General features: G+C 41.6%; 2 protein-coding genes across 4 annotated transcripts; both read left to right on the top strand.

The window, feature by feature from the left end:
• Positions 1-26,909: 26,909 nt before the first annotated feature.
• On the top strand, positions 26,910-49,761 carry Liph (lipase H). 3 transcript variants are annotated; one of them, XM_076868431.1, is made up of 10 exons: positions 26,910-26,946; positions 28,326-28,693; positions 30,476-30,584; positions 34,926-35,027; positions 37,266-37,355; positions 42,300-42,464; positions 44,028-44,123; positions 46,192-46,303; positions 48,399-48,572; positions 49,674-49,761. In XM_076868431.1, exons 2-10 carry the CDS (start codon positions 28,406-28,408, stop codon positions 49,759-49,761), a joined length of 1,224 nt encoding a protein of 407 aa, XP_076724546.1. In that variant the 5' UTR covers positions 26,910-26,946; positions 28,326-28,405. The 3 variants fall into 3 exon arrangements, with proteins under 3 accessions (XP_076724546.1, XP_076724549.1, XP_076724548.1); XM_076868434.1 differs by lacking the exon at positions 34,926-35,027; XM_076868433.1 differs by lacking the exon at positions 37,266-37,355.
• A 9,289-nt stretch (positions 49,762-59,050) lies between these two features.
• On the top strand, positions 59,051-66,381 carry Tmem41a (transmembrane protein 41A). Its single transcript, XM_076868230.2, has 5 exons — positions 59,051-59,206; positions 61,027-61,180; positions 62,323-62,484; positions 62,822-62,960; positions 64,664-66,381. The coding sequence occupies exons 1-5, from the start codon at positions 59,088-59,090 to the stop codon at positions 64,879-64,881; spliced, it is 792 nt and encodes a 263-aa protein (XP_076724345.1). The 5' UTR covers positions 59,051-59,087; the 3' UTR covers positions 64,882-66,381.
• The last annotated feature ends 404 nt before the right edge of the window (positions 66,382-66,785 follow it).

Here is a 66,785-nt window from a genome sequence, read left to right as displayed (position 1 = left end):
CCTTGAATTCACACTACCTGGAAGAGGATTGTACATAGATAATTACAAATTACAAGATAACTGACTGCTATGATAAAGGAGTGTGCAAAGTGCAGTGGAGCCAGAGGAAGGAAAACCACATGCTAGGGGAGAGAGGGAAAGGGCAGAACTCCTGAGGATGGCTTCACAGTAACAAGGATGAAAAGATACCTGTGGCTTTATAATACACTTGTCTCCCCCTCTGAGCTGAAAGGGAGTAATTCTGTAGAATCTAGAGGTCAAACTGTGCGTGGTAGAGCTGTCCTGTAATCCTAACTACCACTCTGGTGGCTAAGGCAGGAAGATTCCAAGGAGGCCAGTCAGGGCAATTTATGGAGACCCTGTCTCGGGGAAACAAACAAAAAAGATGCGGTAGTGTGTGTCACAGGGTTCAATCCCAGTTACCACTAAATAAATACATAAATAAATCTAAAGGCCACACTTCTGATTATCAACTTTTGAACAAATTGCACCCTATTTAACCCAATGTCTGCCCATAAACAATACAGGGAAACTTCAAAGGTTTTTGTGCTCCACAATAATTCACTGACTACTTTTTTTTGGCCTGTGATTCAGTGAAGAACAGGTTTCCAGACTTTACTGAACTTAACCCAGGTGACTGCCTGTCCAGCCTCCTTATCTCAATAGCATTCTAGAATTCTGCCACATGTCACCCTGTTGTAGGGACAAATGAGGCAAGGCACCGAAGATAGCAGGAAATAGTTTTATTCAGAGAAACAGCTTTTGCTGTGATCAATCAGTCCCCTGAACCCCGAGTTCAGGTAGTTTCAGAGTTTTATACCCAGCATGTAAGGGGAGGGGCTCAGAAGTTCACAGTCTATAGAAGTTCACATAAAAGCAGCTTTTTCTTTTGCTGTTTTGGGCAAGTTAACCCTTCAGGGACACCACCTTTAGAAGGGGAGAGCTTTTTCTCCCTTCCCTTTCCTCCCCCTGCCAGCTGTTACCATGGAGCCCAATTGGTAACTTACCTTGAAAATGTAGACATCTCTGTGAAGCCCAGCTCAAGGCCAGAGGCCTTGTTTGCCCATTTCTACAAACTACTATACTGGATACATTTGTGAAAAACTAGTAAGAGAGTGTTCAGCACCTGGAGTGCTGGTACCTTCTGGGCCAGTGGCCAAGTAAGACAGGGTGACATGAAAATAGGAAGTTTATCTACATCGAACTCTTTTGCAAAGACTCTTTTGCTAACAGTCCTAAAATCAGTCATGGTGAAGATTTCCGGAGAAGCCCAGTTAAGACTTTCCTATGGAGAAAGGGGGTGCCACTTCAACCTAACTAGAAACACCACAATCCTGCCCTGAGAGGTGAAAGGCAGGTCTTAAGAGGGTAGAAACCAATTCTAATGTGCAGACACTTCCCTTAATTTCCCTAACGGTAGCTAACACCAACACATTACTGAAAGTTTAAAAAGGGAAGTTTTAAATTTATTCTTTTCTCTCTGAAGCCTTGATAATGTTAGTCTATGTAATAAACCAGCAATCGACAGATTAAAAGGAAAAAGGGAAACATTTAATATATAAAAACATGGGAGCCATACACAAAATAGGAGACTCAAGAAGGGATAGAGAATTTAAGCTTAAATAGAGCTAAACAAGCTGGACAGGCATGGTGGCACATGCCTGTAATCCTAGCAGCTTAATGACAGAGGCAGGAGGATAGTGAGTTCAAAGCCAGCCTCAGCAATGGTGAGGCACTTAGCAACTCAGTGAGACCCTTTCTCTGATAAAATCAAAATAAGGTTAGGGATGTGGATCAGTGGTCAAGTGCCCCTGAGTTCAATTCCCGGTACAACCCACCTTCACTCCCCCCACTCACGCCCCTACCCCCACACACCACCCACCCCTGCAAAATAGAGCTGAACAAAGGGAAAGGGGCTTAGTGTCCAGATGAAAGGGAGGTGGGTGGCAACTGGCTAAGGAAGTTTGAGGGAAAGCTAGCACAGAAAGTGAGGGTTGTCTTGTGTAGTAAAGTCTACTAGGTAATAGCCATGTATCAGATGCCTGTGTCACAGTGTGTGGTGTGTTTTACTGGGAATCAAACCCAGGGGTTCACAAAGCTAGGCAAGTGCTCTACCATGAAAACTACTTCCCCAGCTCCTCAACCTCTTCTTGCTATGAAAATACCTTTCTTAGGCAGAAAAGGGGTTACCAAATAGAAAAATCTTTTTATATACATTTTCTGTTTACTTCACCAATGTAGATTTCCTTTATAAATGCAAACTCCTCTTACAAAAGGGCCAGCTTTTAGAGTTAATCCTGTTGGCTGTTTCTCCAAATAGCTATCTTAAAATATGCCAAAGAAATACATTTCAGATGGGGCTGGGGTTGTGGCTCAATGATAGAGCGCTTGCCTAGCATGTACAGGGGGCTGGGGTTGTGGCTCAATGATAGAGCGCTTGCCTAGCATGTGCAGGGTGCTGGGTTCCATCCTCAGCACCACATAAAAATAAAATAAAGGTATTGTGTCCAACTACAACTAAAACAATATATATATATATATATATATATATATATATATATATAGAGAGAGAGAGAGAGAGAGAGAGAGAGAGAGAGGGAGAGAGAGAGAGAGAGAGAGAGAGAGAGAGAGAGAAACATTTCAGAGCCCAGAAGGGTGGCGCACGCCTGTAATCCCAGTAGTTCCAGAGGCTGAAGCAGGAAGATAGTTCAAAGCCACCTTATTTAGTGAGGCCCTAAGCAGTTCAGGAAGACCCTGTATTTAAAAAAGGGCTGGGGATGTGTCTAAGGGGTCCTGGGTTTAATCCCTAGTACCAAAAAAAAAAAAAAAAAAGAAAAAAAAGAAAGAAAATATTTCAGAGGAACATTGGAACATTTGAAATAATAGAAGAGTTACAGAATTGAGAAGACTTGAAAGTGGCTATTAGATATACAGTGTTTATAACCCCTTGCCTGTTGTCTCCCAAAGGGACTCCCCTTTACCTTCAATTTCATCTTTGCCCCTTTTAGGGTGGATTCCCTGTATACTTGGAACAGGGGTTCACTTGATACTTTGACTATATCCCTTGTGGGTTTGAAACTTACACTTTTTTTCTTTTTCCCAGCCTTCATTCTCCCTGATCTTCTTTCCCTAATCTTCTGCTTCCTGATCTCTACTTCTTTATTATTATTATTATTATTATTATTAATTATAGATGGACAATATCTTTATTTTGTTATTTATTTTTATGTGGTGCTGAGGATCAAACCCAGTGCCTTACATGTGAGAGGCAAACACTCTGCCACTGAGCCACAATTTCAGCCCCTCTACTTCTTTTTTAAAAATATTTCCTTAGTTGTAGATGGACACAATACCTTTATTTTCTTTATTTATATGTGGTGCTGAGGATTGAACCCAGTGCCTCACACATGCTAGGCGAGTGCTCTACTGCTGATCCAAAATCCCAGCCCTGATGGTTACTTCTTAACTTCATTTTCTCTGAATCACCTCTTTAAAAAGCCCCTGAATACTCTCTTTAAAAAGCTGATGGGCAGGGGCTGGGGATGTGGCTCAAGCGGTAACGCGTTCGCCTGGCATGCGTGCAGCCCAGGTTCGATCCTCAGCACCACATACAAACAAAGATGTTGTGTCTGCTGAAAACTAAAAAATAAATATTAAAAAATTAAAAAAAAAAAAAAAAAAGCTGATGGGCAGAATCACATCCTTTGGGACAGGAGTCCCCTGTGTTTCTCCTTTGCTAGCAAAGCAGTAAACTGTCTTTTTCCTTTTTCTCAAAACCATGTCCTCATTATTGGGTTTGCATTAGGGACAAGGACCAATCTTTCTGTAACATACTTAATGAAGAGCCAACTAAAAGAAGACAACTGTTGGCATTATTATGCAGAACGGTTTATTTATGTCTTAACCATTAATTCCAGTGTGAAAACTGTTTTTTGCTGTTGCCAAACCAAAAAGCCCACCAGTATAGGAAGGGGATTCTCTAAAACAAAAAAGCAGTTTTTGTTCAAACAAATCAGAAAACTGAAAACTGCATCAGAACAGCAATCTATCCCAGGTCTAGCCACAGGGATTTAGGTCACATAGCACTCCAGTGCAACATCACAACACAAACATTTTTTCCTTTGTTCCTTGTTAATAGTGCCAACATAAATGCAATATTGAAATATTGGTTATCTGTCATGAAAGTTTCAAGGCTTGGGTTACAAACCTCAATCAGAATTCCAGAGTGTCATCAGCAAAATAACTCAGGAAGGAAGTGTGGAAACCCCCTAGCCAGTTTAGTTACCCTCTGAATAAAGAAAAGGAGACTCTTATGTTTGCTCCTGCCTGAGATTTGTCCTGAAGTTGTTACCTTTGATGTCCTTTGATCCACAGGAAGTGCAGCAGCCCCTGCTTGTCCACTGACCAAGAAGCAGGCTTATCCTTAACCCCAACCCCACCACTACCATAGCCATTCCTGAACCAAGGAGCTCTTTATTGAAGGGTCAGAGGAGAATCCCAAGGTCACATAGAGAAACATGAAAACAGAGATTTCTGCACTTGACTTGGCTAACCTGAAACCTTGTACCAGTTCTGCCTCATTGTTTAAACTTTTGCGGCATGTCCCAAACTAAAGTTCCAATTTCCCAAAAACCTTCTCCTGGGAACCCTCACTGAGGTCTTCTTCAAGTCCTACCACAGCCCTACCCTCATCTTCCTCAAAATCTATTTCCCCTCCACAGAGCAGTGAAGACCCAGCCTTCTGATCCATTCTTGGAAATTTTCCCTTCTGGTGCATTCCCAGAAGATTCAAAGATTGATGTAGGAAGGGGTGGGATATAGCTCAGAGTCATAGGACTTTCCTTGAATGTGCAAGGCCCTGTGTTCAACCTCCAGTGTGGCAAACAATAAATAAATAAGTAGAAAGTAAATCAGATTGGAAAAGCAGCCCATAGGTGAGATTTCGTTTGGTCTTATGTATCTTAAAATTCCATTACAGCCTAATGTATCTAATATTCAACTTAATTGACCATCCTAAAGATTAATTTCCCTCTGGGGACCAACTCTTCTGGTACTAAAGAAGAATATATCCTAATTCCAAGACTTCAATTTAATTCAATTATCTAATAATAATCTTGGTCCTATTATAAGTTGTATTATAAAAGCAAGAATACTCTATTGTTGGGGGCCACCCTACACATGAGCTAGGCCCACCCACCAGCCTTGAGTATTGAACTGGCATCACATGCTGTGCGAAGCAAGTGGGCCTTACCTTTGTTGGGCAAGGAAGTGCCTTAGCTCTGGGCTTGGACATTACCCAGTGAGATTGGGCTACCTATAAGGTCCTTGCTTTAGCATCTGGACAGCCATCTTAAGTGACAGCTGCCATTTTAAGGAAAAAGTTGGGCTGGGGATGTGGCTCAAGTGGTAGCACACTCGCCTGGCATGCGTGCGGCCCGGTTTGATCCTCAGCACCACATACAAACAAAGATGTTGTGTCCACCAAAAACTAAAAAATAAACATTAAAATTCTCTCTCTCTCTCTCTCTCAAAAAAAAAAAAAAAGGTGAATTTAAAATCTAAAAAAAAAAAGGGAAAACGTTTCTCTTTCACGCCCAAAGGCAGTTCTGAGAAGGCTTACTACTCCCTCAAACCAACCCAACCCCTAACTGCCTGCATTAGGACCCACCTGACTCTGATTTCTGAGCCTGCCCCTTAAAAGTCCCAGAACCAAGCCTGTTTTGCCTTTCTCTCCTATAGAGAGAGGGCCTTTATTTGTCAGTTCTGACAAACTCTCGTATGTATCCTGCCTGGTCTCTGTCTTTCATTTCTCGCTTACCCATCTCTCATTCCTTGCTTTTCCTTCACCACCTGCCTGTTTCTTGTAACACTATCCCTTGCCTTATTTGGGTGGAATATTCTATCGAATGTCTTTTCCCTAATAAATAGAGGGGTTCCAGGTGCGCTCTCTCTATTGCTCCTCTTGCCCTCTTTCTAGCGCTGTCCAGCGTGGGAGCTGATTTTTGAGGTTGCAGAGCTTTCTCCAATCCCCACAATTGAGAAAAAGGTACTTCCATGTTCATGTGGTCTTTTTGTTGCCAGTCCAAACCACACAGAGTGACCCTGATTCCATTGCCCCAACGGGTCGTGGGTGATACTCTATTTATTTGTTTCGTGTGAGGAAATGAACAGAGCAGTGCTTTTCCACTGAGCTACATCCCAGTCCTTTTTAGTTGTTGTTTTGAGCTATGATTTCCCCAAGTTGATGAGGTGCTCCTCTAATTTTGGATCCTACTCCCTTGGCCTCCTGAATCACCAAGATTATAGGTCTGTGCAGTGGTGCCTGGCTTATTGTACAGGCCCATTCCACGGTGCCCTGCTGTGTTTTTAGAACTTTCCATAAGAAAAAGCAAATTGTCTATGGTTTGGCTTGTTCCCACAGTCCTTGAAGTTTCTGTGCTCTAAAAACCAGAAGTTACTGAAAGGGCTGAACCACATTGATTTTGTTTGACACATTGTAAGAAGTCTTGGTTTTTAAAACAAAGTAGTCCTGTGCCATGAAAAATGCTGTTTCGTTTCTTTTTTCTTTCTTTCTTTCTTTCTTTCTTTCTTTCTTTCTTTCTTTCTTTCTTTCTTTCAGACAGGGTCTTGCTATGTTACCTAGACCAGCCTGAGAACTCTTGGGCTCAAGCAATCCTCCTGTTGCAGTCTCTTAAATAGCTAGGATTATAGGCTCATATCACTGAGCAACTATGGAATAGAAAATATTTAAGCCAGAAACACAGTATGCAGAGATTTTTCTCCTTGTTTTGCAAAAAAAAAAAAAAAAAAAAAAAAACCCTCAAAAATTTTACTTGTATAATATATATATATTTATTTATAAATATAGTTTTTATATTTATTATATGGTGTGTGTGTGTGTGTGTGTGTGTGTGTGTGTGTGTATTAGGGATTAAATCCAGGGCCTGTGTGTGTTAGGAAAGCACTCTATCACTGAGCTACATCCCCAGTCTTATTTGTATTTCATAACAATAATATATTGACATAAATAAGTTTACAATAACAACAAAGTCAGGTTCCCACTACTGAGACAGGGACCACCACAAGGATGGAAGACAACCCCCCAAGAGCTCCCTATCTCAACCTTAGCCCCTGTCCTGTCATCAATTAAAATAATAATATGCAGAAGGGAAGGAGAAAACACCCTAGGCCTTAAGCCCCTAAACTATCATTCTTTAAAATTGACATTCCCACCCCCCCTTTTCTTCTCCTTCTCTCCCACATTTTCAAAAACTTTATTGCAAGGCAGGTACACCATAAAAGCCAGAATATTGGTGCCATAATGTCTCCAAGAATAATGTAAACAACTATTGACCCAAACCTTTTGCAAGGAAAAAGTTCATTGAAAAATTGAAAAACTACTACACTCATGACCAAAGAGAAACACCAGACCCTATCCCACCCCAGCAACTCCATAAAAAGCCAGCCCCTTCCTTTGTTCCAGAAGTAGCCTGATCCCCTATCCATCAGTGCTGTCTCCGTTTAGCTGAAGCCACAATCAAAGTCTTGCCTGTGAATCTCACAATACTCAGTTCAAACTTGTTTCTATTGTTTTTGTACCTAAAGATCTCATCTCTGTTAACACTACATTGAATATAAAATCTCATATCTTAAGCATGGCATATGAAGTTCTTTATAGCCTATCTTCAAATCATTATCGGTTTCCTATTTATACACACCAATTCTCAAACCACACTTTTTTCCATCTTCCAAGATTGTTCCCAGTGCCTGGAATGCTCTTCCCCAACCTTCTTCATCTAGCAAAACTCCTACCTGGTCTTTGGAGCTGAAATCTAAGGGCCCGTCCTCTGTGAAGCTTTTCCAATGCCTCCTGCCTCTGGGATTCCCAACATCTTTTTATTTGCCCCTCTGTTCTCCTATAGAATTTATATCCATGTCCCTATGTTAGCATTATTATTGATGTGACTCTCCTTGACAGAAGGACTTGTGTCCTATTTTTTCCTTATAAGTTTTTTTAATGGGAGCTTTAAAAAATGTTCAGTAAATAAAAGAACAAAGAAATGAAGCAAAGGAGTGGTTTGGGGAGAAGTTACCCTAATCTCCTTGTAGGATATGAATTGAGGAAACAGACTTTTCTAAACTTGGACTGTAAGAGAGATAGCAGCAGTCACTGATGCAGATAGGGAAACAAAAGGATTTTATAGTTAGTCATATACCAGCTTGGAGCACTAGACCAGAGTGGGTGGGGACATAGGTCACCTTTCTGGCTACTGAAACCAATGATAGTTATAAAACCACCTCTCCTCAGCTCCTTTACACTTCCATACCTGTTTTTCCTGTCCATGTATTTGGAAGGCTACCTGCCCCTTTTTATTTTGCTTTCTATGGCAAGTGATTTCTAGGTTAAAGAAGGAGAAGGAGAAGGCAGTACAAAATATTTGGTTGGCAATGAGGAAAATTGTGGCATTCTGGAGTTGTGATATTTATCAAAGTCGTAAGACTGATATAGTCTTTATTAACTAGTGAGAGATTTAAAAAAATTTTTTTTCAGAATATCTTTAAATAAATGTCCTTTCCAATGATCATAAAGGTTTGTAACAGGGGTTCACTTGATGCTTTGACTATATCTCTTGTGGCTTTGAAACTTAACATTTTTTTTTTCTTTTTCCTAACCTTCTTCTCCCTGACCTTCTCCTCCCTGATCTTCTTTTCCCTAACCTTTTCTCTGATTTTCTCCAATCTTCTTTTCCCTATTCTTCTCCTTCCTGATGTCTCCTCCCTAATCTCACTTTCTCAGAATCACCTCTGTAAAAATCCCCTGTTCCTGCTGATGAGCAAAATCACAAACCCAGGAGTCTTCTGGATTTCTCCTTTGCAATAAACCGTCTTTTTACTTTTTCTCAAAACCATGTCTTCGTTATTGGATTGGTGTGAGGGACAAGGACTGAGCTTTCTGCAACAAGATGACATATTTGGGGGAATTTTAAAAACACCTTCTATTTTGAAATAATTATTGGTTCACAGGAAGTTGCAAAAATAGTACAGGGGTTCTGTGTACCCTCACTCAGTTTCTCCTAATTATAACATTTTATATGATGAGTAATGCATTATCAAAACCAAAAACTTGACAGTGGTATAATCTACTGATCATTTAGATTTTATCAGCATAACATGAATGAGTGTGTATGTGCGTGTAGTTCCAAGTAATCTTACTGCATGCGTAAACTCTTGTTAGTCACCACCACAATCAAGGCACAAAACTATTCTATCACTAAAAGTCTCTGTAGGTCTGGGGAAAGAGCAGAGTGGTATAGCACTTGCCTAATATCCTCATCGCTGGGAGAAAACGTTTTATTGAGCTATCCCTTTATAATCAGACCCATTCTCCTCTCATCTCCCCTAACCTTTGGGAATGTTTTGTTTTCTTATATGTGATGTTTCTCACTGATCAAAAAAAAAAAAAAAAGAAAGAAAGAAAGAAAGAAACAGGTTCTCCCCTTGATTCATGTGCTATTTCGAATGTTGGAAGAAAGGAGCACACAATTAGAAAGTCGGGCAACTTCTGTGCCCTAACCATGGATGGTAAAACAGAAATGTCCCAACTGGAATGATCATTATTCCTATAATTGGCTAGTTTTTTTTTTTTTTTTTAAAGTACATTGGCTCTGTCTAGATAAGCATGTGACATGGTAATTAAAACTGATAGGAACTCAAAAAATATTTTTTAAGCAAGTACACTGATCCAACGGGGAGCAATGTGCCCCATGATGGCTTCCTAAGAGAAACGGGAAACAATTCTCCATTTGATCCAGAGGGCAGTTGTTTTTAAATTACTAAGGTTAGAGGAAATGGAAAAAAAAAAAATAGAAAAGCTGGCGGGTCATCTATTTGATTTTCCTACTTATGCTTCCTTAATTTATTTCTCCAAGCAGGAAACAAAAACAAAAACAGACTGAAGTGCTGACTGAAGTCTTTCACTTGAAGTATCATAACTCTGATGAGCCCTCCCTTCCTAATTTCCTACCTGGTGCCCTCTGCTCACACTGTGCACTCTTTCTCCTGATGGGAGGGAACTGTACTACTCGTGTGGCCCCGTAGTGATAACAGTAGTTACTAAGGGGTGACAAAGCTCACCTTGATAGTAGGCACAGTGCTAAGGATTTTAGTTGCTACATCCCATTCAATCCATTCAGCAGCCCAGTGCAAGGTGTGATCTCACTATCTTCATTTTATGCTTGAGAACACTTACACTTATAGAACTTAAATGTTTTGCTTAAGGGGGGGCGGGGGGGCATTGGGGCATGCCTGTAATGCCAGCGACTCCAGAGGCTGAGGAAAGAGGATCAAGAGTTCAAAGCAAACCTCAGTGAAAGCGAGGTACTAAGCAACTCAGGGAGACCCTGTCTCTAAATAAAATACAAAATAGGGCTGGGGATGTGGCTCAGTGGTTGAGTGCCCCTGAATTAAATGCCTGGTACCAAAAAAATAAAAATAAAAAAAAAAATGTTTTGCTTAAGGCCAGTAGAAGGTGTGGGGTTTGAACTCTCATTAGTGGACCAGTACCAGGTAGTCTGAAGCATGACATAGTCATCTACATATAGTTCTTTTTCTTTTTTAAAATATTTATTTTTTAGTTATAGGTAGACACAATATCTTTATTTTATTTTTATGTGGTGCTGAGAATTGAACCCAATGTCTCATGCATGGCAGGTGAGCGCTCTACCTCTGACCCACAATCCCAGCCCTATATAGTACTTTTAAAATCTCCCTAGGTAATTGTATTGTGTTGACTCCTTGAAAAGCATTACTAAAAGATACTTTCTGCAAAGGAATCTCCTGTTATTTAAATGGGGTGCAGACACAAAGAGAACTGATCAATTTATGAGAGATGGTATTACTTCATAAAAAATATATATTTCTGATAGACAATGCAAAGAGACTGGTGGCTTTTGCCTGATGCTTTGAATGAAAATGTATTCTTTTTTAAAAAAATATATGTAATTTTTAGTTGTAGTTATTTTTATTTATAAAAATAAATAAAATAAATACCTTTATTTTATTTATTTTTATGTGGTGCCAAGGATTAAACCCAGGACCTCACACATACTAGGCTTGTGCTGTACCACCTCAGCCTTGGATGCTGGGAATTGAACCCAGGACCTTGTGCATCCAAGGCAAGCATTCTACCAACTGAGCTATATCCTCAGCCCCCTGTATTTACTTTTCCTTTAAAAAGAGAACTTTATTTAATTTTTTTTTTTTTTTTTTTTTAGTTGTAGATGGACACTATACCTTTATTTTATTTATTTATGTGGAACTGAGTATTGAACCCAGTGCCTCACACATGCTAGGCAAGCGCTCTACCACTGAGCTACAATCCCAGCCCCCAAAAGAGAAGAAATTTAGAGATCAGAACTCTGGAGGGAACAAAATAAAATAAAGATATGTAATACAGTACAAAAAAAGTTTCCTTTAATATGAAACTGATATATTTTACAAATTCAGGTATGTAATTGGTTCTAATGAAATGTGCTTAAAAATAAATAAGACTGCCCTATAAGGAATGAATGCTTGAATTAACATAAAAATGGTTTTGTACACACAGGCCAACAGAATCCTAAATGCAGTTGGCATTTCATTCACAAGGAGTTGGCCAGGGGAAGATTTCAAGACACACTTGATTTCAACATACCAAGCCAAACAACTAATAAACCGCCCACAAAGAATGAAACTATTTTCAACTCGTCATTTGGCAAATACAAATTATAATATCTTAATATGCATAAAATGTGTAAGGTTGAAAGTACCTGACCTTTTATTGAAAGGAGGAGGAGTCAAGGACTGGGCGAGACAGGGCTACAGTCTGTCCCTTGGGAACTTCCTGTTGTCACCACACCTCTGGATTAGATATCTGAGCTCACTGTGAGCAAAACCGAAGTGAAAATTCTAAGGCTCTGCGAAGTAAATTATCCTTCTGTGAATGTGACACACGCTGTCTGCAGTTCCATATGCTGAGGTTATTCTTACTTATCAGTTTGACGTGCTTGGTGAGATCAGGTAGGTCATTTAGTGAATGGTTTTCTTAAGTATTTAAAAAATAGTAGTAGTCATCTTGCATTTATCATGCCATTTCCTTCAGTGAACTTTTGAAGTTCTATGGGATCATTTTTAAGGAAGACGGGGGGTTAAATGCACTTTCCAATCTTGAAGATATTTTTTTTTCTCGATAATTAAAGAATCTTTTAAAAATTAACTTTTGTACAAATGTTAAATATGCTAAAAATACAGGAAAATATATTTTCTCTTATAGCTAAAATTTTTGTGCTTTTTTCCCTCTATGAAATGAGATCTCTTATTATCTGGAAAGTTATTTATGTATTTATTTATTTTTGAGAAGCTGGGGATCAAACCCAATGCCTTGAAGCATTCTTGGCAAGCACTTTACCTCTGAACTACGCTCTCAACCAGTACTTCCTGGAAATTTAAAAATTTGTTTTATTATATCCAACATGTACAGGATGGGTTTTTATGCTTTCATGTATTAAGGGAATATTTAAATTGCTCTTATAAAAATATAATTTTATATACATAAAGTTTATATAATGGTAACTGTCACATTGATGATTTTAAAAGTATTAATCATAATGAAGAAATAAAAATTAAAACACGAATATATGTGGTAAAGGAACAAAAATAAAGTGAAATGCTGAAATGAAAAACAAACAAACAAAAACAAAAAACCTGTACCTGTCAGCCTTTTTAGGAATTTGATTCTTTTTCATGTAGCTTGTGGTAATGAAGATTGGTGTAATTTTTGAATAGCAAGGGGAAAATATATATTAAGATTCGTAAAGATGGTCATAACTTTTGAACTTATAAAACCAGTGCTGGGAATTTAAAGTAATAAATTTCTGGGAATCTTGAAGTAATAACTTTTACAAGAAAACAAGGGATATAGCTCAGTGGCAAAGTTCTTATCTAGCATGTGGGAGACCCTGGGTTGGACCCCAGGAGGACAAAAATTTAAAAAGCTTCATATGCAGAGATAATTCTAATTATGTTGCTTATAGTAACTTGGAACTAGATACAACAGAAAGGTTCCTACTTACAGGAATGGATAAAGTAAATATCAGCTTGATTTTTTTAAAAGTAACTTTTAAAATAATTCTGGTGCTCTGTAGAAATGTACAAACATGTTTTAAAAATAGTACAAAGCAGAAAAAAATAACTCAAGTTTATAGACTATCACTATGTTAAAAACTTGTAGGTATGCCTGTAAGTACAAGTTAAACGGGAAATGAATAATTTTAAATACATTATTAGGATTTTGGTGTATAAATACATTTTTCTTAATAATGCTTTTGAGATTTTAATAAATTAAAATTATACTAATGATGAAATTTTTAACTGAGAAGTCAGCATTTTGAGGTGTATATTATCATTTTTAAATTTAAAAATTGAACATAAATTTGGGGATATCTTATGGGAAAGAAGGCTAATCCTAACACAAAAACCTGTGGTGTTGGTGTTGTGGGTAGTTTCTTATATATATCTAGTGCAAATTTGGAACAATGACAACTTAATTTTTTTAACCTGTCTTTTTTTGGGAGGTAATACTGGGGATTGAATTCAGGGGTACTCTACCACTGAGCTATATCCCCAGTTCTTTTTATTTTTTGAGACAGGTATCCCTAAATTGCTGAGGCTGGCCTTGAACTTATGACCCTCCTGCCTCAGCCTCCCAAATCACTGGGATTACAGGGCTGCACCACCTCCCCTGGTTTATGACCCATCTTTTTACTTAACATCTCCTCCTAAATGAAGTTTGTTTCAGATGATTCTATTATTCTTTCTTTTCTTTTCCAAAGGTATTGACAGGGGTTTATTTTAAGAAAGCAGATATATATTCAAGGGGGAATGGGGGCTATCTCAAGCAAGGAATATGCATTCAAGGGAGAATCTGGGCTATCCCCACAGGCAGAAAAATCTTCAGACTCTAGAAAAATGTCACTGCAACATGATAGAATCTAAGCAAAGATAAAAGACAATTAACTATAGCTAGAAGGAAAAAAAAAAATTACAGCCGCAAGCTAAAACTAGATTTCTCAGTGAATACAAAACCAGAACTTGGATCTTTGGCTGGGGAGAGTGTTATTCATGCAATACCAGAAGTTATTTTGTATATTAGTGTGTATACAAATACTTTGACTTTTGATTTCTCCCTTCTTTTGTTTTGCTGTTGAAAATGAGCAAATATTAAACTGGGAGTCAGAAATCCCAAGGTCACAAGTCATTCACCTTCAGAGGTCTTTGATTTGTTGTTCTTATCTCTTTTGAAGTTATATTAGGAATGTTTGCCCTTAATTTTACCAGTGAGCAAAGCAATGGGTAGCTACCTTTTAAAGTGTACTAGAACCACCTGGGGAGATACTCCATCCTCAAAGGTCCAGACTCAGTGGGTCTGGGAGAGATCCCTAGAATCTGCATTCTTAATACAAGCTGAAGGTTTTCAGCTGCAGATAGTCCAAGGAACATATGCTGATAAATACTGTTCTAAATTAAGGCTGTTTGTTGTAAGTATATTTAAATTTTACTTGGCTACTATATTTTGGCCTATGGCAACTGGGTAAAACTTGGTAGATATTTTTCCAGAGAAAACAGCTTAAGATAGTTCTTCCTGAGTCTTGGGGGATAATGTTTGAAAACATTTAGTGGATTCATGAAACCACGGATAGTACTAAACTTTTTTCTGCACATACAACCCTATGATAAAGTTTAATTTATAAATTATGCACAGTGAGACATTATAAAGTAGTTCAATTATATACTGTAACCAAAGTTTGTGAATGACCTCTCAAAATATATTACCGTATTGTACTATTATTTTGAGACCATGGTATATGGGGTAACAGAAACTGGAAGAGGGGGGACTACTTTTTACTTTTTTTTTTTTTTTGAGATGGAGTCTCACTATGTTTCCTGGGCTGGCCTCTCTCGATTCTCTTTGCTTCAGCCTCTTGAGGAACAGGGATTACAGGGAAGCACTAAGGGGAATCTACTTGTAGTGCCCCAATTAGGGAACTACTTTCTCAGATACTGGAAATGTCAAATGACTTGTAAGGTTTTGGCACATGACTCATCTTTCTGTTACCTGGAGGCAAAGTGAGGTTGGGGATGTAAATGGGCGGATTTATGCACATGATTAATAAGAGTGAGCCAGGTGCAGTGACACACGTTTGTAATCCGAGCTACTTGGGAGGCTGAGGCAGGAGGACAGCAAGTTGGAGGGCAGCCTCATCAATTTTGTTGGACCCTGTCTCAAAATCCATTTTTTATTTTTCACTCTGAAAAGCGCTGGGGATGTAGATCAGTGGTAGAGTGTCCCTACCCAGTACGTGGGGCGGGGGGGGGGGGGTTGGTGAGAGAGATAAGAATGAGAAAATCTGGCATTGGTCTTGTTTTCAGGGTTGTATCCCCCTACCCTCAAATTCAACGGATTATTAAAAAAAGAGGTATCCTTGGAATCAAGAAGATATTCTGCCTCTGTGCTTCTTCCCCATCTCTGTCCTGAGTAAAAGAGAAATAAGAAATATTCCACTAGATTTGACCATGCAATCCCTTCATAATCTAGCCTGGGATACTTTTTTTTTTTTTGGTACTGGGGATTGAATCCCAAGAGTGCTCTACCACTGAGCTACATTCCCAGCCCTTTTTATTTTGAGGTAGGGCCTCACCAAATTATAGAAGCTGGCCTTGAATTTGTGATCCTCTTGCCTCAGGCTCCTAAATCCCTAGGTTTACAGGCCTGCACCCCTGCACCCAGCCTGAAAGCTTCGTTTTTAATAATAAGCGGACTCAGCCATGCTCAGAGGCTCACAGTGATTCTACCTTTATCTACTGACTCCCAGAGAATCACAGAGATTTTCTTTCACCCTGACACATGGGGGCATCTCAAGAGGTTATTTTTTCCTCTCAATTCCATCTTCTGTTTTTACAGAACCATTATGGATATAAGTAGTTTCTCGTTTCTAAAGAGATTCTCCTTCAAAAATGGGGAATGTAATCAGTTCCTCCAAAAATAGGTAGGAGTTAAAAAGCCAGGGCTGAGTGGGATGAGGCTGATGCAGCTGTATTTAGCTCCAAGGCAGTGCACCCTGTGAAGACACAGCAAAAGGACACCCAGGAAGTTTCTTTGGAAAGGGAGAGGAGTTGTCTGCAACTAGTCTTACCTCAGGGAATCAGTTTTCTATCTGATTGGGATCCACCTAATCAAGATTAGGGACTTTATTGGACCTGCAGTGGGAGAGAGCCAGGGTCTGTCAACCTCAGCCTTCAGGGGAAAAAGAATGTGTTGGAAAACTGAAAGCCTAGGTGTGTTTTGACAGAAAAAGTAAAACTTTTGTCCTTAGTTTCTTTCAATAGATCTCCCCTATTCCTGCCTCCATTTTGGTTTTTCCATGAAATTATAAGAACTATATTTTTGCTTTTTTGAAATGGGCTCTCTATGTTTCCCAGGCTGGCCTTGAACTCCTGGGCTAAAGTGATCTTGCCACAGCCTCTCAAGTATCTGGGACTACAGTGTGTGCCACCGTGTTGGATTTAGGAACTACATATGTATATTTGCACTGCGGGGCGTACTGGGTATTGAACCCAGAGGCATTTAACCACTAAGCCACATTCCCAGCCTGATAAGTTGCTAGGGCTGATTTTGAATTTGTGATTTTCCTGCGTCAGCCTCCTACCTTAGGCTCCTAAAGTCACTGGATTTATAAGCATAAGCCAGCACTCTTGGCAGGAACCATTTTTAAATAACTTGTTGTTGCTATCATCATCATCATCATCACCAGGGATTGAACCCAGGGCCTCCTGCACACTAGGCAAGTGCTCTATCCCTGAATTACAACTCCAGTCCTTAACAGCTTTATAGAAGTCTAATTCCATACTGTATGATTCATCTAAAGTGTACAGTTTATTTTGAGGTAGGGCCTCACCAAATTATAGAAGCTGGCCTTGAATTTGTGATCCTCTTGCCTCAAGCAAGAAGCACAGAGGCAGAATATCTTCTTGATTCCAAGGATACCTCTTTTTTTAAATAATCCGTTTCCTCTTTTTTTAATAATCCTGTTCCTGAGACTGGGGACTTAGCTCGGTAGAAGAGCACTTGCCTAGCATGCACGAGGCCCTGGATTTAATGTCTAGCACTAAAGGAAAAACAAAAAATTATGACTGCAGAAAGGAACCCTGTCAGTGCCATTTAGTTATCATACCCCATCTAGCTCCGTCTTCAGTCCTCAACAATCATTAATCTACTTTCTGTCTCTATAGATTTCCCTATTCTGGACATTTCGTAAGAATGGAATCATAATATATGGTCTTTTTTGGCTGACTTTTTTCATTTATTCATCCTGTTTTTGTTTTGTTTTATATTTTCTTTTTGGTGCTGGGAATGAGGTTCAACCTGTTGCAGCATGATGAACCACGTTTATTAGCTAGAGGGTATCTAATTAGCAGAAAAAACAAAAGTGCTTGCATTAAGGTGACACAACCCTTATCTGATCAGCATTTTAATTATAAAAATTAAGTATGGTTATTTTAGGTCTTTCAATTAAAATAAAAACATTTAAAATTTTTTGTTATATTTATTTTTTAAGGTATGAATTTTTGTCTTTGGTTAGTAAGATTGCTCTGGAAATTTGTTGTTGTTTTTAGTGGTGGTGGTGCTGGGAATGAACTTGGCATCGCATGCATGCCAAACATGCACTCTACCACTGAACTACACTACACATCCAGTCTTTTTTTTTTTTTTTTTTTTGGTAAGTAAGTAGAGTTCTCTTGTATCATCAAATCAGCTAGCTTGCCAATCAGAATTTGTGTCTAAAAGGAATGCTAGAAGTTAGCTAAATCTCAAGGGAATGAAGAATTACTCTTTCATTTTAGCATGAGAAACATGTTGGGACACTTTTTAAACCCTGTTCCTGAGCAAATACCAAACCTAGGTCTCAGATTCCTAGTCTAGTGCTTTGACTAAGCAGAAGCACTGCCACCTGTGTATAGGTTCATAGAGCTTTAGTTATCCTTAGTTAAGGAAATAAAAATGACAGAAGGGAAAGAATAAATATTTATTGATTATCTGTTACATATCAGATGCCATGAAATTTACTTACATTATTTCATTTGGTCTTCTTTTTTAGTAAATTACTTATGTATTCTAATTTGTAATACATGATGGCAGAATGCAATTCATTTTATGTTACACATGTAGAGCACAATTTTTCATCATTTAGTTTTCTTAAGAGACCTCTGGTGGGGTTGGGGTTGTGGCTCAGTGGTAGAGAGCTTGTCTCGTACATGTGAGGCCCTGGGTTCGATCCTCAGCACTACATTAAATAATAATAAATAAATAAATAAATAAGGCTGGGGATGTGGCTCAAGCAGTAGTGCCATGCAGCCCGGGTTCGATCCTCAGCACCACATACAAACAAAGATGTTGTGTCTGCCGAAAACTAACTAACTAAATAAATATTTAAAAATTCTCTCTCAATAAATAAATAAATAAATAATAAAGATATATATGAGAGAGAGAGAGAGAGAGACCTCTGAGGAAGTTTATCATCAACCATTGCTAATTTTTTAGCATCTACCATGTACTCTGGAGGCTTCATGGACATTAGCTGTAATTCTTTTAACAATCTGGACAGCAGGACCAGGATCAGGGTGAGGTAGATAAGGTGAGAGCTGTGAGTTAGGTGGCACTCACCAAATACAAACTCTTATTTTTTTTCTTTCCTCCTCCTTCTCCTCCTCCTCCTCTTCCTCCTCCTCCTCTTCCTCCTCCTCCTCTTCCTCCTTATTCTTCGTACTGGGGATTTAACCTGGGGTTGCTTAAACACTGAAATACATTCCCAGCGCCACCTCCTTTTTTTGAGACAGGGTCTCACTAAGTTACTTAGGGTCTTGTATTTGCAATCCTCCTGCCTCAGCCTCCCAAGATGCTGGGATTACAGGCATGTATCACTGTGCCTCAACTCAGTTTCAAACTCTAAAGAGAGGAGGGTGCCAAGATTCAGCAATGTAGATAAGTGATTTTTAACATAATATTTTATAAAATCAAATTCAATGTTAATAAATGCATAATGAACAAAATTTCAAAATTTTGCTTAAAAGTCTATTTTTTATTTTCTAACCCCATGTTATTGTGCAGTGGGAAATGTTTCCAATTAACTCTGTCCTGGGCCCAGGCCACCTTCATTTTCTTGCTAGGCAGTTTATGAGCATTGACACAGGTGTGTGTATACGCAGGTAGGTGTATGTACAGACTGAATAACACAGGACTTTCTATATACAGTCATATATTTTTATGATAGAGCTTTTAGAAACTTTTTTTTTTCTTGTACTTTAACTTGCCCCCAAGGAGATTAAACTAATTTGTAACGTGGTCCAGGATAAGATATATTCCATGTATTCCTCCAAAACTGTTGGTGGAATGGTGGTACATGCCTGTAATCTCAGTAATTTGGGAGGCTGAGACTGGAAGATAGCAAATTCAAGGCCAGCTTCAGCAACTTAGGAAGGCTTTATCTCTAAATAAATAAATAAATAAATAAATAAATAAATAAATAATAAAGGCTGGGGATGTGGCTCAGTGGCAAAATGCCCCTGCATTCAATCCCTAGTATCCCCCCACACACATAAAAAAATTAGACAGCATTTCAGTTCTTTGGGTGCCATTGTAAGCCATGAAATAACCAAGATGGCTGAAAATCCTTGCTAGGACTTAAATATTTGTGGGTAGTTCAGGAAGCAAAAAACATGATACTAATTGACTCTTACTAAGTGGCTGAAAAGGATGTTCCTTAGAATGGGAAAGCTGAAACACACAAAGTAGAACATTACTTTGTTCAACCTCAGCAGAAAGGTTGCATGTCAGGTGGTTCAAATTGTTTGCTACAATGTGCATGTCCGTGAAGGATTCGGGGATTACAAATAAATTTGTGGATCTGAAATCTGCAAATCATGAGGATTGACTGTACTTTGACAATGGGGGAAAAAAAGGTTATGTTTGTGCAAGAGTATGTTTTGAAAGAGGGTCAGCGAGGATATGAGAGGCAATAGAAGTGTATTAACTTTCTCATTTTTTTCCTGGTAGAGAATGAATAGATAAAACAGCTTCGGTAAATAGAACAGAAATTATCTGTGATTGATGCCCCAATATATAGACACTTAGATGTTTATTTTAAAACTAGAAAGGAATTGTCAGATGAACTACAAATAATTTTATAACTAATGAAAGTCAGGAGGTAGCAATTCAGTTAGTGGGGAGAAAAATAAATGTATTAATGTCCTTGTCATTTATAACAGAGGATAACTAGATACTATCTTAGGTTACTGCAGTAAGGACAAGGGCAGAGAAAGGAAAGAATTGTTCTGGCAAAGATCGGCAGCAGAACACATAGTAGAAGCCAGAACATGCTCCAAGACAGTCTGAAATGCAGTTTTGATTTTTTTGTTTGTTTGTAGTTTTTTTTTTTTTTTTTGACAGAACCCAGGGGGGCTCTATCACTGAGCTTCATTCCCAGCCCTTTTTACTTTTTACTTTTGAGACAGGATCTCAAATTTGTAATCCTCCTGCTTCAGCCTCTCCAGTGGCTGGGATAACTGGTATGTACAACTGCACCTGGCTGAAATAGTTTTCAGATACTCAAAAATCTTGCCAGGGATTACGCTGGTGGATAATTCAGTCTTAATAAACATATCTAATCTGCAGCAATTCTGCATGTGGTTTACTTCTGAGTCTTCAAGAAATATCATTTTAAATATTTCATGTAAAGTCATAAATGTAAATACCAGAAGAATTAAAACAGAGCATAAACTTCACAACACAAGGAAGAATACATAAATAAAAAATAAACAAACCTCAAAAGAGGACAGTCTATATAGCAAATGATAGTGAATCTAGAAGGCACTAAAGCCAGCAAATAAAGCATCACAATAGTAAATTGACTTGTCCATTCGGGTCCTCGAGAAGCAGACACCAAGATGGGATTGGATGGGCTCTCTTGAGCTATTGGAGGGACTGCACATGAAGCATAAGGGAGGAGGGCGCAGGAGTGGGCAGAGAGCCTCCGCACCGTGAGGCAGGCCTGGCAGCTGGGAAAGAAGAGAGGAAAGCCAGGATGGGACAGGAAGAGCCTCAGACCCCAGCACACGGTTCTGAGAGCACTTCAGCCAGACTGATGGGAAGTCCCTGAGCCTAAGTAACTGGTTAGAGGAACCCTACATGGGGCAGGAAAGACCTGCCTGACCTGGCACAGGTGACCCCACAGTGCTCAGTCACCTGCTGGCCGTGGCCTGGGCTTCCATATTAATGCTGTGGAGCAGCTGGAGGCCATGGACCCACTCAACTGTGCTCCCTACAGATTTATTTATTTATTTTGAGACAGGTCTTGCTAAATTGCCCAGGCGATCTTCCTGCCTCAATTTACCTAGTAGATGGACCCATAGGCATGCCCATGGTGCCTGGCCTTTGTGCTTTCTACAGAAAGCTCTCTTGAAGGCAGAGCAAGGCACTTCTATGGCCACCATTATATCTGCCAATAAAAGTCAATGAGATAAACTCACCTATGGTTTTTTTAAAGGCTCTTTGCTGGGTCATAAAATAGAGCTGAACTAGAGGTTTAATATAAAATGCCTTAAAACGAAAGGATTTAAAAGGTAAAAAGGACAAATAAAGACATGCCAGGTGAATGTCAACAAAAAGAGGGTAGAGTTATGGTAAAAATATGATTTGGTGATATTCAAGGCAAAAGAAGTACATTAAAATAAAGAAGGATGTAACTTTAAGTTTAGGTAATGGAAAAATCTGTGACACTAAGGCTTAGTAGTTTGGAGAATCTGAATTTGCCTGAGTGTGATGTTATTATACTTTGATATTATTATACTTTCATTATTCTTTTTAAAAATTCCCACAGTGAGATACATTATTTCCAGATGATGTAAGAGAAAAAAAATTTGGGATCCCTAAGTCAGGCCAAGGGCCCTCTTTGAGTTCTCATTTCACACAGTATCTTTTATATGGCTCATTATCACAGGTAGCAATTTTATATTGATTTGTGTTTTATTTTACTAATGCCTGACATTCCTTCTAAAATGTTTCCTGACATAGAACCTAGCATAAATTGGACTCTTGGGCTGGGGATGCAGCTCAGTGGTAGAGCACTTGCTTAGCATGCACAAGGCCCTGTGTTCCATCCCCAATGCCAAAATAAACAAACAAAAACCCAACAAAACAAACAAACAAACAAAACCAACAACAACAAAAAAGACCATCAAATGAAATGCATATGCTCTCAGAGGACAAGAGGTAATACATAGAAAGCTCTTACATCATTTAAACTGAGAGAAAGAAACAAGAAAATCTACTGTTTTTTATGCATTACTTATAACACACTTCTCTGGGCACAGTGCCATTACAGAAATAGCTAGGACATTTAAAAAATATATGATGTCAGGATGGTTCTCTCAAATGAAAACTAAAAATCTATTTGTTCTGTCCTTCGTACCTTTCAATGCCTATCAATTTTAAGAGCTGCTACGAAAGACTAAGTCAGTCCAGGATGTTGGCCAAACTATTCCTAGATACTGAAGTTGGCAGTTGTTGCTGAAAAACAACTGTGTCCCCAAATTTCACAATTCTTCTCTGAGCTTTTCAAAGACTATGACTTATGACACACTGGTCTAAAAAATGCTCATTTGGCTCAAATTGATCAGACCTAGCAATTAAATCATCTTCTTGGGAAAGGGATATCTCTTTCCCAGTATGACGTCATTCAGAATTACTCTCAACAGCATCCCTCCCATGGGCAAACATTTGGCAACTGAGAGACAATATGATTTCCCTAGGTCACTTGGTGAGTCAGTCACACAAACAGGAACAAAAACCAGCTTTACTGATGGCCAACACTGAGAGACTCAGCCCTACCCTATGACAACTCCTGCTCGATAAGATGACTAATTGAACAATTATTTGCTCTAAGACTTGCTCCACAAGCAAGCTGACAAGTTTCAGTCCACGTTCTCAGGAGCACACGATCTACAGGAAGAGGAAGTGAAAGAGGTTGAAATGTTTACACTGTCATGCTTCCCTACGCCTTACCAGGTGTGCTTGAGTTTGGGGCTTGAAATCAAGCACCTCTTTTTGGGGGCAAAGGGTTTCCAAGCCTCTTTAACTTTTAACCATCTTGGTCTTCTTTTGCTCATTCCATTTTAGAACTTCACTCACTCTTTATATATATATATATATACACACACACACACACACACACACACACATACACATATAGATGTATAGATGTATACAGTAGTTTTAGATGGACACAATACCTTAATTGAATCTATTCGTTTATATTTGGTGCTGAGGCCAGGGCCTCACACATGCTAGGTAAGTGCTGTACCACTGAGGCACAACCCCAGCCCTCTTCACTCACTCTTGAGCACCAAAGCCTTTTATATGAAAGAGGTTTCAAATAAATGCATCCAGGAGAGGATGGAGGCTGTTCTGGGGCTCATAGTTAGGAAGGAATAGTTTCTGTGTATGCAAGTATAGGTGCAGAGAGAATTGGGGCACAGGGCAAATGATTCCTAAATTCTCATTGAAAGAAGTCAGAATAGATGTTTCTCAGGGTTGTTTTTTTTTTTTCTTTTTTTTTTTTTTTGTCTTTCTGCTTCTTCTTTCTCTTCCCCTTCTTCTCCTTCTCTATTCTTTTTCTCCTTCTCTATTCTTTTTCTCCACCTCCCTCCTCCTCCTCCTCCTCCTCCTCTTTTTCTTCTTCATCTTCTCTTCTTCCTCCTCCTCCTCCTCTTTCTCCTCCTCCTCCTTCTTATTCCCCCTTCCTCCTCCTCCTCTCTCTCCTCCTCCTCCTCTTCCTCCTCTTTCTTCTTCATGCATGAACTCAAGGTCTCACACAGGCTAGGCAAGTACTCTATCTCTAAGCTACCCTCCTAGCTATTTTTATTTTTTAATTTTTCTACAGGGATTCTCTAAGTTTCCCAGGCTGGCCTTGAACTTTTGATCCTCCTGCCTCAGGCTCAGAGTAATTGGGATTTCAGGCCTGTACCAGTGGGCCTCTTGTTTTCTGTTGGCCTGTTGCAAGTTGATTGTCTTCCCCCTGGGTTCCCTCCCTTCAAAAATGGCCATCCACATGCCTTGTGTCTGCTCATGAAGGAGCCTCCCCAGTTTGCTATCTACTTGTTTTCTCTCAGTCAAGCAGGGCAGTGAGGGTGGGATGGTGGTGGTTCATGGCACCTTTTAAAATAATTAATCTGGGGCTGGAGTTGTGGCTCAATGGTAGAGTGCTCGCCTAGCATGTATGAGGCACTGGGTTCGATCCCCAGCACCACATAAATGTAAAATAAAGATATTGTGTGCACCTAAAACTTAAATATGAATATTTAAATTAAAAAATTCATCTGATTTAACTAGTAGTTTCCCAATCATTATATCACTGTGTCTGGGAGCCTGATGGTTTTATTAGATAAAACCAAGGTTTTATCTAATATTGCAAAAGTAAAATTCCTATCTCAATAGCCAAGGATCCCAAAGCTCTTTTTCATTCCTACCCTCTCTTTCATCTTACAACTTGATGTTTCATTATTTCAAAATACCTATCCCCTTTTGAGCAGAAGTTCTAAGGATCAATCTACTTACTCTTCCTGGTACCAAAATTCACAGCTTCCCACCCCTCCGTTTATTACTAATATGGCCCTGTCTCATTTCTTCTATTTAAGCCTTTTTATTTGGAAATATTTTTTTTTTAAGATTTTTTTAAAGAGAGAGAGAGAGAATTTTTTAATATTTATTTTTAGTTTTTGGTGGACACAACATCTTTATTTTATTCTTATATGGTGCTGAGGATCGAACCCAGCACCCCACACATTCCAGGTGAGCGCACTACCGCTTGAGCCACATCCCCCCTAGAAATATTTTTAAACTTGTGGAAAAGCTACAAGCATTAAAAAGGAAAAAGTGACAGAACTCCAATAGCCATTTGCACAAATTCACTTATCAGTTCTTTTCTGTCATGTATATCTGTCTAGATATACATGACAGTATAATTTTTTTTTTGTGTGTGTGTGTGGTCCTAGTGATTGAACCCAGGGCCTTGTGCATGAGAGACAAGCACCCTACTAACTGAGCTGTATCCCCAGCCCAGCAGAGTGCATTTTGACATATTGTACATACATGGAATATTACTTAGGATCCCACTCTTTGGTTGATATGGAGCTTCACTGGTCATATATTCATATATGAACATAGGAAAAATTTCATTCTACTGTCATTCTACTATTTGATTCATTCTACTGTCTTTCCTATTCCTATCTCCTCCCTTCCTTTCATTCCCTTTGTTTAATCCAGTGGCTTCTATTCTTCCCTCTCCCTCCACATAGTAGAGAGAACATTCAGTCTTTGATTTTTTGGGGTTTGGATTATTTCACTTAGCACAATAGTCTCCAACTCCATCCATTCACTAGCAAAAGTCATAAAATCACTCTTTTTATGGCTGAATAATATTCCATTGTGTCTACATACCACATTTTCTTTATCCATTCTTCTGTTGAAGGGCACCTAGGTTGGTTCCATAGCTTAGATATTGTGAATTGAGCTGCCATAAACATTGATGTGGCAGCATCACTATAGTATGTTGATTTTAAGTCCTTTGGGTATAAACAGAGGAGTGGGATAGCTGGGTCAAATGGTGGTTCCATTCCAAGTTTTCTGTGGAATCTCCATCCTGCTTTCTGGAAAGTGGTTGTACTAATTTGCAGTCTCACCAGCAATGTGTAAGTGTGTTTCTTTTCTTTTTCACCACTAGGGCCTTGAGTGTGCTAAACACATGCTCCAGCCCTGAGCCACACCACCAGCCCTAGATTCACTTCTTATCATTTTACCACATACACTTTATCATTTACCATCTATCCACCTATAATATATTTTCTGAATCATTTGAGAATAAGTTGACCTTTTAACTGTGGGTACTTCAGTTATATCCTAAGAGTTAGGATTTTCTCTTACATGACCATATTAGAGTTAACAATCTCAATTAATTTAACACCAAGGAAATACTTTTATTTGATGTGTTCATATCCGCAACTGATTTCATAATTTACTTTATGGCATTTTTTCTTCCATTACAGGAACCAGTCTAGGGATAGGAACTGCATTCATTTTTTTTCTGTCTCTTTGATCTCCTTCAGTATGGAGCATTTCCACAGTCTTTCTTCCTTTCTTCTTTCTTGTTTGGTACCAGGGATTGATCCCAGGAGCACTTAACCACTGAGCCATATCCCCAGCCTTTTTTTTGTATTTTATTTAAAGACAGGGTCTCCTTGAGTTGCTAGGGCCTCGCTAAGTTGCTGAGGCTGGCTTTGAACTCATGATCCTCCTGCCTCAGCTTCCCAAGCTTCTGGGATCATAGGTGTGTGCCACCATGTTCAGCATGTTCCATAGCTTTTCTATGCCACTTATAACATTGAACTTTTTAAAAGTTTTTTTTTTTCTCTCTTTCATTTTGTGTGTCTGATTTTTTCCTCTTGGTCAGAGTCCAGTTCCACATTCCCCATTGCAATCTTACGTAGGCCACCTATAGCTACAGGCACATGACACCTTCCTGCTCCTCACTGTGATATTGAATTGTATAACTAGGTTGTTAGCCAGTTCTCCTCTCTATAGTTACCACATCTTCCCGGGTACTAAACAGCAATCTGTGGGAGACATTCTAAGATCATACAAATATGCTTCTCATCAAAATTTCCCCACTACCTTGATTTAGAATTTATTAATGATTCTTTCCTAACTAATCTTTATTATGATGATTACAAAATGTGTAAGAATCGTCTTCTGTTCTCCATTTTATTTATTTGTTTCTTTGCTTATCATCAGCTTATCGTATGGTTGAAGATTCTTATTTTTTCCCCAAAGCCCTATAAGTCAAATTCAATGCTGTCTTTAATAATTTCGTGCTCATCTGGATTGATGGTACATATCTGTAATTTCGGCTATTAGGGAAGCAGGAGCATCTGAAGTTTAAGGCCAGCTGGTGCAACTTAGTGAAACCCTGTCTCTTAATAAAATTTAAAAATCAAGGGCTGGGAATGTATGTCTGAGGTATAATGCTCCTGGGTTAATTTCCCAGCATAGGGAAAAATAAAAGTGAGCTCAAGAATTCTCAGATCTGATCTGGCCAATGGAAAGCTCTTCAAGCTCTCTCTTGTGTCCGTATGACTTTTTTTTTTTTTTTCCTCTTGTAGCGCTGGGAAATTGAAACCAGGGTTTACACATACTAGGGCAAGGTCTGTGCCATTGAGCTACATCCCCTGCCTTCATCCCCAGCCTTCTTGGTTTTGTTGGGTTGCTGTTGTTATTGAGTGTGGCATGTTTTTAAGCTCTCTCTTACTTTCTGGCATAAAAAGATGCTCCGGGCTCATCTTGTGCTGTTCCTCTTCTCATCTTCAGCCTTTCTTCCCAGGCCACCCCTACAGTGAGCTCTGCAGGTGGAAGGCTTGAAGGTGGTGCTTCAGGAGTACAGAAGAGGGGGGCGGGGCTAAGAGCTCGTACAGTGCTCAGCAGTCTGAGATGCTGCAGAAGGGCTCAGAGCATGCCCTCTGAGTCCTCCACTGCTGTCCCAGGCAGGTATTCCGCACAGAGAAAAGAAAAGCCTTTGGGGGCTGGGGTTGTTGCTCAGTGGCAGAGCGCTTGCCTAGCATGTGTGACACACTGCGTTGATCCTCAGCACCACCTATAAATAAATAAATAAATAAACAAACAAATAAATAAAATAAAGGTTCACTGACAACTAAAAAAAAAATAGAAGTGCTTGGATCTTGCAGATACAGTTACTGAGTCCTCTACCATGTGCAGGGCTCTGTGAGCCATATACAAGTTATAAGATACCATTTCAAGGACACTGGTCTAGTAGGCCACACACTCGTACACCTGATAGGGTGTTTTCATTGTGCTGCCAGTGAGGTACAGGCAGGAATTTGGGGAATTCTGGGGTGAGGATAGTACTTATGTCTGGAGGATTGCAAAAGGCTTCATAGGTGACTCTTGGATTAGATCCTGAAGGAGGGTAGGATTTGGAAGAATAGTTTTCTGGTGAAACCAGAGGTTGCTACCTCTGAGCACTGAATCAAGAGAGTCTTTGCAGCTTCATTTCAGCTAGATCCAGCCCTCGGCCAGGTGCTGTAAGGAGCATGAGTGCTCCTGTGAGTGAGGTACAGCACCCTCTTGCAGCCTTGGTGTCCTGATGCCATTTAATTTTTATTTTCAGATGCAGCTGAAACATGCCCTTCATTCACCAGACTGAGCTTTCACAGTGCGGTGGTGGGTACTGGGCTGCAGGTGAGGCTGATGCTCTATACGAAGAGAAACCAGACCTGCGCACAAATCATCAACTCAACAGCTTTTGGGAACTTGAATGTGACCAAGAAAACCACCTTCGTGATTCATGGATTCCGGCCAACAGGTTCCGCTCCAGTTTGGATGGGAGACTTAGTAGAGGCTTTGCTCTCTGCAGAACACATGAACGTGGTTGTTGTTGATTGGAATCGAGGAGCTACCACCGTCATATACACCCACGCCGCTAATAAGACCAAAAAAGTAGCCATCATCTTGAAGGAATTTATCGACCAGATGTTGGTAAGAAAGACTTCTCTTGTATGATTTGTGGTTAAATTGAAACTGACTAATTACCTGGAGATTTAAAGCCAAGAGATATCTTCAATGAAAAGGGGGCCAATTTTGTGAAATTCTGCAAATCTAAATAAGACCCAGGGAGGGCTAGAGAGGGACCCTAAGTAAGGTCCACAGGTATGGTGGTGCAGGTTGTGTACTGCACAGGACACTGATGTAAGGGAGCAGCATTGTCATTGTAGATGTTATAGATTTACGTATTTATCATGCTTACTATGATAATTTCCCCACATATGACAACAAAGTATCATAGCAAGGGGAAGCTCCCTCTCTCTCTCTCTCTCTCTCTCTCTCTCTCTCTCTCTCATTTGTGACACTGGGCATTGAGTCTAAGGCCTTGTGCATGCTTAAGTGCTCTACTGCTGAGTTACATCCCTAGCCTTTTAAAATTTTAATTTAGATTTTTTTTTGATACCAGGGATGCTCTCCCACTGAGCTATATCCCTAGACTTTTTTTTCCCCCTGAATTTTGAGATAGGGTCTCACTACGTTGCCCAGACTGGCCTCAGAATTTGTGATGTTCCTGCCTCAACTTCTTGAGCCACTGGTATTGTAGGCAGATACCATTATGCTCAGCTCTTTTTCTAGTTCATCTAAAAGTGTCTTATGGGTCAGAGACGGTCAGTCTAGGAGCTTCCCGGTTTAAACATCTAGAGCTTCAACTTTGGTAGCTGTTCTTTCTGCTAGAAATGCCAGAGCTTTCGTGACCCAGTTATCCAAAACTGATCTGATGAGATAATTAATGTTTCTAGAAGACTTACAAAGGTCAGATACTAAATTTATTTAGTGACCCACCTCATGCATTGTTCCTTTTAACAACAACAACAATGACAAGTGGCATGAAATCAGGAAGATAGGTGACATGGGTATTATCCAAGCCCCCGACCTAGACCACCATCTAGGGAGAAGAATATTTGAATGATTCAGGACAAGCTGTCCAAGTAGCCTATGGTTTTTCCCTTGTTTCCTTCCCTCTCCATGGTGACTTCATTCTCTGGGCCAGGATGAAGATGAGGGTGTTCATCAAATTGTACTGTCATCCCTTTCCCCAATCTGGACGGCGGCTGTAAAGATGTGTCTGCTTAGGGCCGGGTCTGGGGCTCAGTGGCAAAGTGCTTGCCTAGCTCATGTGAGGCACTGGGTTCGATTCTCAGCACCACATAAAAATAAATAAATAAAATAAACAATGTACTGTGTCCATCTTCAACTAAAGATGTGTCCACTTAGTTTCTAGCAGAAGCATGAGTGGGAGTCAGGTGGTAATCCCAACAACTTGGGAGGCTGAGGCAGGAGGATTGCAAGTTCAAAGCCAACCTCACTCTGTCTCAAAATAAAAAAAAATAAAAAGGGCTGGGAATGTGGCTCCGTGGTTAAGGGCCCCTGGCTTTAATCCTCAGTACAAACAAAATCCAAAACAAACAGTGTGAGTGGACTCACCATGACACAAAGGGTAAGGTACAAGTTTAAGGTTGGGCTGGTGGGTTTGAATCCTGCTCTACTATGTTCTCAACTTCCTGACCTCTACCACGGTTTCAGTGGGCCTCAGATTCTTTGCATAATGAAAAGAATAGTACTTATATTGTGGGGGTCTTGTGACATTTAAATGAGACAATAGATGTAAGACACTTAGAAATATTTCTTCAAAGTCAATAGGTAGGAAATTTCTCCAAATGTAGTCAATTCCTTGACTCCTCAGAATGTGTAACTATGGGCTTGTTGGAATTCCAGGCAGAAGGAGCTTCTCTTGACAACATTTATATGATTGGAGTAAGTCTAGGAGCCCACATATCTGGATTTGTTGGAGAAATGTATGATGGGCAGTTGGGGAGAATTACAGGTAAGACTCCTATGGGTCTGTGGGGTATAGCTTGGGCCAGGTGGTCACTGGGGGGATATTACACAGGCAATCCTAGTCCTCGGATTTGAAGCCAGCTCTTCCAATTATCTAACCTCTCTAAGCAAGGACTCCATTCTGCAAAAGATAAACCATAATAATGTTAACCTCAGGTTATTATTTAATCAAATATATGTAAAGCACTTTTCAAATTGTATGCCTCAGATAAGATGGGTGGTGACTTAATTTCTCTTATACCTAGGAAAACTGCAATGTCCTGTGGGAATTTGATCTATTTGACCTGAAAAGAGTCTTCTTCCTTTCATTTAATCTAGAATGTGGAACTATATACCTAGTACATCACGGTCCCCAGAAGTAGTCTCATGGTAGGAAAATGATATTGGAATTTTGATGGCTGAGCCTGACTCTGTAAATATCAGTTTTCCAGCAAACACTGAATGAAAACACTCAGAAATGCAGCAGGTTAAACCCCAAACAAAGACTCCCTTGCTGGGATCTCTTACCTAGAGCTTAGTAACTTTCCACAGCTATTCACAAAGGGATGAGGGTAAGGTGGCTCTCTATTTCCAAGACCTTGACCTCTCCCATTCTTTTGAGGTACTGGGGTGCTTTACCACTGAGCTGCAGCCCCAGCTCTTGCCCTGGGCAAGTCACTTCTATCCCCGTGACTCGGTGTCCATCTCTCTGTCTCTGTCCCTATCTGTTTATCTCCCTCTCTCTTTATCTCTTTTTCTCTTTCTCCCATACATGCACATCCCACATTGACTGGCATCAATTCTAGCTATGTATTTTAGGTCACATTGTTTGTCCTGGTTATTTGTTTAAATTTCGCTTTAATCTGAAGGTTCAGGATTCCTCATCTTATTTAATCTGCTTTCTTGGGGAAGCAAATTGTTTTTTTAGTTTGAAAATGTATTCTTACTATTTTGGAAAGCAAGGTGTCTTTAAAATTTTTCCTCCTGTAAAAAGATCAGATGGCTTGAGTTTGAATTTGTGGGAATTAAAAAGAAAGAGAGAAAGAGAAGTGGAGGAGAGAGGAAGGAAAGAAAGAAAGAAAGAAAGAAAGAAAGAAAGAAAGAAAGAAAGAAAGAAAGAAAGAAAGAGGAAGAGAGGGGAAGGGAATAGAAAAAGAGACAGGCTGATAAGCAGGTCCTGATTTGTAGCAATTTCTGATTTTCTGGGGTCTAAAACTCCCACCATGACTGATCTCAAGCTACCAACATGACATCAAGTGAGCACAGTCTGGGTGAGATGATGTTCTGCAGCCCACCACATCTCGTTCTATCTGCAAGTCAGGAGCACCCCTAAGCCTCCCAGCCAATCAGTTCCCACCATTACTTTGAAAGTGAACTACAACAGGTGATGTCTCTGACCATGGAAATTCCCAGGCCAGCCTTCCTTTCACTCTGGGCCCATGTGACCCTGCCCTGTAGCCTGGACTCAGCTGATCATCCACAGCTCCCTTTTCAACCTCCATATTCTCTGAATCCCAAGGTTAGTCTTCATCTTCCCCAAGAGCAGCTGAGGCACAAAGCATTTCCCCTCCCTGCTCCCCTTCCTCGGCCTTGCCTGGGTGGGCTCACTGGGTTGCAGGGTGGGAATGGAACCTGTAACCTAAGAACACAATTCACATCTCACTCCCATGGATCAGATGGCTCTGTCTATTACTCACCTTGATGGTCTTGATGGCTGCTTGATGCTGTCTTTTCAATTTCTTTCTTTCTTCTGCCCCTCTTTTTGCCTCTCTCCACGAATATCTCTTGGTTTTTCCTCTCATTGAAAGTCAAACACTCTACCACATCCCCATCCCCTATCTTTAACTTCTCCAAGAGAAGATGATGGATGGTTAATGGGTTGCAAACATTTCAAGTACCTGGATCATTTGTGAATACTTAAAATTTGATTCTCAAACTTGACTGTAAGTTTGCATGAAACTTGCCTTGGGGTGCTGGAGAAAATGCCAATGGGGTGGCCTGAGTTGGAGGCAGGAGTCTGTATTTTTGTTTCATATATATATATATATATATATATATATATATATATATATATATATATATATATTGATGGTCCTTTATTGTTATTTATTTATATGTGGTGTTGAGAATTGAACTCAGTGCCTCACACATGCTAGGCAAGCGCTCTACCACTGAGCTACAACCCCAGCCCAGGAATCTGTATTTTTAACCAGAAAATATTGATGGTCTGAGCTCCACACTTGGAGAAACTATAGAGTAACCATATGACCACCAAGTACTTGAAATGTGGTCAGTGCAATCTGTTGTAAGTGTGAAATATACATTAGCTTTAGAAGACTGAGAAGAAGAATAACAAAAAACACAGAATATAGAAAATATTAAGTTTTTTACTGGTTACATGGACATGACAATATTTTGCATGAAATAAAATGTGTTTTTGTTTTGGTGGTGCTTTATATCTGTCTGTTCATACCATGTGCAGGGTTCTTGGGTTTTTTGTTTGTTTGTTTGTTTTTAAGTGTAGGGGATTGGCCAGGGATTCTTAACCACTGAGCCACATCTCCAGCCCTTTTTATTTTTCATTTTGAGACAGGGTCTTGCTCAGTTGCTTAGGGCCTCACTAAATTGCTGAGGCTGGCTTTGAACTTGTAACTCTTCTTCCTCAGTCTCCCGAGTTGCTAGGTTTACAGGTGTGAGCCACCATGCCTGGTGAGCGCACGTATTTTTGGTCAATTTTTTAACTGACATTGTCAGCTGATCACTTGCCATGGCATATCACTATGGATATTATAAGTCCAAGTTTTTTTTTGTGACAGTCCTGGTTTGTACCTCTTGTCCTGGTGTGATTATGAACAGTGCCCTCACACTCTCAAAATTGCCCTGTTCTAGATGTTTTCTCGGCCAGTGACCTGGAGGCTGCTATAAACTGGGGCTCTCATTCTTCATTGTCTTAGACAGGAAGTAGTGCCGTCTGATGTGAGCAGGGAGGAGGAGCTTCCTGGTGGGGGACACATTCTTTCTCAGGCTATGTTGTATTGAAAACAACATATGGACTGGGTGTTTGCCCATCTCCTCCCACACCAGTTTCAGCTGGGAATGGACAGAAGAGGAAGAAAGGCTGGGAGGGGGAAGATAAGAAAAGAGGGTAGATAAATAAATGGCTCCAGGAAGCAGAAGTGCACTGGGAGAGGAGAAATGGAGAGATTGAAGCTAGAACCAGGAGAGTTAAAGGAAAGAGGCTCAAGTTGGATTTTATATGTAACACAGGGGATGGGAGATGTCATCTAAAATGACATTTGTAGAGACTAGGGGTGTAGCTCAGTAGTGGAGCAGAAACTTAGCGTGTTCAAGGTCCTAGGTTCAAACCTTAGCACCCAAAACAAAGATTTTAAAAAGCGACATTCACAGGTTAAAGCTTCAAGGGAGATGTCCCTTGAGATCTTCACTTTACCTAGGGCTCTAATAAGTGCCTTTTTGAGCCTCTGGATTTTTTTTTTTTTTAAGTTTTTATTTTGTGGTTACAATATCATAGGGGCTACTCCCCTATGTTTCGAGTTAATTTCACAGTGATGTGAGAAACGCCCAGCTAATATTGACAAGATGTTAATGTTAACATTAATATTGGCAAGAACTGAGTCCAGGCACTTATGGAGTGGGTGATATCTGCGGTATCTACAGGGACTGGCAACCTCTTTGATACCTGGCTTGGCCAGTGAGCTTTGCCCTTTCCTGTTGAGCTTGCTAAGCTCTGTGGGGTGAAACCAAGAGCTCAACACCCAGAGGAGGTTGCCCCGAGAGGCAGGGCTTGCCTCAAGATGCTTGATCTCCCCAAACCTCAGTTCCTTCATCTATAAAATAGCTGCTCTGCTTCTCTGGCAGGTTTGCAATGCAAATTAACGAGCTGGGATATGAATACCAGTGAAGCTATAAAGGAGTTTTATTAATAACAAGAAGGAAGGACTGAATGGGGTTTCTGGATCACCAAAAATGAGATAAAATAAGATATAGCGTTTAGTTTTTCTCTTTTATGCACCCTGTGGTGCTTTTTTCCTGAGGAGCCAGTGTATCCCCGCCACTGCTCCCTTGTGTGGGGAGCTCTGCCTGGGCTGTGCTTCCTTCTGAAGTCGGGGTACGGTTCACAGGGCTATGGTCAGGGTAACCATCTCTACTGTGGGAAATAGCTGCAGGGCTGTGGAAAGGAGTCCTGACAAAGCAGGATGGGAATGTGAGTGCTCGCCCACCCGAGGGGAGCCTGCAGCCTGTGAACCATCCTCCCTGGGAGGCATCAGAGGCACAGTGCCAGTGACTCATGGCATGGGGCTGCCAAGCCACTCTGTTTTCCTTCCAGGTCTCGATCCTGCGGGCCCTTTATTCAACGGGAGGCCCCCCCAGGACAGATTAGATCCCAGCGATGCGCAGTTCGTTGATGTCATCCACTCCGACACTGATGGTAACATTCCTGTCTTGGTGGGTTAGTGGCCCCCCCAGACCCACAGAATCCCCCTGGGGCAGATTGTCATGCAGGGGCAGAGCGGGTTTCTCCAGCTGCTTTTTTCCTACCAGGCAGGTTCCAAATCTGCAGAAACATGGAAAGGAAGAGGTAGCTGGTGTAGCCAGGCCCCTGGATCCATGCTGCACTGGGGATGATTTTTCCCATGGTCTTTTTCCCCCCTTTTTTTGTTTGGGGGGGGTACCAGGGATTGAACCACTGAGCCACACCCCCATCCCTATTTTGTATTTTATATAGAGAAAGGCTCTCACTGAATATCTTAGGGCCTTGCCATCACCAAGGCTGGCTTTGAACTTGCAATCCTCCTGCCTTAGCCTCCCCAGCTGCTGGGATTACAGGCATGAGCCACTGTGCCTGGCCTTCCCAGGGTCTTTTATCTTAAATATACCATTGTGCCCAATCACAGTCAGGCCAATTTGCATACCACGTGGACAGTGTTTCCATATATGCAACTGGGTTTGGATGCATAATTTCCTGGGTGTGTTGGTTACTTCTCATTATTTCCTTAAACTGAAAGGCGAGTTCAGGTGTATGTCTCTCCACGCAGAGCAATCCTTCCACCAACAGCTCCCAGCTGTCTGAATCTTTCAGGCCATTTCTGTCTTTCAAGATGCTGATTTTGCATCATGGGATTGTTGGCATATGCCACGGAGGCTGGGGTGATGTTCAAGGATGGGTGTCTACTATACACAGATGTCTGGGAGAGGAAGTGGAGTACATGTTTGAGAAGGACAGAGAGAAGTGGTCATTTAAACATTATCTTCTTTATAATGCCATCACCTTGACCTGGGGCTGGGGATGCAGCTCAGTGGTAGTGCAGCTTGCACTAGGATGCACAAGGTCCTGGATTTGATCCCCAGCACCACAAAACAAACCAACCCCTGACCTTCTCTCCTGGGCATTTAGTGTGGTATTCAACAGTTGTTTGACTTAAAAGAAACCTCTTGGTAAAGCAGCTGCATTGTTATTGTGGAATTTGTAAGGTATTACTTAAGTGCAGTACTGCAGTGCCATTTGGATGCCCAATGGAATAAGGCAATTCACTTTTTATTCTTGGAACATGGAGTCTGAAGGAAGGAGTATAAGTTTTGCAGTCAGGCAGATGTGGCCTCAGATCCCAGGATTCCGTTCTTTCTAGTGATGTCATGTTAATTTCTTAAGTCTTCTGAGCCTCTATCGTTATTTCATATGAATTTGCCAGTGGCCACTGTGCAGACACGTGAACAGTGAAAGGAAGTTCTTTAAAACATCCGCTGTCATACCCACAGAGACATGTAGGTTCTCACTCTATAACTGTGATTAATACCATGATGCACTATGTGTATCTGTGCATATTACATGTATATATATAGATCGAAAATCTTATATTCATTTATTTGAGACAGGGATTTCACTCTGTTGCCCAGGCTGATCTTGAATACCTGATTTTAGCATTTCTCTTGCCTCAGGTTCTGGGACAACAGATGTGAGCCACCACATTCAGATTATCAATAATCTTCAATAGGTTTTTTTTTTTTTTTTTTTGGTTTTTGGTAGTGGTGCTGGGAATAGAACCCAGGGCCTCCTTCATACTAGCCAAGCACTCTAACCCCAGACCCCAGTAATATCTTAATCAAGCATTTAACTGATTATTTTAGGGTACATGATTAAAGAAAATAAACAGTTATTAAATATGTAATTTTTCAGGAGCTCATTATCTAGTATTGTTTTTAAACTTTCTACTGTCCCGGATCCTAAATTTCAAAAAATTTTGCCTACTAAGTAAAAATTGATTTTTCCTGTTTCTTATTCATTAAAGATTTGTACAGTACAAATTCGAAGCTCAGGAAGCTCATGACAATTGGAGGGTCCCAGCCAAATGTAAGGAAAAAAAAATATGATTTTGTCAGCCTTGCTGTGAATGAGTAACCAAAATCCCTATGTTTTTAGAAATAGTGGAATTAAATTCCATTACCATTTGCTCAATCACTTAATAATGGAATAGATGATAGTGGAATTTACTTCCTGCTTTCCAACTAACTGGGTTGGTAACTTTGGGAAAAACATTTAAATAAGTATACCAATAATTATATAACAACAACAATAATGATCCAAATCCTGCCTATGTCTGGCAGGCAAATGAGCTATGAGAGGTGAATGAGTTAAAGCAGTGTGAAAGCATGGTGTGTTCTCTTTTAGCACTGGGCTACAAGGAACCGCTAGGAAACATAGACTTCTATCCAAATGGAGGATTGGATCAACCTGGTTGCCCCCAAACGATATTTGGAGGTAAGTGCAGGTACTTTATATTCTGTAAAGTAGTGGATTGAAAAGTACAATTTAAAAAATCTGATATTATCTTCATGGAGTAGTTTTGAATAGAAAACATTTTTTTTCTGAGAAGATAACAGTGGTTTAAATATAAATTATAAATTGCAAACTTAGCTCCTCAAAACAAAAAAATAGGGAGTGAAAGGCAACATTAAAAGTGAGGTGGGGGATCAATGTTTATAGCAGCTCAATTCACCATAGTTAAGCTATAGAACCAACCTAGGTGCCCTTCAACAGATGAATGGATACAGAAAGTGTGGTTTATATACACAATGGAATATTGACCATAAAAAGAATGACTTTATGACATTTGCCAAAAAATGCATGAATCTTGAGACTATTATGCTAAGCGAAATAAGCCAATCCCAAACAACCAAAGGTCAAATGTACTCTCTGATATGTGGTTGCTAACACACAACAAGGTGGGAGGAGGGGAAGAATAGAAGTTCAGCAGATTAGACAAAGGGAAATGAAGGGAAGGGAGAGGGGAACAGAAATAGGAAAGACAGTGGAATGAATCTGATATCACTTTCCTATGTACATATGTAAATATACCACAGTGAATCTCTGCATTATATATAACCACAAGACTGGAATCCTAATTAGAATAGGATAGACTATAATAGACTCTGTATTTGTATAGATATGTCAAAATGTACTCTACTGGGCTGGGGTCGTAGCTCAGTGGTAGAGCACTTGCCTAGCATGTATGAGGCACTGGGTTCGATCCTTAGCACCACATAAAAAATAAATAAATAAAAGTAAAGGTATTGTGTAAAAAATAAATTCTACTGTCAAGTATAATGAAAAAGAACAAATAAAAAATAAGTGAGGGTCTGGGGTTGTAGCTCAGTGGTAGAGCACTTGCCTAGCATGTGTGAGGTACTGGGTTTGATCCTCAGCACCACATAAAAATAAGTAAACAAACAAACAAATAAATGGTATTGTGTCCATCTACAACTTAAAAAAGAAAGTGAGGTGGAGGATAGATTTTAAAGTCCAACCCCTTAGTGCTCTAAGTATATATTTCGTCACTGCTAGAGAAAGTCAAACAACTATGGAAATGATTCTAGAAAAAGGATGGTCTTGGCATGAAAAGGTAGTTGTCTATGGCCCCAGCTGATTGACGTAGTGTTTGAAAGTGATCTGGCTGAAATGGCACAAGCAGGGATACCCATGCTATACCATAGTGAGGTTCAAATTTCATCCTGTGAGATAGTGTAACCATATCCACAAACAGCCAAAGAAAATGTGCTTTGCTGGTAAAGAACATCCCCCATATTGTTATCAACTCCACTGTTTCTCCATGACTTTTTTCTCTTTTGGTTCAGGGGACTGAACCCGCTCTACCACTGAGCTACAACCCCAAGCCCAAATTCATTGTTTCTGCAAAAGGAAGTTCCAGGAACAAAACAATAAGTGTTGGCTTGTCAGGTTTGACTCCAGTCCAGCTTGGCCCGTGCCAGCCCCATGCTTCTTCCTTCTTACCCCAGTTGATGTCTCTGTTCCTTACTGAGCTGTTGTATGGGCACAAGTAAACCCTGGAGGAATAGAAAACGCTCTGATCTGATGCAGCAACCAGTGCCTCTCCAAACCACTCGCAACCACAGCTCCTCTTTTCATGGGGTTACTGTTTCCTCTTCAGATCCTTACCCACACTGATTGCCCTTTTGTGGAATTAAGTCTCTGTTTTGAGTGACATCAGTAATTCATCATCTCTAGTTCTTTTGACACCATTTCTGTGTCTCCTCAACCTCCTGTCTCACCATCGCACCACCTGGCACCCGCTGGCACCCCCTGGGAGCTAACTTGAGTCCTGCCTGTAACCTCTTCTTGTCCGTTCATGACTTCTAGTGCCCACTCCTATCATTTAGCCCCTCCCACTTCACTCTTGCATTGGCAACAGATCCCTGCCACTTGGCTGCTATGGTGAATGCCCTGTGCACCCCCAGACCTCTTAGAGGTGAGCTAGATTGGACTTTCGTCGCACCTGAGAGAGCCATTTTATCTATCTTCATCTGAGTTTACATGGCCAGTGTTCACCCTCATATTCCCTCCTGACCCAGGATAGAGGCATCCCACTCCCTTTCCAACATGCTCTCCTCTGCTGACACTCCTTGGGAGCTTCCCCTACTGTCTTCTTTTCCTAGTGTCTGTACTTGTTCTTTTTCAGTGGCTCCTTTTCTCTGCCTTTGGCTTATTGTCTTCTGTGGTAAATCTGTAGGGAATCTCTGACCACTATTGAAGTTTTTCTCCTCCTTTTCAGCGATCAATCCATGCAACGAGGGTCCTCATTTCTGTTTCCATCTCCTCACTGTCCTATGCTAACCCACACCTCCCCACTTTCTACCCACACTGCTTTGCTGGAGGTGACTTCTTTAAGTTCAACAGCAGCCTCCCAATCACCAGGTAACCCAGGGTCTTTTTCCCAGCTTCAGCTTTCCATAAGTCTCCAGCTTCCAGTTCCACTAAGCCTGCACTAAAACTCTCCCCTTCTTGCTTCTGTGTCATCGGGTGATGTCGTCTGGCTGTTCTTTCCATGGTCGCTCTTTTGAGGGCTCTCTGAAAGTACCTCCCCTCAGGCTGGGTCATCAGATTTTCATTTCACTCTCCCTTTTTTCCCTTAAATATTTTATCTATATTTCCAAGTTCAGAATTCATCATGAAAGTGGAAGGGGTAGATTCTGATCTAATTGACTTTTATCCACCCTGGACTCTGCTCCACCCAACAGCCCAGACCTGTTTGGGAAGACTTCACTCTTGAGTGACCCACTTCCATGAAGCTGCTGCCCTTTGGTGCCCACTTAAAGTTGAGGTCAATTTCAGGGAGGAGATGCTCGTGGGAGGATTTACAGCCCAGGCTCATCCATTTTCTTATGTGATCTTTCCTCAGAGGGGTGTGTGTTTGAAGTGTGTGACATGCATGCAGGTAATTGAACCCAGGGCCTCCTGCATGCTAGTCAAGTGCTCTACTCCTGAGCTACACCCCCAGCCCTCCTCAGATAACTCTTGATTCCCTTCTGTCCTTTTATATCAGCTGATCCTGTTCCTTGGCCCTCTGTTATGGTTGTGAGCATTGCAGGCTCACCATGCAGAGTGATTTCTCACAACACCCCTGCCGTTGGGTTTTTGATAAGATAGAAGGCAAATTCATCCTGTGGTCCAGCTAATGTGTCATCAAGAACTACAGAGTCTTAGTAAACCTCAGGCTCAGTCCTTGATTAAGATGTAAGACTGTGTGCCATCCCTCACCTTTGTCCCCTCTGCCCTGCCGCGTAGACTCCCAGCCTCTTCTATTCTGCAGCACAGCGGTGGTTCTCAAACTTCAGCATGAATCAGAATCATGTAGAAGGCTTGTTAAAACACAGATCACATTGGTACGTGCAAGGCCTTGTGTTCAGTCCCAGCAACAAACCAAATCAAACCAAACCAAACCACAGACTGCAGACGGCTGCAAGCCTCTCAGGGGAAAGTACCAATAATGTCCATTTTTAATAAATTCCCAGGTGATGCTTACACAGCTGGTCTGGAGACGGTATTTCGAGACGGTATTTCTGAGAGCCCCATAGACCACAGGTGGCAGAATTCCAACTCTGCTTTTATTAGTAGGTTCTCTGTGCCTCAGCGTTCCTATCTATAAAATGACACTAATATTGCCTCCCTTACAAGATTGTGAGAGCTAGCAACATATTATATACAGAACCTAGGCTATTATTACCCACCATAGTATTTCTGATTTGTTTTATTACAATGATTATAAAAATTTATAGGTTCCTGGCTTTAAATATTTGAAACAAAGTTGGGATACTTTACTTACCTGTCTGGTCTCTGTCCACTGCCAGGACCTGTTGCCTTTTTTTAAAAAATATTTATTTATTTTAACATAAAGGAATTTATTCAAGGAATACACACTGGGCAATTTTTAAATGATTTTTTAAATATAATACCTTTATTTATTTATTTATGTGGTGCTGAGAATCAAACCCAGTACCTTCCATGTGCCAGGCAACCGCTCTGCCACTGAGCCACAACCCCAGCCTGGCCCTGTTGCTTTTGACATAATGAAAAATGTGGCAGTAATCAAAACTACTTTCTTGCCTTTGACTTTGCAGTCATTGGTATTATTAGGACTGACCTGGAGCAGATTGAGAGAACCCATAACAACCAGAATTTTAGTTAAAGTCTTGAGCAGAAATGAGGCAGAAGGCTGGATGGGGCGGTCTGCATCTGTAGTCCAGCTACTCAGAAGGGCTGGGGGCGTAGCTCAGTGGTAGACCTCTTGTCTAGCATGTATGAGGCTGTAGATATCCCTAACACTGGAAGAAAAAAAAATAGAGGGGTTTTAGTGTGTAGGAGAACCTGCTGGAGATTGCACTTTCAAATATTTGGTATTAATTTTCCATGTGCCTGGCACTGTTCTAAGATTTAAAGCTACAATAGTAAATGAAATATGCAAGAATGCTTATTTTGGGAGAAGCAGAGTCAAGTTATTCAAGATAAAAGACTGTATGTGATGAGATCTAATGGTTGTATTTAACAGTGACATTATTTTTTGTTTTTGTTTTTGTTTGTTTTCTGTGTGCTGGGGAGTAGACCCAGGGCCTCACAAATGGTAGGCACCTGTTCTAGCTACTCCAAGCTATACCCCTGGCCCTACGGTATTTAACTAAAGTATATTTGCTTTAACTCCTGTCACAACCTTAATTTAATGTCATCTTTTCTTCTGCCACCTGCCAGCATGAGTCCTTATGTATGGTTTTTTGTAAGGACTGAATGGGATCAAGTACATTGGAGCTTTCCGAGCCATGCAGGAGATGAGAAATTGTGTGTGTAAAGCATGTGATGTTCTTCTTTTAAATGCTTCTACTGCTCTACCCTTGAATCACTCCCTTTCCAATTAAGGAATAAAGTATTTCAAGTGTGACCACCAGAGGTCCGTGTACCTATACCTGGCTTCCCTGAGAGAGGACTGTGAGATCACCGCCTATCCCTGTAACTCCTACAGGGACTACAGGAACGGCAAGTGCACCAGCTGCGGCACACCAGAGCAGTCCTGTCCCGTCCTGGGTAGGTCCAAAGCGGTTTCCCCCTCTGCTTTGGTACAAATTTTTGGTACAAATCCCAGAACCATTTTGCTATCTAAAAATGGCTCCAAAATTGTTTTCTAACAACAACAACAATTTTAAAAACCCATAAAACAGTCTAGGCAGCTTTTTGGAGCCAACTTTCTAGTCTCCTAATTACAAAAATTGGTAGAAGAGCAATCTGTGTAGGATTCCACCCAGCAGGTAGCGCAGCCTACTCAGAGCACAGCCACATTACACAGCCTGTTCCTGCGAGGGCTGGAACACCCTCTCTACTGGGCAAGGGTCCACAGTGAGACAGAGACCTTCTGCCAGGTAACATAGCCGAGTGGTCCCTTTTAACTAGTGTCCATAAATGCCTTTACTGACAGCTGGGCATGGTGGCTCACATCTGCAGTCCCAACTACTTGGGAGTCTGAAGCAGGAGATTAAAAGTTCAAGACCAGACTAGGCAACTTAGTGAAAGCCTGCCTCAAAATAAAATGTAAAACAAGCTGGAGATGTAGCTTAGTGGTAGAGTGCCCTAGTTCAATTCCACTACGGGGTTTGGGGTGGGGGATGCCCTCACTCCATTCTCTGGCTCTTGTGGGTATACAGAGCTGGGGTGGGGTCAAAGATGCCATGGGTACTGCTTGGATATTTACTAGGGGTTGGTGGAAATATCCTAAGTGGTTAAAACTTTGAAACTGGAAGGCCATGAGGATTTTCTGATTTTTCCTAAAAGGAAATCCAAGTTAACAACAGGACATGCTATACATAGGGGTTCTCAATCCTGATTGTACGTTAGAGTCACTGAGGGAGGGTGAATTTTTTTTTTTTTTTTTTTTAATAGCAGTGTCTGTGTCCTCTGCCCTATCAGTTAAGTCAGAGTCTGGAGGCCATTTTCTGGCAGTGAGGACAGAGGAGAGAAAGAGGTCGTAGAACAGCACCCAACCTTGCCTCCTGCAGGCAAAGATATAAAGGGAGACATTCACCTGCTTGGTGATATAGTTATCTGGCAAGCCCACATTCTGTACAACATTCTGTAATAATAAAACGTTTTTCAAGAAAGCCCAGGGTCTGGGGGCGCAGCTCAGTGATAGAGCATGTGCTTAGCATGCATGAAGCCCTGGGTTCTATTTCAAGAACCGCCAACCCCCCAAAAATGGAAAATAAAAAAGCACCTTGCCTTACAATAATGATGCTATTTTAGGTCTAAACCTAAATCTGTTTTAATGTAGAAAATGAATGTATTACTGTAAAACATCAGTCCTATTTTTAGTTCAAAACAGTGTGCTGCTCCCCATCCCCCTACCAGGTTAACTGAGAACCAGTAAAGGGGTCAAAGCCATTATAGGGTCCTTCTGCACCCCAGCTCTTAGGGATGGAGACAACCAGCAAGAATGGTGGTCACTGGGGTGACACTGTCCTGGACCCTGCAGTGCTCACATGGCGCTGGCAGGTTGTCCCTGTGGTGGCTGCAGGTGTCTCAGTGTGCTCACCCCTTTGCTGCTTTCATGTTTATGTAACCTGTGTTCACGTTACGTTTTTCCAACTTGTTTTATAGGCTATTATGCTGACAATTGGAAAGACTACTTAAAGCAGAAAGATCCTCCGATGACTAAGGCGTTCTTTGACACAGCTGAGAAGGAGCCATTCTGCAGTGAGTGGTGGACGGTGTTTGACTGACCCTTTTATTGTGGGGATGGTTGAGTCTCAGCTTCCTGGCTGCTTCTTGGCAAATGAAGGCTGTGGTAAAGCTTGGAGTTTGGAGCTGGAAGGGCCTAGGTAGAATCCTGATTCTGTCACATATAGCTGTGAGACCTTGGTCAAGTCTTCTAACCTCTGTGGGTCTCAGGGTCCTGAGGCTAAGTGGAGATAATAATGCCTATCTTCTGGGCTATTAGGATTAAAACATCAATAAATCAGTGTTGCTAGCATCACCAGTGGCCATAGTAACCACTAAGATATTCCAGGAAATCACTTGATTCCTCAAGAGACATGATGGACATGGGGTCTAGGAAAATTAAGGTGACAGGCATATCTTACGAGTCAGCCCTAGCTCTACAGCAACCATGACAAATTCAAGACATCAAGAGGTTGAGTATTCCAGATGGAAGGACAGCAGTTGATTAAATGCTCTGTATGCCGTCAGGATTTGCCTGGGAAGATGTATGCCTTTCTTGCAATCTTTTTTCTTTTATTATTGTTGTTGTTTGGTATTGTTGTTGTTGAACACCAGTTGAGCCACATCCCCAGATCCCCTTTTTTAAAAATTTGGGACAGGGTCTAAGTTCTAAGGACCTTGCTAAATTGCTGAAGCTGGCTTTAAACTTATGATCCTCCTGCCTCAGCCTCCAGCCACAAGTAACACAGTCATGTGCCCCCAAGCCAGTCCTTCCTTGCAATCTTTTACTCCTTATCACTTTTCTTGGGAGCAACTGTCCTAAAAGACTAGCAGATCCCTGGGTTTCCCTCTTTCTTTGGAGCCATACATGGCAGCCCAGGGTTGGGCATCTGCCTCGTCTCTGTGGGACAATCCCCTGAGCAATAAGGGCCATGAAAGGACATTCCAGAGCTGGCCTTATCTTCACGGAACCATCATCTTCCTGGAACCATCATCTTCCTGAGTCTCTTTCACTTTCCTTGCAAGTCTGACCAAGAGAGAGCAAATCTGCCTGTCACATAGAGATCCTTATCTGCCCCAAACCACTTGACCTTTAAGAGCAAATAGGAAGGAAGAAAAAATAATTCTCTGAATACATTGTGTGTATCATTTATTCAAGAGGAATTATTGGGTGCCTATAAGATTTTTATAAAAACTAATAATGATTCATTGTTGTAGTATATTTTAATTCTACCTTGTTTTTTGATTTTTTTGTTATTGATGGACTTTATTTTTATTCATTTATTTACATGCAGTACTGAGAAGAGAACCCAGTGCCTCACACATGTGAGGCAAGTGCTCTACCACTGAGCCACAACCCCAGCCCTCTAATCTTGTTTTTTAACCCATTATTCAGGCAATATGTACATAGATGTACTCATCTTTACCACTTTTTTCACTTTGTATTTACAGTGGAGCATGCTGGGTTATGATGGAGAAAGTCCAGAGCATAACAGGGACTCAAAGAAAGGAGAACTGACTTAGTCCGAGGGCCAGGGAGGGCCTCCTAGAGGAAATGACATTAAGCTGAAATCCAAAGGACAACTTTGCAAAATGGGCCATTAAGGATGTCCAGGCACAGGGAAGGCCCAAGAGCAAGAGAGAGTTTGGCAGTGCAGGAGGTGTGGGTGACATGGCAGAGGTAGGAAGGAGACTTCAAGGTGCACCAGATAGGTAGTGGATACGACTCAAATTATGGAAGACCATGTTGGCCATGGAGTATCTCCAAGTGGCAACTTGATCATTTTAGCATAAGATGGGCTGGATGGAAGTGAACCAATCACATGCAGCCATAGGCCAGGAGACCTTAATCCATTTGGTGGGAACCTGGGATGCCTCAACATGGTGACTGGGTCCCAGTGAACTCTGATGTCACTCATGCCATTTTTGCCAAAGAGAAGAAAAAAGAACAATAGAAAACATTGCCCTGGATCTTTTCAGAGAAACTTCAGAGGAAGAGAAAAGGAAACTCAATTTTTAGGGATGTTGGGCTTTCAGGAGTCAGCCTTCCAGGGGAGCATTTGGGGCTACCTCTCTCTTATTATGTTCTCTCCCTGTTCTGCAGTGTATCATTACTTTGTGGACATTATATCTTGGAACAAGAACATCAGAAGAGGATCTATTACAATAAAATTAAGAGACAGAGATGGAAATACCACAGAATCTAAAATCGATCAGTAAGTTGAGCTGCAATAGTTTGCCGTTTGCTATTTTCCTCTTGGGCTTGAGAAATTAAGTCCCAGATATACCTACTTTCTTATTTATAGGTCTGTGCTTTCCCTTGTCCTACAAAAAATATAAGGGGACATGTTGTTTACTTGCTTTCCCTGCTCTTGATCTCTCAGGCTTTCTACAAATGTATAGGCACAAATGATTTCTTCCTTCCTTTCTTCCTCCTTCCCTCCTTTACCTTCTTCCATCCCTGCCACCATCCCTTTTTCTCTTCTAATTCTTCCTCTGGTTGAACATTTAATTACAAAAGTTTTTCTTGCTTACCATAAAGGTTCAAACAACTATGATGATTTAATCATTCCACATTTTATATACATGTATCAAAACTTTACATTGTACCCCATATGTATATACAATTATGATTTTTTTCAATAAAAAATAATCCATTTTAAAACTATAAATGGCCAGGCATGGTGGTACACACCTATAATCCAAGTGACTCTGGAGGCTGAGGCAGGAGGCTGACAAGTTTGAGGCAAGCTTCAGCAACTTATTGAAACCCTGTCTCAAAAACTGAAGAGGGCTGGGGATGTATGTTTTAGTCAGTTTTGTATTGCTGTGACCAAAAGACCTAAAGAGAACAACTTAGAGAAGGAAAAGTTTATTTTGGCTCATGGTTTCAGAGGTTCAGTCCACCATCAGCCAGTGCCATAGTTTTGGGCCCAAGATGAGGCAGAAATTCATGTTGGAAGGCATGGTGGAGGAAAGCAGCTCAGGATGCAGCAGCCAGGAAGCAGGAGAGTTCTGCTCACCAGAGAAAAAAATATAACCTCCAAAGCCACACCCCCAGTGTCCTACTCTTCTAGCCACACTCTGTGGCTACAGTTATCACCCAGTTAACCCATAGATTATGACTCTCATGACCTAATCACTTCACCTGTGAACATTCTTGCATTGTCTCATACATGAGCTTTTGGGGGATACCTCATTTCTAAACCATAACAATATAGCTCAGTGATAAATCATCCCTGGGCAATTCACAGTACTAAAAAACAAAAGCACACAAATAAAAAACATAAAGGGATATGCCACATAAAAGTACAAGTTCTCACCCACTCCCCACAATAGGCCCCCCTCCAAAGTCCAAAGGCACCCACCACATACATATGCCTATCCTTTTATGAGCTATACAAGTAGAAATGTATACGACATAAATATAACATGTACATATATATGTTTCTGAAACTCAAAATATAATTTGCAGAAAAAAAAAATCAAAGACACCCTTAAAATTCAGCAATGGGGAAATGATTAAATATTCTCATGTAATAAAATATTATTCATATATTGAAGTTTTATGATATGTATTACATGAAAGCTTATAATATGCCAAGTAAAAAATGTAGAATTATATAAAGATTTAAATTAGCTCCACCATGTAAAAGTAATAAAAAAGAAACTTGCCAAAATATTATATTGCTATTTGGGTGGTGAGACTCTATAACTGCTTTTTTTTTTTTTTTTTTTTAAACAAGTTCTCTTTAGTCTTCAATTTTCTATGATGTTGTGTATAATTCTTTAAAGTTTTAAAATAATTAGCATTTTTTAAAAATCTATGGGCTGGGGATGTGGCTCAAGCGGTAGCGTGCTCGCCTGGCATGCGTGCGGCCCGGGTTCGATCCTCAGCACCACATACAAACAAAGATGTTGTGTCCGCCGAAAACTAAAAAATAAATATTAAAATTCTCTCTCTCTCTCTTTCTAAAAAAAAAAAAAAGCCGGGGAGGGGGGTGTCCAGGGATGTGGCTCAGTAGTTAACTCCTCTGGGTTCAATCCCTGGTACCCAAAAACATAAGTAAATAAATAAATAAAGACAGGAGCACACTGCCTGGTGCACAGTAAACAGCATTCTTCTCTGATGTCACTTTGGGGTAAGTAGATTCACTTAGGCAGTTGCCTGGACTTGGTGGACATGAAATTCAGCAAGTGCAGGAAATGGGGCCAAGTAGTAGGCTGTGTACCAATGATTTGCAGTCTGCAGAGCTGCTTTCTCTCCTTAGTCATCTATACTCATTTCTAAATGTTATTTCTTCTTTCCAGTGAACCAGCCACATTTCAGAAATATCATCAAGTGAGCCTGCTTGCAAGATTTAATCAAGATCTGGACAAAGTGGCAACAATTTCCTTGGTGTTCTCTACAGGATCTATAATAGGCCCTAAGTACAAGCTCAGGATCCTCCGAATTAGGTTGAGGTCCCTTGTCCATCCAGAGAGGTGAGCCTCAGGCAAGGTTTACCAAAGATTTTATTGGATCCTTGGCTTCTTCAGATATTTTAATGGAACTTCTTCATTCACAGGGAGGGGAGTTAGGGGTTTTCTAAAAATAGTTTCCATTTGAAACAAGTTGCTCAGTAATCCAAGAAATTTATACTGGCATGTGCTTAAAGATAAATGGCCCAGTAACCCAAGGAAATAATGGTGTTATATGCTTAGAGTTACATAATTTCCTCCCTAACCACCCGTGTTCCTTGTAGTTGACAGTTTGTTGTAGAAAAGAAATTTTGTATCATTCAGCAGACTGAGAAAACAGAGATGAATATATATAAGCTTAAAGAAAAATTGGATTTTTTTCCTATTAAAAATGTCAATGTTATGTTTGTTAAATTTGATAAGTGCATTGAGAATCTCCTTATTCTTAGAAAATACACACAGAAGTGTTAAGAAATATTGAGGAGTAAACAACCTGTTATCAACGGGTTCAGAAAAAGTGAATGTGTGTGCATGAAGAGAGAGAGAGAGAAGATTTTTTTTTTTATTTAAGTACAGGGCTATATTTGTATGTTTTGTGATAAATGCCACTCTACCATGTGGTCTTAACTTTTAATCTGTGGGCGGAAAAAGAGACAAGCAATGATGTAACCAGTAACTTTTTCTTGAAGGTTAAGGACACCCTAAAATATTTAATACAAATTTCCTCTAAGAGAATAGTCATTACATCTTAAAATGATGGGATTTTTTTTTGTACTTTCCTAATTTTCAAAGAGATAACTTGCCCATTTTATAAAATCTGGAAAGTACAGAAAGTGTTAGGAAGCAGAAAAAGATCACTCCTAATGTCATTCGGAGGTAACCGCTGTTAACAGTTTTGGTTATTTCTATCATTGCTTTTAAACCTAGTTGAAGTCAGATGGGGATAACATTTTACGTTCTGCTTTCTGGCTGTGGATGTTTTACTTACCAGAAGCGTTTTTCCTATCCCATTAGAAACATCTGCTGCATAATTTTATATCCTAAGGATATAATGCAGTTGACTTGACAGGAATGTGGTATTGCTATGATTTTATTGACAAGGGTATTTCTGTCGTGTTTTCCCAGGCCCCAGTTATGTCGGTATGATCTTGTCCTGATGGAAAATGTCCAGACAGTCTTCAAACCTATTCTCTGCCCCAAGTTGCAAATGTAACTGCTGCAGCCGGGGACACGTGGGCAGCAACGATGTCAGGAAAGCTGCATCTACGGCCTCTTTTAAAGCTTCACCTGAGCTTTTCCTCAAAGCTCAAAAAGCATGAAAAAAACCAAGGTTATTTTCAGCAGCGTCCTACAGATGTCACATTGCAGAACGTCAAACGACCTTGTGATTATAAAACGATCCTGGGAAGGGTGGCCCTAACTAGGGCAAGTCAGAAATAGCCAGCCTTCTGACAGCCCAGTGCTTTGTCTGGCTGCATCCTGGGGCCTGTTTGTTCCGACCTGTCGATTCTGCTGCCCATCACACAGGCTCTTTGTTCCTCAGGGCTTCGGGTACTCATCTTAAGGCTAGGTGGGGGGCTGGAGACCTCACTGTGGACTTTCTGTTCCCTGTGCCGAATTCTGCACAGAACCCATCATGCAGAAGGGAACAAAACTGACCTACCTCTCAGGGCTGCTGTGTTGTGTGGGTGTGGAAGACAAGTCTATGAAGGGTTCTTTGAAATCCTATGGATACCACATCTGTGAAGGTGTGATGCATGTGAATATGTGGTTATTTATTTTAACGTGGCTTAGCTCGTATCCTTTGATCATATCCTTTGATAGGGGTGGCCCCCCCTTATCAATACAGCTTCTCTCTGGGGCACCAAGAAAGTCACATAGCCCTGTCTCACCCGCTCTGAAGTGATGCTGGTGCAGAGGAGGTAGAGATGGGCTGGTAGCCTGAGGGCAGTGCTGGGACTAGGGAGGAAGCAGCAGCCTCACACCCCTGGGACAGGGGACCAGCAGGGGAGGAAAGGGCTTGTTTTTCACCTAAGTGGAGAAGGATCATTTTATAGGCAACCCTTCTCTTTTTTATATATTTATTTTTTAGTTATAGGTGGATACAATATCTTTATTTTATTTTTATGTGGTGCTGAGGATCAAACCCAGTGCTTCACATGTGCTATGCGAGCGCTCTACCTCTGAGCCCCAGCCCCAGCCCGGCTGCCCTTCTTTTCCTGTTTAGGTTGTTTGTATGTTGTTTTGGCAGTGCTGGGGGCCATCCCAGAGCTGCTCCACGGAACTATACTCCACCCCAGGCAACCCTCTCTTTCTTTTTTTCTTTCTTTCTGTACTGGGGATTGAGCCCAGGGATGCTCTACCACTGGGCTGTATCCCCAGCCCTTTTTAGTTTTTATTTTAAGTCGGGGTCTCATTAAGTTGCCGAGGCTGGCCTCCAACTTGTGATCTTCCTGCTTCAGCCTCTGAAATAGCTGGGATTACAGGTGTACAGTGCATAACCATTAGCTTAAACAGTCTTTAAGAAATGTTTATATTTTCCTTACTATCAATGTAATTCCTGTTTATTGAAGGAAATTTTTTAAATGCACAGTGCAGAAAAACAAAACAAAACAAAATAAAAACAATGATGCTATAACTTGTTTTGCTAACATGGGGATTCAAAGCATAAACCAGTTTGTTCTCAGAGCATCTGCAGCCTCCAGTTTGAGGAATTCTCAGACTTCCCTGGAGGTAGGTGTGACCTCCGAATCTGGAATGACAGCAGCAGCCACATCAAGAAATCCCAGAAGACCAAGTCTAAAGTGAAAGGAGGGCAATCCCTGGGGCCAGATGCTCAGCATGAGAGTGGGTGCAACTGTCTCAAAGTCCTCTACCGTTTTCTATGAAAACAGCCTTATTGTAAAGAAATGGACTATTTCATAAATGATATAAATCAGTGTATGGCTCGTTCTTAGAGATTTTCATTTGTATCAAATACAACCTATTTTATGTAAGAGATGGATGGCTGAACTCTGAAGGGAAAAAGGCTCAATGGCACTTGGACATCTTGGCCTCTACCACCACACATTTCTTCAGCAATTGTGGACAGAGAGATCTTTTTAGAGTTTTATTGTTCCTGTATTTTGATTAGCACATTTACTTTTTTGTCCTCTTTTCCTTATCTCCAAGCAGGGAGTCAAAACAATTGTAAGAAAATGCCAGCAGTAGAATTTCTATTAAGTTATAGACTCTTTGGGTCACTGGGTGCTGGCATAGGACCTGGCTTACCATGGCCTGGGCTTCTGTGGGGTGGTGGATGGATGAATGAAGGGAAGAATGAATGGATAAAGGGAGGGAACTTGTTTATTGGTATGGAGATGAATTTCAGTGAGTTTCAGAAATGGAGAGAAGAAGAAGTGAAGAGAGTCACAGGAGTGGTCACTGTCTTCTCAAAATCTTCCTCCTGACCCGCCTGGAACTTGTGACTCTTGTTTTCTGTGCCTTTCCTCCTTTTTCTTTGTCTGATATATCTGTCTGAATCCCAAATCCATAACACAATTAAATTGCAGTCTACCCCTTTCCTCCTCTTTTCACCAGTTCTCTCCTACTGGTCATTTGAATCTTGGCTCAGGGGCCCCTGCTCTGTGGAGTCTTCTCAGGTCTCATTTCCTCTCAGAGCTCACCATACTTTTTCCTTCATGCACTGTTTATTTTTACATTTATTTTTGTAATTATGTGATTAATGTCCATATTCGCTCATCTCTGAGGCACGAACCATGTACCTATGATATAGTCTGCCTTCAAGAAATATCTATTAAATAAACACTCTCTAAAATCTTCTGACTCCTATGGTTTGTTCTGGAACGTGGCTCGATTGAGAAAAGACTACTTCTCACTCTAACCATAGCCCATTGCCACAAGGGCACCTAAACTTATCAGCCTTAAATTTTTTTTTCCCCCATAGGATCTTTTTTTTTTTTAAATTATATATGATAACAGAATGCAGTACAATTCATATTACACATATAGAGCATAATTTTTCATATCTCTGGTTGTATACACAGTATATTACACCAATTTGTGTCTTCATACCTGTATTTTGGATAATAATGTCCATCACATTCCACTATCATTTAAAACTCCATGCCCCCTCCCTTCCTCTCTCAACCCTTTGCCCTATCTAGAGTTTGTCTATTCCTCCCATGCTCCTGCTCCCTACCCCACTATGAATCAGACGCCTTATATCAGAGAAAACATTTGGCATTTGGTTTTTTGGGATTGGCTAACTTCACTTAGTATTATCTTCTCTAACTCCATCCATTTACCTGCAAATGCCATGACTTTAATCTCTTTTATTGCTGAGTAATATTCTACTGGGTATATATACCACATTTTATTTATCCATTCATCTATTGAAGGGCATCTAGGTTGGTTCCACAGTTTAGCTATTGTGAATTGTGCTGCTATAAACACTGATGTGGCTGTGTCCCTGCAGTATGCTGTTTTTAAGTCCTTTGGGTATAGACAGAGGAGAGGGATAGCTGGGTCAAATGGTTTAGCCTTAGACTTTTCTATGATGCTATTATCTTTGCCCATTGTCTTTAGAGGCCATTTCCTAGTCTCCCCAGAAAAAAATAAGAGTGGGCTCTTTTTTTACTTCTAATCACCTCTTCCAGGGGACCCCACCACATTTCTCAGTAAGCCCATCTGTCCTGAAGTGTGGGATCCCCACCCCCCATTTCAGCACTACGGCTAACACCCTCCAGGACACGGTGTTACTGAGTGACTCCACACCATGGTCCCTAGACTTCCCTTGGCTTTACTGTGACTCTCCCTTGGCCACCCTGGTTACCACTGACTTCATACATGCTTCCATCGCTGCTTTTATGATACCATGCAGTGATTTCTCTGTGACTCTAACTCCCTGGATACTGTGAGCCCACAATAGACCCTGCTGCCTGTCTTTGCCTCCCTGGCACCAAGCACAGTGCCAGGCACAGAGTAGGCGCTCCATGAACACCTGTTGAGCAGAATGGAATGGATTTCATGCTTAGGAAATGGAGAGAACCACCTGGTTTAAACATTAATTTATTTCACTCTTCAAGTTTCAAAGACCTGAACTTAGGAACGCATGACCTTGGATCCCTACTCCAGGCTCTCGTTCCTACAGAACCCCATCTTAGCTAAAGAGGCTTTGGGGACCAGGGGCCAGAATCCACTCACATTGACCCAAACTTTACAGATTATTGAGAGAGAGGGCAGCGGGGGACACTCAGGGAATCCCAGTACTGTGGTTTGAGGTTAAATGCCCTCTGAAGACCTTAAAGGATTGGTCCTCAGGGTGGTGTGCTGGGAGGTGGGAGAGCCTCTTATAGGGAGCTCCTGAGGTCGTTGAGGGTGGGTGCTTGATGGGGATTGTGGGATCCCAGTCTTCCTCGTCCTCTCTTCGCTTCCTGGTTCATGATGTACGTGGTTTTGCTTTACCACATGCTCCTGCCACGATGAGCCACCCCTGCCAGGGGCCCAAAGCAATGGGGCCATCTGATGTTGATGCTTCTCCAGAAGCAGGAGTCAAAATAACCCATTTTTCTTTATAAGTTAATTGCCTCAGATATCTTATTATAGTGATGGAAAGCTGACATGCCTAGAAAGAGGTGACTATCAGACCTCAGGAAAGGGAGGAGAGGGGTGGCCCTGGAGCCTGTAGCAACAAGAGGTTGTAGGCCCAGGTTAACCCTAATGTTCTCCCACCAGTTCTCCGATTGAGCTCAGCTTCTTCAACAGGACAGCTTCATTGGGTGGTTGGCTACTGTTATGGTTTAGATAAGACAACACAAGAAAATTTAGAGGTGAAAAGATTGTGTTGTGAGAGTTTTAGCCTAATCAGTGTGTTAATCCACTCGTATGGATTAACTGGGGGATAGCTGTAGGCAGGAGGGGAATGGCTGGAGGAGGTAGGTCACTGGGGGCCTGCATTTGGGGTTTATATTTTGTCCCTAGTGAGTGGATCTCTTCCCCCTGCCCCCAACGCCTTCCTGTTGCCACGTTCTGAGCTGCTTTCCTGTGATGTTGCCCCATTTCAGGCCCAGAGCTATGACGGTGGCCACCTATGGACTGAGACCTCTGAAACCATGAACCAAAATAAATTTTTCTTTCTCTACATCATTCTTGTCAGGTCTTTTGGTCACAGCAACAGAAAAGCTGACTAAAACAACCACTCCCTGTCTAGGTGATCCCAACATCCAAGAAGTGGACACTGCCCTAGGGTCCTTGGGATGGGAAGATGTCCATCCTGTTCCATTCAGTTATGTGTGGGGTGGGTAAGGAGCACAGTCGCATGGTGTTCAGAGCTACTCCTTTCAACTGCTGTGGGCAATGAATCCAGGAAAGGCTGCGTGCTACTGACCAAGAGCCCTGATGGGTGCCTGGCTCTTCACTCTCCCTTGAACCTCCTGCTTTCCTCCAGTTTCTCAGGCCACGTGTGCCCTGGTGGAGGGTTGTGGTTGACCTGGTTGGGCTGCTTGGGCATGTGCTGTGGATGAGTGGCTCAGAGGAGGCTGCTGCAGGTGCTGGGTCGGGGGCCAGGAGTGTGGAGACTGAGACTAGGGTGGAAGTGGCTGGTGTTGGAGAGCCCAGGCCAGGTCTTCTTCACCAAGCAGGAATCAGCCTAGGACTCCAGTGGGGCAGGTCAGGGGTAGCAAGGAGATGCTTGGGTAGTGACCTATCGAAAGTAGATCTGAACCTCTTGGAAGAGTTGGCCAAAGGTCCTTCCCATCTTGTGTTGGACAAGTCCTATGACATTCAGGTTTTCTCACTGGATTTATCCAAGGACTTTGACACTGACTATTGAAAGGAAAGTGACAACAACACTTGGAGCGACCAAGAGATCTTTATTGTAGCAGTGCAACAGAGGAGAAAAGAAAAAAGAGAAGAAGAAGAAGACGAAGAAGAAGAAGGAGAGAGAGAGAGAGAGAGAGAGAGAGAGAGAGAGAGAAAGAGAGAGAAAGAGAGACAGAGAGAGCAAGAGAGAGAGAGCAAGAGAGAGAGGGAGAAAGAGAGAGGGTCCCAGCAGGAGGGAGTTTTTATAGCCCAAATCTAATAGGGTCTCTGGGTTTGCAAGCTGCCTTGTTGGCACACAAGGGGGTTAAGTGCTTGGCCTTAAGCGGCGAGCTGAGTGTTCAGCCTTGAGCAGGGGCTTGGGCGTTTGGGCTTGAAGCAGACAGATGATAAAGAACCAGACAGAGGGTTTGAGAAGCCAGGTCATCCTGCAGCTAACTTTGTTTGGCATGCCCTGCAGACAACTTATTCAGCCTGTCCTGCACCTAACAGCTATGGTTCCTTTTCTGAAAATCTCTCCTGGGATCTCAGGACACTTTTTTAAAAAAATATTTATTTATTTATTTTTTAGTTTTAGGTGGACATAATATTTTTATTTTTACTTTTATGTGGTGCTGAGAATCGAACCCAGTGCCTCATGCATGCTAGGCGAGTGCTCTACCACTTGAGCCACATCCCCAGCCCCCACTTTTTTTTTTGTTTGTTTGTTTGTTTCCTGTTTCTCCAGCATCCCTGAATGAGTCATCTGTTCTCTTTGGTGGATTTCACTGTTTCCTTCCCAGGTTTCTAGTTTCAGTCTTCTCTTTCAAAAGGGCATGCATGGTCGGGGAGGAGTGTGTTTGCAAGGTGTGTGACCTCCACTGCTTCTTTGACGTACTTGCTTCCCTCTTCCTAAGCTTCAGTTTTTCTGGACTATGAAGAGGAGTAGTTAAGAGTGCCTGCTTCATGTTATATGGAATAAGTAAATTCATGCATATAAAATGCTGCCTTTGGTCTCTAAACGGTACTAGATATTCAATGAATGTCACCTGTAGTCATTTTCTTCTCATGGAATCCCTAGGAGACCTTCCCTCCTCCCCTCATGTCAATGATCTCCTCTAGACAGACGGTTGGATAAGTATCCCCCAACAGCCCAAGTGTTAAACTGTTAGTCCTTGGCTAGGCAATACTGGAAGGTGGTGGAAACTTTGAGTCAGGGCCTTGTGGGAGGTCTTCAGATTTTGGGGGATGTATCTTTAAAGAGGATAGTGGGACCCCAGCCCCTTCCTATTCCTCTCTATCACCTCCCAGCTTCGAGGTGAATTGTTTTGCTAAGCCATGAGCTCCCAGCCAGGATGAACTGCCTCACCATTGGCCTAAAAGTAACAAGACCAACCAACAGTGGACTAAACCCTCTAGAACTGTGAGCCCAAATTAGACTGTTCTTCTTAAGTTACTTATATCCGTTGTTTTCCTATAGTAAGAGAAAGCTAATATGATCCTCAAATATATGACATTCTCTCAGTTATAACAATGTTCTGTGTCCTGGGGGGAAAGATGATGATGCTGGAGCATGGGTTTGCAAAAGGAGGGCAGGCATTTCTGAGGGATTCCAAGCCACAGAGAAGGAATGATGGCAGGAAATCGGAAAGCTTTCTTAGGGTAGGTGACTACTGTCTTGAGTATGGACAAAGGAGTAAGAATTTGCTAGGCAGAAATTGTCAGATGGAGAGAAGAATGTTATCAGAGGTATGCATGTGCATGTTCGGCTGAAATGGAGGGATGAGACTGTTTCTCCCATTTTCTTAAATGGAGAACTTCAAACACATACAGAAACAGAGAAACCAGTACAGAATCTGCCTCCGTGTGTCCATTACTCAGCTTCAGCAACAGTCAACTCACAGCTAATCTTGTTCTATCTATATCTCTACCCACCAAACCCACCTCATTTTTTTGATGCAAATACCTGACACTGAATGATTTCATTTGTAAATATTGTGAGAAGGTAAAATATACTCTCTTTTTCCTTCTTAAAAATGAGTCATGGGGCTGGGATTGTGGCTCAGTGGTAGAGCACTCACCTCCCACATGCAAGACCCTGGGTTCGATCCTCAGCACCACATAAAAATAAATAAGTGAAATAAAAGTATTGTTTCCAACTACAATTAAAAAATAAATATTTAAAAAAACGAGTCATAATACACTTTTAACCCTGTGTCCTGGCTCATGCCATATCCTGTCTCATCAGGACAAATGTAGCTGTTAACCTTACATATTCTACTCACCTGCCAAAGTGACCCCCAAACCAGACCTGACTCATTCTGACTCATCAAACACCCCCTTGGTGTTTTACCATTTGCAATACTAAAAAACCAACTCCCCATCCTACCTTCCAGTGCTCTTTAATTTGTCCCCAATTTGTCATATACTTTGGCCTTCACTGAAGCTGGACTCACCCTGTCTTTCCTTTTTCTGCTTGTGGAACTCTTGCTCATCCTTGAGGGTAAACTTAAACCAGAACCCATGCAGTGGAAGGACCACTAGCTATGGAGCCAGATTGACCTGGATTCTTATCTTGGTTCTCTTTTGAGGGATGTCATTTAATGTTTCTGAGATTTAGTTGGTGTTTTTTTTTTTTTTTTTTTTTAAACCAGGCATTAAACCCAGGGTGCTCAACCATAAGTCACATCCCCGCTCTTTTTACTTTATTTTATTTTTTAATTTTGAAACAGGGGCTCACTAAATTGCTTATGGCTTTGCTAAGTTGTGGAGTCTGGCTTTGAATTTGTGAACCTCCTGCCTCAGCATCCTGAGTTGCTGGGATTATAGGCAAGCGCCAACACCTCCAGCTTTAAAAAAATATATATATTTTTATTTTATTTTATTTTTGTGCTGGGGAATCCAACCCAGGGCCTTGCACATGCAAGACAAGCACTGCACCACTGAATTACATCCCCACCTCCACGATTCAGCTTTTTCATTTGTTAAATACAAACAAATAACTATTTTGCAGCATGGTTGTGAGGATTAGGGTTAATGGGAATATAGTAGGTGCTGAGTAAAAGGCAACATTGTGATTTGCCTTTTGTGGTCACCCTTATTGTCCATTGAACTTATTGGAGCTTCGGTTCTACATTTGTGCTGTGGGTGCGCAATGCCTGCGGAACAAGTGAAGAAATGGACAGGGATAACCATAGAAGATCCAGGCGCGGTGGCGCATGCCTGTAATCCCAGAGATTTGGGAGGCTGAGACAGTAGGATCACATATTCGAGGCCAGTTTCAGAAAATCAACGAGGCCCTCTCAAAATAAAAACTTAAAAAACTGGGGGTGCACAGCTCAGTGGTAACGCGCCCTTGGGTTGAATTTCCAGTACCAAAAAAAAAAATAGAACACCCACAGATCTCTCTCTCTCTCTCTCTCTCTCTCTCACACACACACACACACACACACACACACACACACACACACACACACACACACACACACACACACACACACACACACACACACACACACACACACACACACACACACACACACACACACACACACACACACACACAGCGAGGGTTTTCCCGGAGAAGGCGGGGTCTGCATGGGGGGCGGGGCTTGGCGTGGACCCCGCCCCGGTCCGTCCGCGAAGGCGCTCCGCGGGCTCAATCCGCGCGCTGCCAGGTTTCCGCCGCAACCAGTATAGCGAGAAGTCGCGAGGCCCGGCTGGCCGGGGTGGGGCGCCGACATGCGCCCGCTGCTCGGCCTGCTCCTGGTCTTCGCCGGCTGCACCTTTGCCCTGTACTTGCTGTCGACGCGACTGCCCGGTGGGCCGAGACCAGGCTCCCCCGAGGAGCCTGAAGGCAGGTGCGTGGCGGCGCCGGCGGGACGGGATTCCCATCAGAGGAAGGGAGCCGGGTCCGAGGCTGGGCGCGTTGGGGACCGGGATGTGAAGTTCATTTTCAGGACCGGGGAGCGCGACTTCGGCCTCGGACAGGCTGGTGGAGGGAGCCGGCTTGGGACCTGTGTGTTGAGGGCTGCACGGGCTGGGTTTTGAGGGAAACCGGGCGCCTACCCCGGGCGGAGCCTCTGCTCGCGTGTATCACCGCCTCCTCTTCAGCGAGGAGCCCGTTTCCAGCCAACCATCGCTCATGTGTGGATCCCCAGCCCCTCCTCGTCCGCTTCAGGTCCCCTCTGCGACCCCCACTCCACTTCCGGCGGATCAGCCCTTGGGTCTTCGGGAGATACGTTGCGTGAACAAGTTCACGAAATAATGTCTGGTCTGTCTGTCCTGGTCTTGGTTGTCTCCACTTTTCTCCTTCTCTCGTGGACATCTTTTCAGGAGGAGGCAGAACAATACCTACCCGGCCGGTTTTCATGATTGCTACACACTTTTCCTTTTTTTTTGGTACTGGGGATGCTGGGAAAGTGCTCTGCCACTGAGCTACATCTCTAGCCCCTTTTAATTTTTTTGTTTTTGTTTTGAGACAAGGTCTCGCTAAATCGCCCACACTATCCTCTAGTTTGCCATCTCCTGCCTCAACCTCCTGAGTAGCTGGCATTGTGTGTGCCACTGCTCATACTATTTATAAAGTGCATGGAAAGATGCCTGGCGCAGCATTACATTATCAAGGAATTAACTGATATTTGAATATTAAGAGAATTGTTGTCGGTATTCTTTTGCTGTAGCCAAGAAGGCTTTTTTGTGGGTGTCAGACATACTAAGAGAAGTATTCTCATGAGAACTAGGAGGGGTTACTCATAATTGATCACTGATGGATTCAAGGATTGTTCAGATGGCAGAGACAAGGTAGCCTTTATACTGTGACCCTTGGACAGTATTCAGAGTGCATTGGACACCAGTTTTAATCAGGGTGAAAAAGTAGTCTCTTTGGGAGCGTTGGCTTTAAGCCTGACATATATCAACAAAGTTATGTTTATGGTGTGGGATAAGCCTACTTCTCCTAAAATCTTGAATTGGCTTTTTAGTGAATGATTTAAGTCAGTTTACCTAGTACCTCAGGAGCAGTGTGAAGTCTGAATTATTTTTGTCTTGCTGGGGAAGGGATGTCCTTGAAAGGAAGGCAATTTAAGAAGTTTAGTGCTTGCCTAAAAATGAATCCACTTGCTGCTTAAGATCACAAAGGGGTTGTGGGTGTAGGTCAGTGGTAGAGTACCTGCTTAATATGCAGGAAGCCCTGTTTTTAATTCCCAGCACCAAAAATTAGTCAGTTCATCCATTATAAAATCTGAGAGCTAAGGGAAATTTGCTGATTAAATAATACCAACTTTTCATTTTTTGATAAGGAAACAGACCCATGGCCAGGCAGGGTAGGTATACCAACCTAGGTCTCTTGCTTCCCAACCAGAGCTCTTCTGTCTGTCTCTGCTGATTTCTGTCAGGTCACTTCTTACCTTGGGCCAAGTTATATATGTGTCCCCAACAAACCAGATGATGTTTATAAACTTTTTGATTGTTTTGTTTTTGAGAAGGGATCTTGCTGGGTTGCCCATACTAGGCTTGAGTTTGAGATCTCTCAGCCTCAGCCTCCCAATTAGCTTGGATTACAGGCATGTGCCACAATGCCCAGCTATAATCCTACTTTGGAAAGAAGACACAACAAGTAACTTTCTTAGGCATTAGGGTGATCTGGACTCATGTTTTCATTTGCTTTTCCAAATCCCAGGTCACTCTGGTTCCCCTCAGACCTAGCAGAGCTGCGGGAGCTCTCTGAGGTCCTTCGAGAGTACAGGAAGGAGCACCAGGCCTACGTATTTCTGCTCTTCTGCAGCGCCTACCTCTACAAACAGGGCTTTGCCATACCTGGCTCCAGCTTCCTGGTCAGTGTCCTGCCTTCCTTCCAACTCTGTTTTCCTTATCTGGAAAATGCTGTTATTTCTCTGGCATCCCCTTCAATTATTGGAGGATGAAATGAAACAGTGGGTTTAGAGAGGCTGGCACACAGTGGCTCTTAGCACTTATTGAATGATTGAGTGACAAACAAGAAACCCTGTAGCTTCTTTTTGTCCTGCCTCCCTCTCTTCCCCCAGCACCTTTTCTCTACTGTAGGCTCAACTCGGATCTACCTAAGCAGTTTTTTCTTTTTTGGGGGTTGAAAACTGGAAAAAAAACAAGCAAACATTTCAAAGAAAGGCAGGGAAGCATTTGGTGCTTGAGGTCAGGGGTTCACTCTCTGGGGCTGTCCCTGTATTGTCTTCCCTGTTGAGCTGAGTCCTGTTTAAGGTAGAGAGCCAGTGAAGGCTCCATACCCAGATCTAGGGATGTGTTCTCACTCTACTGGGTATGATCTTGACCACAGTTGTAGAATATGGTCAGGATAGTGTATGACACAGGGGTGGAGTCAGGATTACATAAGACATGTAGTCAAGCACTTCAACATGGTAGGTGTCCCGCAGGTTCCCACCTTCCCACTGCTAAGGCCCCCTTTTGGTTTCTTTCTTGGATCCCATGCTTTAGCAAGATGATGTTTACCAACCAAACTGCATTAGGAAGTTTTGGTTCACTTTTCCATTTTTGTGGAACTAAGGCTTCTTTAAGTGTCAGTGAGAGCTTTGGTCAACCTGGAATCCCAGTGCTAGCATACTACTTAGATATAATCCAGCAAAACCCCAAGAAACAACATTATACCTTGTGGGGTCTTACCAAAGAAACACTCATGATTTGTTTCATCCTTTGAAATAGTAAAAATATTTTGTGAATTTCATGATTTCTGCCTTCTTATAGCTCTTATAGTTGATTTCAGGTCTATGCAGTAGACTGGATGCATATACGCACAGTATCTCTTTTAATTGGCTTCTGTCCTCTGAGGCTTTACTCCTTATCCTTGTTTTAAAGGTAAAGAGACTGAGGTTGGTGTATGATTCCTAGGAGGAGGGAACCTGTAACTCTAGTGCTCCATGATAAGGTGGATGATAGCTGCCAGATGTTTGTTTTCATGGCTGAGGGTTTGCTTTCTTTGCAGAATGTATTAGCCGGTGCCTTGTTTGGGCCGTGGCTAGGACTCGTGCTATGCTGTATACTAACCTCGGTGGGTGCCACATGCTGCTACCTGCTCTCCAGTATTTTTGGCAAACAGCTGGTGGTCTCTTACTTCCCTGATAAAGTGGCCCTGATGCAGAGGAAGGTAAGGAGTAGGGCACATCCAAGTATTGGTTCCTTGAGAGTTACCTCATGGCCTACGGGGAGTGAGGAGCAGAGATCTCCCATAGTCCTCCTTTGCCCTGCCTCCCGAGGACTTAGGGATTCTGTTGTCTTCAGGATAACAGACCTGGGATCAAATTTCTGTGGCTTTGGGCAAGTTCCCAGGCTTTCTGATCCTTAGGCACCTCTGATTTTAAAATGGGGAAAACAGTCTCTACCCTAGAGGGTTATGGAAAGAGTTGGGAGTAGTATATGTAAAGTGACCAGAATAGTGCCCAGATGCCTTTCTGCTTCCTAATGTCTTGTTCTCTTTGCTGCAGGTGGAGGAGAACAGAAACAGCTTGTTCTTCTTTTTATTGTTTTTGAGACTTTTCCCTATGACACCAAACTGGTTCTTGAATCTCTCGGCCCCAATTCTGAACATCCCCATTGTGCAGTTCTTCTTCTCAGTTCTTATTGGTAAGATGCTAGAGGATTAAGTTGGAGTCTTCAGAGATGTTGTGTTGGGGAACTTCCCTGAGTCCCCTGCCACATGGGCACGTGCTTACCTCCAAGAAGATGGGGGCAATCTACTGAATTAGAGGACATCTGATGTCTCCCCTTGGTTTGACAATTGTACAACCTCCATTAGAGCTACTCATCCTCAACAGGCTGCCAGATAAAGGGCTGGGACTAGAGCAGTGTTTTCAGAGTGTAGGCCTTGAATCACCTTTATTAGAATGGTAAAACACAAACATCCTGAAAGATGAGTGACTGTTACTTTCTCCATGCTAGAAGTAAAGCACCCTATTTAAGCCTAAAGCAAGTATTACCTTCTCTTAAATCTCGGAACCAAATTCAGTGTGGAGGGAATGACATTCAGGGCTTTTCAGTCAAACATAACAAATCTGTAGTGGAGTGGCTGCTATTAATAGGCAATGCCTGAGAGAAAGTGAGATCTTAAATTGAAGCAAGATCGACCACAGCCAAGTCTGGTCATATCAGCTTTCAGACAGAGTGCCTCCATACCTCAGCTAATGGCAGTTAACAGCTTGAAATTACCTAGGTAGAATGAGGCTTAGAAAGATTCTGGAGACAGGGTTCCTGCCTGCCCAACTGTATGATCTTGAGTGTTCTATCATCTCCCATGTACTTCCTCTGCTATAGAGAGGGAATGGATTTTAGGGGTCCCAGACCAATCAGAAGCTTAGGGGTCCCGGGGTAGGAGAGACTTAAAACACAGGTTCCTGGGCATTACTCCAGAACCAAGTAATTAGAATATCTGGGGGGGGGGGTGCTCAGGATGTGTTTTTGTTTTGTTTTTTTCAGTGCTGGGGATAAAACCCAGGGCTTCATGCATGCCAGGCATGTGCTCTACCACTGAGCCACTAAGCCACATCCCCAGCCTTGAGAGTTTTTAACTTGACCAGGAGATGCTTAAGTGACCAGCCTTTCCAGCTACCAGCCAGACTTTTGGGATCTAGTGGCTTTGATGACTTCTTAGAGAATATGAAAAATAGTACTCCTTTTAAGAAACTATTATGTGTATGTTTTTATAGTGGTGGGGTTAGAACCTGGGGACCTGTGTATGCTAGGCAAGCACTCTACCACTGAGCTACACCCCTCAGCCCTGTTTGTATTTTTAATCTTATGCATACTGTAAATCTTATAATGATGGTGTTTCTCTCTTCTCTGTGATTATAGGGTGCTCAGGACCAAATTCAGGGCCTACCTTTAGCAAATGTGTGAACCTCATGCATTTTCTTGTTTTTGCTAACTTGCTCCCTTATTTTACTGTTCATTCATTTTATCTTTCCAATTTTTAATTTTTATCTAAATGGTTTATGTATAATATGTGTGTGTATAATTCATGCATATAAAATTTGGAAAAATTTAATATAATTTTAATTTGGAAAAATTAAATAAAATGGATTTTATATATGTAAATTATATACACACATATTTATGTATATTTGTGTAGAACATCAAAAATTCTTTTGCTGAACAAGACATGTATAAGGGAAGTGAGGAAAGGAAGGAAAATAATGGAAAGGTGGAGAGGAGAGAATTTGTTTAGGGGTCAGGGGTTGGGCAAAAAGCTGGTATCACTGTTCTGAATTCTATGTTATTTTCTTCATTTTCACTCTCCTGTTAACAGGTTTTTTCCCCTTTTCTTTTTCCAGGTTTGATCCCATACAATTTCATCTGTGTGCAGACAGGCTCCATCCTGTCAACCTTAACCTCTCTGGATGCTCTCTTCTCCTGGGGAACAGTCTTTAAGCTGTTGGCCATTGCTCTTGTGGCCTTAGTTCCTGGAACTCTCATTAAAAAATTTAGCCAGAAACACCTGCAATTGAATGAGCCAAGCAACACTAATCATATAAATAGAAAAGACACGTGATCTGGATTTTTTGTTTGCCACATCCTTGGACTCTTGATGATTTGTTACTGGGTGTGGTCCTTTGAAGGTCCTCAATGATTTTTAATTACCCTTACCAGGTAATCTGGACACTGTTCATCTGTGTGCAGTGTCTTGTCACAAAGGGCACTCAGCTTTAAAAGGTGAATCGTATCTAGTTTGGTCTGGCCTTGCGTTGGCAGGACTGGGAAAGGGTGGCCTCCTAGAAAATCCCATCTCTTGTTTTATTAATTAAAAAGGAGCTCAGGGGTGGTCTGTTGGGTTTGCCTCTTGCTTACTCCTGGGCTGCCTTGGGAGAAGTTGGTTGTCCTTGTCCAGAGTACCTCTTGCAAAATGATAGGCTGTGTGTGACATGTGTTCTTCTGTTAAATCTCCATGGATGTTATTAGGATCACTGCTGACTTGTGAACCCACATTGCTGACATGACTCTCCACCTGCTGTTAGTCTCTTGAAATGTTTCTTATGTACTTTTTTTTTTTTTTTTTTGCTGCTGATCTACCTCTTCCATAAGCCAAGGGAAACGGTCTAAGACTTCCACATGTAGCTTAAGTGCACAGTGATTTCTGTAATGCTCTGTGTTTAGACACAGTGATGTTAACCATGTATGTCAAATCTCCTCATGGTTATATGTCCTGACAATTAAGCTAACTATAAACAGATTATTAAATATGAATGGAACAAACTTTATGTTATGGATCTGTAGTAGGGAAATCCTTACTCTTCTGGACAGGGCAGGGCCCTTGAGTCACCTGAATGAAATGACAATCTGTACATTATCTAATATGTCCTTTCAGTTGGGAATCCCTTCTACCTCCTTCTGGAGAATGGATTCAGTACACTAGTATACTTATGAATGTTTTTGTTATTTGTTGAGAAAAACTGATAAGTAATTGTATTTTTTAATTCAAAAGAAAAGTTGGTCTTATTACTTGGTTGTGTTGTATTTTAATTACCTAAGGTTGTTATTGCTTCCTACAGCTGCAGTATTGGATTGGCAGGGACCTACATTACTGTCTCTATGGACAGATGGCGCTTGGCACCTTAACTGACCAGCTCTGCAATCCTGTATTCTCATAATTTATCAGAACTGCTACTCTTGAGTGTCATCCATTGGGTTTTTGTTTGTTTGGATTGGCCAAGAATCTCACCAAGGCTTTAATCTGAGCCTCTTGTTGTACATGAATTCTTTGGAATACTTACATTCCATAGGAAGAATGGGTTCCAAAATAGTGTTTTGGGACAAGGTATGGTCTTTTCACAGCAAAGATTTCATTTTTAAAAATGTTTGCTTTTTTTTTCCCCCAGGGCTGAGGACTGAACCCAGGGCCTTGCGCCTGCTAGGCAAGCACTCTGCCACTGAGCTAAATCCCCAACCCCCAATAAAAAAAGCCTTGATAACAAGAGTTTGGGTGAGGAGGAGGCCTATCTGGACTTTGAAACCAGTGGCTTTTGTTTGTGTTTGGGAGTAAAGGGAGGGAAGAGCCAGGGAGTTCTCCACACTGTTGCAAACGTGTGCTCTTTGCCCTTTTACAGATCCTTAGATCTGTCTCCTTCCTGCATGATTTTGCAACAATGTGCCTTATTGGTTTACAAGTAAAGTGGTTTACCAAATAAATGGATATAAATGTTATGTAATAAATAAATGGACATAAATCTTTGTTTGTACGTGTGGCTTTTAACTGCCTTTACCAGTGGGAATCACGATTGACTGAAAATTGTAAAACCCCAAATGGTGTTTTAGTGTTCCACTATCACCAGGCCTCTCACCAAAATGATTCCAGATTCCCGTTTTCCTTTCTCTGCTCGTGTTATAGTAGGGTCACTAGTAATAGAAGCACCTGCAGGATGGGCAGCAGAGTAGCACAGGGAAGAAGCAGAGTGCCCA

This window comes from Callospermophilus lateralis, chromosome 10 (genome assembly GCF_048772815.1).
Source record: "Callospermophilus lateralis isolate mCalLat2 chromosome 10, mCalLat2.hap1, whole genome shotgun sequence".
Taxonomy (NCBI): domain Eukaryota; kingdom Metazoa; phylum Chordata; class Mammalia; order Rodentia; family Sciuridae; genus Callospermophilus; species Callospermophilus lateralis.
Note: the sequence above shows the minus strand (reverse complement) of the source record. Positions and strands in the feature narration are given on the sequence as shown.

What these genes read in the sequence shown, in the direction of transcription:
- Liph (XM_076868431.1), top strand. Translation starts at nt 28,406, where the DNA reads ATGCTCTATACGAAGAGAAACCAGACCTGCGCACAAATCATCAACTCA. An exon ending in CATCCACTCCGACACTGATG is followed by an intron (nt 35,028 to 37,265) that starts GTAACATTCCTG and finishes GTTCTCTTTTAG; the next exon opens with CACTGGGCTACAAGGAACCG. An exon ending in CCCCCAAACGATATTTGGAG is followed by an intron (nt 37,356 to 42,299) that starts GTAAGTGCAGGT and finishes TTTCCAATTAAG; the next exon opens with GAATAAAGTATTTCAAGTGT.
- Tmem41a (XM_076868230.2), top strand. Translation starts at nt 59,088, where the DNA reads ATGCGCCCGCTGCTCGGCCTGCTCCTGGTCTTCGCCGGCTGCACCTTT. An exon ending in TGGCCCTGATGCAGAGGAAG is followed by an intron (nt 62,485 to 62,821) that starts GTAAGGAGTAGG and finishes TCTTTGCTGCAG; the next exon opens with GTGGAGGAGAACAGAAACAG. An exon ending in CTTCTTCTCAGTTCTTATTG is followed by an intron (nt 62,961 to 64,663) that starts GTAAGATGCTAG and finishes TTCTTTTTCCAG; the next exon opens with GTTTGATCCCATACAATTTC.